Consider the following 63,572-nt stretch of genomic DNA (forward strand, 5'->3'; position numbering starts at 1 on the left):
CCCTTGCTGGATCAAGAAGAAGGAGACGTCACGCTGACCGTACGTGTGTTGAACGCGGAGGTGCCATTCGTTCGGCGCTAGGATCTCCGGTGATTTGGATCACGTCGAGTACGACTTCCTCATCCCCGTTCTTTGAACACTTCCGCGCGTGATCTACAAAGGTATGTAGATGCAATCCGATCACTCGTTGCTAGATGAACTCCTAGATGGATCTTGGTGAAACCGTAGGAAATTTTTTTGTTTTCTGCAACGTTCCCCAACAAATTATGCCTTATATTTTTGCAGAAATTGTTGTTTCGGAACCAATGGGTGTTGATGAAGTTGAAGATAAGCCAATGATCGAAGACCGTAAAGGAAAAGGACCAGCACTAAACGGTGAGTTGACACGATTGATAGATGTTATCGGCGTTTTTAGCAATGGTCTAGCTTCTCACTAGTCAGAACTATGAGACTGTGTGCAGTGGGTGGGCGCATGTGTACTAGGCAGATGACAATGCAGGAGGCACTGGGTGCGGATCGACGACAGACCAAGTTGTGCCAGTCGTACACCAAGAATGTGACCAAGTTATGTACGAAGGTGCGTACGACGTGGGTATGGTACTCAATGCATTGTCTTTGCGTCGAAAAACAGGAACTAATCACCTCGTTCGTGATCCATTTTGCAGCTAGTGTGCTTGAAGGTGCAGGGCTGGGCGTTGCTAATGCAGCTGGCATTGCGACGCTTACTCCCATAGGAAACAAGAGGATTGCGCTCCCAGATGGTGGCCAACAGAGTACCCCTGGTCCTCTAGGTTAGTCAAGAACTGAACATATGCATTTTTTTTTGCCACGTGGCAGCACCGCTTAACTGTTGCCATGTACTCGCAGCTATGGTTCCAGCAATGCCTCCGTCGCTACCGCCACCTCCGCCGGAATATGGATATTCACCATCTGAGTTGGAGCTTCACCATGTTTTTTATCCGGATTACGTGTGCGCTGACTTCTATGAGTCCATCTTGCTGCTCACCAACCCAAATGAACTAAGCAGGTTAATTACCATGGACGTATTGTTTGCACGATTTTGAGAGCAAGCTGTTGTGGATGTAGTTAAAATGCCATTGTTGCTGTATGTGTTTTTTAGGACTTGGTTTGAGCACCACTCCCCTACTGTGCTGAGGATAGATGGTCACAAGATTAAGTACCAGTTCAGTTTGCATGGAGAGATGATGTACACTAGACTTGATGCTTGGGTGCGTGGGTGGAATGAGAGGGAGAGGAGAATGATGGAGAGGGTCCACCTGCCAAACTGGAGGGCTCTGGCCCCACCAGATGCTGTGGTGAGTGCATATTCAATAATGCATCAGCTTAGTGTAAGCATAACCTGACTCGAGTCATCTCAGTGACATCTTTGCGCCTTTCTCGTTTTTTTATGAAGCTCCACATGGAAAACATTGATACTTAGGTGGGGAATGCTATGTTGATTGGCTTGCTTGCTGCGCCAAACCTTGGGTTCAGGCTTGCCACTTGTCGTTTGGTGCGTTAAACAAACCTCGGAATTGCAGACTTTGTTTATTGCACAGAAATGCTTCGAACTCACATCAGAAACCTTTTCTTTGCAGATCATGTTCCCCGTCTGGCTCAATCACGAGTGGTGCTTGTACGTCTTCGACATGGAGCGCACCAGGCTCACGGTCTTTGATCCCTTGTACACACAGCTGTCTGCGCACGTGTACGAGGGGAAGCATGGGGGGACAGTGCACATGCTTCTAAGAGTAATGCAAATCCTTGGGACGATACTGGTGGACGGTTGGCACATGGACATTTCTGCATGGACCGTGGTGTACAACCAGGACATGCATGTGGCATGCGGCAGGTACGTATTGAAATGCCATTCGTTCTAGCTGATCACGCCCTGGTTACATCATGTGCTAAATGCGTGTTTGGCAAACTAAATGTTTCAGCGGTGAATCTCCTGGCTACCTTGCTTATTATGCTGACAACTACAATGGTCACGAACTGGAGCAAGCTGTCCCAGTGGTAAGTTTGCTCCCTTTCCGTGTAACTAGTTACCGCAACTACATGAGTTATCAACAGCATTATGATGATGCCTTCTTTTTTGCATGAACAAACAAAAGGTTGGTCTCCCCGGGCGGCACCAGAGGATGCTGTATGAGACAATTGCCTGCCACGGAACACTACTCCTCGCCCAGGATTCATGGAGCAGGTGGAGGAGGAGGAGTAGGATCCAGTTGCCATGCCATGGTGTCAAGCTTTTGGACTTCCGCTGGCACTGATGGACGAGCGTCGTTTGTTCTTAAATATAGAACTTAACCGTGTATCATTTTGTAACTGGCTTGTTGCTGGTTCTGCCTGTCAATGTCACGTGCTGGACGTGGCAGATGGGTGGTTGGTTGAACCTATTTAGTTGTAATCATCTATGGTGTGTGCTGCTCTGCGTGACAGCTTCACAATTTGCAAGATGGTGTGTTGTTTGTGTTGACCTAGATTTGGTCCTCTTAACATACAAACTACGGGGTTGATTTGTCAAATGGCAGCATAGTTGGGTGAACTGTGCGACTGGATTGGTACCTAACAAACTAGTGAGCGTACCTAGTTGGCTAGGAGACGTGTATCTCTGCGGCTCCACATGTACGCGCCAGCCAAATGGGTGCCGCGAGCCGCACCAGCCACAAAATTTGAAAGAATCAGACCGTTGGGAGGGAGCCGTTGGCTATATAATGACCATGCCAGGCACCCAGCGCCACCATCCTCTAACACACACATCCAACGGCAATGTCTTATTCCATTTCTTCAAGCTCTAGACCGGCTTCTTCCTCCAGGCCTGGCTTCCATGGGCAAAAAAGGTCCCCGGTGAGGTACAGGGTGGGGCCTATGGACTACGAACCACCGACGCCTTGTGAATGCAAGCACAAGCCAAAAGCAGCCATGTGAATCTCCTGGAGTGACGAGAACCCTGGAAGAAGGTACAAAACACGTGCCATGTCAAGGGTAAGTCAATCTTACAACCAACCTGTTTCTGCTGTGTTTTGCCGCGAGCTTTCTAGTTGATATGATGTGCTATGGTTTGGGCTCAGATGGGAGGTTGCAACTTCTACGAGTGGCACGACGATCCCATTGAAGATCCCTTCCTGAAGCAACTACTGATTGATTTGCGAGACAAGGTTCGCCTGCTGGAGAGGATGAATTCTGAACTACACAGGGGAGCGATGGCTGTGCAAGAGAGGCAGGTTGTCCAGGCAGAGAATCGTCTAGCTCCAGTAGCTCGTCTGCCTGCGACTGCAAGGTGTGGCTACTGGAAGAATGTGGCCCTGTTTGTGTTGGTTGTGGCACTGGTGTGGAATGTTTTATTTGTCTAGGAAATTTTTTGGTAGCCCAGTTTGGATAATATCTAACGTTGGTGTCCAAACATGTATCCCCATGTCTATCTTGTAACTGCAGCACATGAAAACTAGTTTGACATAACTTGTTTGCATTTAGCTCTGATAAGATTCATTACAACATGGGATTAAAATGGGGAGATGCTAGGCACACAAATACCATATCTAGTCAAGCTGTCCCACAAATGGCGACCTCTTCCTTAAAACAACAATGTTTGCCTACAGAACGACAAATGACCCTTTAATTGCTTCGAGCGAGTCGCTAGCAGCTTTTGTTTGATTTCCTTGCGTCCTCATCAGCTCGTACAGCATGAGGTTGCTGTGCGATACGAGTGTTTCCTACGAGATAAGATAGTCAGCGAGACATTAGTTTTTTTGAATAATTAAATCATCCTCAGGGGCTGGGTGTTTCATTCAATCTGAAGAGCTTACTTTGGTGAGTGGGATTTGCAACTTGTCACCGTCATAGTTCCTTGCAAAAAAAGTGGCACATAATCCGGCTTCGTCCCTGCATATTGAATTAAAGAATGGAAACCAAGAAGTGAGAATTACTTGACAAGGATAGTGGTTGTTCATGTATAGGCAGTGGTGGATCAGGGGGGCTTACTTGTGAAATTGTTCTCTCATTATGATTGGAAATGTACGTGTCCAGTGAGTTGATTCACAATGCCATGAACTGAAAAAACTATAGAGGCAGTTGAACAGAGCAACATGAAGTTTGTTGCTCACAAATTCATGGATGCTGACTCGGCGATTACTGTATCCGAATGGGCCGACAGCAGGGTCATAAACGACGATTCGCTTGCGCAACATGTCAAATGCATAAACCACCCAGCCATCTGGGAGAATAGCTGGAATAAACCACTGACAAATGGACATGGAAAAAAAGTGATTTCAATGGGGATGTAAGGTTCCACAAAAAAGGAAAGTGTTTGAATGATGTCGGATTACCATGCGGCATGATGCTGGGTTGCAAGAGGCGGTTCCCTCCCGCAAGCTAGCCCTAATGGAGTGCACAATCAGTGGGTCGGCATTGGACAGAACAGTTGTCTGCACATTCAGAAAGGGGGTGCGGTCAGTAAAAACGTGTCATAAAATTCAAATTGGGGCATGGTATGATGGTGTCGCTCACCGCAAAATTAGGCTCGATGTATTTCCTCCACATCATACCAGGGGTGTCTTTTGAGAAGCTCATGTCAAGTTGGGCAAGTCTGCGGAAGATGGAAGTACAAATTTCATGGGACATTTTCTTGTGTGCCACAAGCTGTTGCTGAATATCTAAGCCATCCACTGAGATGAAACGAGGTTTGGGGTGTACAACCCATGGCCTGTTAATCAGAAAAGATGAATGGCAAAGGTTAGTGCTTGCCTCTGAAAAATTAGAGACCCATCAGTGTATGTTTGCTGAGTGGTTATGCTTGCCTCTGAAGATTTAAGGTAGAAGCTGCTGCCATCCAGTCTCTTATAGCTCTGAGAGCGTTCTCGGGTGGTGGTGCGGTTACTGTACCAACAACCCATGGGTCTCTGCCGAAATTGCATTTAGGAAGGTCGATCTTCAAAGGTGCGCCTTCAGTAGTTGATCCAAACAAGACGCACTCAGGAGATGGCCGGATCTCAGCATAATATGTTACAAGAATGGCCGTTAGATCATCGTACATACTGGCAATCATGCTAGCAATCTCCATAACCGATGAATCCTGTGCTATGGACATCTGGCTTTGCTTGTCAATCTCATCGCGTGATCATTGCTTCTTTGCTAACCCAGAGTGCACGCTAGATGATATACTTCCTTCCCTTTTTCTAGATGCTGTGCTGGTAGCTGACATGGCTCCTGCGAAAGTAATAACATGAAGGATGTTGGGATTGTTTTGTTTCTTGGGGAAGTTCTTGGAAAAGCTTCATGTTCTTGACGTACCTTCATGGTGGCCTGGTGCAGGCAAGCGTGGCCCAACCTTGCTTACTAAAGGAGTGTTGAATTGGTTCTGGACTGTTGATGTTGTAGGATGTGGTTGACAGTTGGTTATGCCTTCACCATTCAAAATGCAAGATTTGCGGCCGAATGCCTTGCAGCAGGTACAACTTTCTGCTAGACAGGCCATAAGCTTGTCTGTGAAAGTGAACATGTTTGTCTGGAATGCTTGGCACATTTCTGTTATATTAGCGAGACCACGTGCATTCTGCTCGCGAAGAAGAATACCCAGCTTCTCTGCTGACTAAATGTTTGTTAGAGAGATAAATGGTTAGTCACAAGGCATGAATATGTGTCATCACAGGGCAACAGAGAAATGGTCATGTTTGGGCACACTTACTATGCTCGGGTATTTTGTGCGGATGTAATTTGAAAAATCTTGTGGGCCAGTCCTTGTGTAATTACACCGTATCATTGGCGTGGATGGTATGCTTGCTCTTTTAGGGGCTGTTGCTTGTTTGGGGGGATTTAGGGAGCATGTATCTTTCGCCTGGAGTTCAATCAGCTGGCTAACAGAGAGCTCGAGCCGAACCTAAAGCAAACAGTGAGAGTTTTTAGGATGGTGCGTGAAAAAACAAGTACAAGAAAATATAGCACAAACCGCAAACTTCAATTATTAAGAAGACGATGATTACCGCTCCCCCGTGGTAGGAAATCACCCCAGGAGATATGTTCACTTCAATCTTCTCAACCATCTTCCTCATTGAATCATAATCATACAAACCTATGCGTGGGGTTATTTCTCGTGGCTTGTTTAGTATACCAAGGTCGAGACAATCGAGAACAAAAACCTGATTTATATGTAACGACAACATAGAACAAATGCATTAACATGGGCTCTAGATTGGCACAGCAAGAAGATTGAAAAATGAAAAAGCTCACTAGTTTGTGCAAAGTGGTCCACATACCTGCAGAAACAAGTGACAACCAACTATGTGGATGGTTGAGTTTCTCTTTGAAACATCTGTCTTGAACTTTCTGACGGCTTGAAACAAGTTTTTCAGTACATACCCTCCCCAGTTCCAACTCTTGATCTTGCTAATGTCATTCAGTGCAGCCCAGAAGTCTATGGATATATAATCATGTTTGGAGGTGGGAGCCAGCACATGACCGATTATAAAAATAACAAATGCAATCTTGAAACAGTCCTGCTGTATTTGGGAGGACGTTTCTGATAAAGCTCCAAGCAAAACATTTTCAGCTGCTTTTAGGCTATGTGTGCCTTTGTCGCTGAATGATGCTGCCATTCGGGTGTACTCGATGTAGGCTTCTGATGGCTTGACACCTTCGCCGTTTATATCGGATTCACCGGAGGGGGTGCCAAAAACATAATTAAGATTCTGTTCGGACAGTTCAAGCACGCCCTGTTCCTCAAGGTTGATTGTGCTGGATTCTACATGCACTCGGTCCATTAAAAAAGCGCTATACTTCAGATTAATCTTCTGCCATGCCTTCACCTCTAGAAACCCCCCAAAACCAGTCTCCATAACTAGCTGCCGCTTGAGATCACTGAACTTGGCAACAACTGAACCAACTTTGAGCAATGAAAGCCTGGAAGTAAAACATGGTGTCCCTGGTAATCCAGTGGAACCACCTGAACCATCCTCGTCGCTAACCCAATCTTCTGGGGATTGGTCACTATTTTCTACACGATTAATCACCATAGCAGCTTGTATCCCGCTAAATAAATCTGTCATCCTCACTTCTCTAACTGCCTCACGGCAAAAAACTTCTGCCTATGCGAACAGAAGCGAGCTAGGGATGAGCAAAACACCACGAACAGAGAAGGATACGGCACCACAACGCGAGAAACATAGGAGGGGGGCGAGGGTGGGTACCTTTCGGGAGAACTCTTCCGCCGTAGGCCACACGCCGCCGGCCAAGAATCAACCTCGGCGTCGCCTGGACGCCCGGGGATGAGGGAGTCGGTGCTCCGGCTGGCTCCTTCAGACCAAAAGCAGGGGAAGAACAGCGGGGGTTGGAGAGATGAATGTCCGGGGCAGGGATAGATGGAGACAACTGTGGGTGAGGTGACGGCGTAGTAAATTCCAATAAGAGACATGACTCTGAAAAGAGAACCAGGATGCGCGGCGCAAAGTTGATGCACAGCAGCGGGCCTCACGCATAATACCTGAACAGGCTAATGATATCTCTATGGTTATTAGCGGCCGTCACACCTAAATCCTGAACGCCTCCTCGACTTGAAATGTTCCAACCAAGTGTTTAACTTGTGTTAGATAACCATCATCACATGACATGCATCGTGGAAAATGTACTGAACGCATGGGGCACATCTTACTAACCCAGAACCTTGTCAATATCATGGGCAAGACATGAAATTAGTGAAACAAAACAACTTATTTGGTTCAGTACGGTGAACTGTAACTAAAGGAAACCAACTTGCGTGTTAGCTGGTCGTCAGAATGCCACGTCGTCCCGATTGAAGAAAATTGTGGCTGTGAATCACCAACGTTGCTCCACAGGGGAAATACACTTCGTACATGTCTCCGCCGTCCCCGGTCGAACATGTACAGCTCGCCAAAGCGGCCGCGTACATGTCAGCTGCGAGATAGAGGCCTATAGACTTTTGCATGTGCGTGGGACCTGGCTCCTCCAATACAGGCCAAAAATAAATGAAATACGCGAGGGATACGCGGCGAGCGGGAATCCACATGGCGTTTTCACGGCCTAGATACCGGCCTGCCACCCTGCAAAAAAAAAGATACCGGACTGCCTGGTGCGCGGCCGCTGTTCGCATTTTCCGCAGGGAAACCCCCTTTCTTACAAAAAAAACTATATATAGGTTCTCATAAGACATGCAAATGGCGATTGCTTATGTCATGATGAGGTTGTGATTTGCAGGTTTATAACAATGGATGAGTCTTTTCTGCTTGAGAACCGTGATGTGTTGAGAGCCATGTAAGAAGAGTACTCTGCACAACTGATTGCCTCCAGTCTAGATTTTCCAAGCTAATCAAGACACTGTTATCTGTTGAAACTTACGTTCCCACAAACCATCTTGCAGGGCCGAATGTGGCATTATGCTGGTTTAATTTTACGTTTGTGACCGGACAGACATATTTCCATGGAGCAACAAGGTAACTCCGCTGCTCTCGTTCCTTAGGGCATGCATTTGTAACATGTTTTTTCATTTGTCCTTTTTGTTTTGACAGAACTACAGCCGCGACCTGTTTATGTTTCTATATATTCTTCTCATCATAGCATCGACACTTACTTCGTTTAAGAAGCACCAGGAGGTATCTGCATTTTCTGGAAACTCCACACTCTATCTTAATCGCCACCAAACTGAGGAATGGAGAGGTTGGATGCAGGTTAGTAGTGATACTTCACCTTAGTACTTTTTGTTTTGCGGAGTTTCTCTAAAATTGCATTTACTAGAAGAATAGTCTGTAAAAAAGGTTGGGCTATATAACAGATAGTGCTAGACTAGAATAGACCAAGACAAACGGGGGCCACCTGCAGTATCCCTGGATTTTTAAGGAAGAATGAGATACAGAGAAGGCCTCTTGTTCTTTACATATATAAGGAGTATGGGGTAGATGGTAGTCTTAAGTAAGGTCTGCGAAAATGTTAAGGATAAGAAATGATTCAAGGAATTTGTTTGGTATTTTCTATACAATGAAAATTTTAACGAATGTGGTGGTTTTAGGGAACCTCCTAGAGTTGCTCTTAGTCAGAGTTCTTAGTCGAGTAATGCTACATTCACGGATAGTTACGGAGTTTTACATGGTGATTTACACTTGGCAGGTTGTGATTGGATTAGGGGGGGTGTTGGGGAACGTAGTAATTTCAAAAAAAATTCCTACGCACACGCAAGATCATGTGATGCATAGCAACGAGGGGAGAGTGTGATCTACGTACCTTGTAGATCGACAACGGAAGCGTTTGGTTGATGTAGTCGTACGTCTCCACGGCCGACCGATCAAGCACCGAAAATACGGCACCTCCGAGTTCTAGCACACGTTCAGCTCGATGACGATCCCCGGACTCCGATCCAGCAAAGTGTCGGGGAAGAGTTCCGTCAGCACGACGGCATGGTGACGATCTTGATGTACTACTGTAGCAGGGCTTCGCCTAAACTCCGCTACAATATTATCGAGGACTATGGTGAAAGGGGGCACCGCACACGGCTAAGAGTACGATCACGTGAATCAACTTGTGCCTATGGGGTGCCCCTTGCCTCAGTATATAAAGGATGGAGGAGGAGGAGGCCGGCCAAGGCAATTGGTGCGGCCAGGATGTGGAGTCCTACTAGGACTCCAAGTCCTAGTAGGAGTCCACCAAGAGGGGAGGAAGGGAGAAGGAAGTGGAGGAGAAGGAGAGGTGGCCGGCCCCCTTTTCCCTAGTCCAATTCGGACCAGAGGGGAGGGGGGGCGCAGCAGCCCCTTGGCCCTTTCTCCTCTTCCCACTAAAGCCCATCAAGGCCCATTGCTTCTCCCGTAACTACCCGGTACTCCGAAAAATACCCGAATCACTCGGAACCTTTCCGATGTCCGAATATAGTCGTCCAATATATCAATCTTTACGTCTCGAACATTTTGAGACTCCTCGTCATGTCCCCGATCTCATCCGGGACTCTGAACTCCTTCAGTACATCAAAATGTATAAACTCATAATATAATTGTCACAGTAACCTTAAGCGTGCCGACCCTACGGGTTCGAGAACAATGTAGACATGACCGAGACATGTCTCCGGTCAATAACCAATAGCGGAACCTGGATGCTCATATTGGCTCCTACATATTCTACGAAGATCTTTATCGGTCAGACCGCATAACAACATACGTTGTTCCCTTTGTCATCGGTATGTTACTTGCCCGAGATTCGATCGTCGGTATTCCAAATACCTAGTTCAATCTCGTTACCGGCAAGTCTCTTTACTCGTTCTGTAATACATCATCTCGCAACTAACTCATTGGTTGTAGTGCTTGCAAGGCTTAAGTGATGTGCATTACCGAGAGGGCCCAGAGATACCTCTTCGACAATCGGAGTGACAAATCCTAATCTCGAAATACGCCAACCCAACATGTACCTTTGGAGACACCTGTAGAGCTCCTTTATAATCACCCAGTTACGTTGTGACGTTTGGTAGCACACAAAGTGTTCCTCTGGTAAACGGGAGTTGCATAATCTCATAGTCATAGGAACATGTATAAGTCATGAAGAAAGCAATAGCAACATACTAAACGATCGGGTGCTAAGCTAATGAAATGGGTCATGTCAATCAGATCATTCACCTAATGATGTGATCCCGTTAATCAAATAACAACTCTTTGTCAATGGTTAGGAAACATAACCATCTTTGATTAACGAGCTAGTCAAGTAGAGGCATACTAGTGACACTCTGTTTGTCTATGTATTCACACATGTATTATGTTTCCGGTTAATACAATTCTAGCATGAATAATAAACATTTATCATGATATAAGGAAATAAATAATAACTTTATTATTGCCTCTAGGGCATATTTCCTTCAGTCTCCCACTTGCACTAGAGTCAATAATCTAGATCACATCATCAGGTGATTAACATCGATAGTGCACATCATCATGTGATTAACACCCATAGTTCACATCGCCATGTGACCAACACCCAAAGGGTTTACTAGATTCAGTAATCTAGTTCACATCGCTATGTGATTAACACCCAAAGAGTACTAAGGTGTGGTCATGTTTTGCTTGTGAGAGAATCTTAGTCAACGGGTCTGCCACATTCAGATCCACATGTATTTTGCAAATTTCTATGTCAACAATGCTCTGCATGGAGCTACTCTAGCTAATTGCTCCCACTTTCAATATGTATCTAGACCGAGACTTAGAGTCATCTAGATTAGTGTCAAAACTTGCATCGGCGTAACCCTTTATGACGAACCTTTTTCACTTCCATAATCGAGAAACATATCCTTATTCCACTTAAGGACAATTTTTGACCGCTGTACAGTGATCTACTCCTAGATCACTATTGTACTCCCTTGCCAAACTCAGTGGTAGGGTATACAATAGATCTGGTACACAGCATGGCATACTTTATAGAACCTATGACCAAGGCATAGGGAATGACTTTCATTCTCTTTCTATCTTCTGTCGTGGTCGGGCTTTGAGTCTTTACTCAATTTCATACCTTGTAACACAACCAAGAACTTTTTCTTTGATTGTTCCATTTTGAACTACTTCAAAATATTGTCAAGGTATGTACTCATTGAAAAAACTTATCAAGCGTCTTGATCTATCTCTATAGATTTTGATGCTTAATATGTAAGCACCTTCACCGAGGTCTTTCTTTGATAAACTTCTTTAAAAACACTCCTTTATGCTTTGCAGATTAATTCTACATTATTTTCGATCAACAATATGTCATACATATATACTTATCAGAAATGCTGTAGTGCTCCCATTCACTTTCTTGTAAATACAGACTTCATCGCAAGTCTGTATAAAACTATATTCTTTGATCAACTCATCAAAGCGTATATTCCAACTCCGAGATGCTTGTACCAGTCCATAGATGGATCGCTGGAGCTTGCATATTTTGTTAGCACCTTTAGGATTGACAAAACCTTCTGGTTGTATCATATACAACTCTTCTTTAATAAATCTATTAAGGAATGCAGTTTTGTTTATCCATTTGCCAGATTTCATAAAATGCGGCAATTGCTAACATGATTCGGATAGACTTAAGCATAGATACGAGTGAGAAACTCTCATCGTAGTCAGCACCTTGAACTTGTCGAAAACCTTTTGCGACAATTCTAGCTTTGTAGATAGTAACTCTACTATCAGCGTCCGTCTTCCTCTTGAAAATCCATTTATTTTCTATGGCTTGCCGATCATCTGGCAAGTCAACCAAAGTCCATACTTTGTTCTTATACATGGATCTCATCTCAGATTTCATGGCCTCAAGCCATTTTGCGGAATCTGGGCTCACCATCGCTTCTTCATAGTTCGCAAGTTCGTCATGGTCTAGTAACATGACTTCCAGAATAGGATTACCGTACCACTCTGGTGCGGATCTCACTCTGGTTTACCTATGAGATTCGGTAGTAACTTGATCTGAAGTTACATGATCTTCATCATTAGCTTCCTCACTAATTGGTGTAGTAGTCACAAGAACAGATTTCTGTGATGAACTACTTTCCAATAAGGGAGATGGTACAATTACCTTATCAAGTTCTACTTTCCTCCCACTCACTTCTTTCGAGAGAAACTCCTTCTCTGGAAAGGATCCATTCTTAGCAACGAATGTCTTGCCTTCAGATCTGTGATAGAAGGTGTACCCAATAGTCTCCTTTGGGTATCCTATGAAGACATATTTCTCCGATTTGGGTTGGACCTTATCAGGATGAAACTTTTTCATATAAGCATCACAATCCCAAACTTTAAGAAACGACAACTTTGGTTTCTTGCCAAACCACAGTTCAGATTGTGTGCCCTTTTAAACGTGAATGCAGCTGTCTTTAATGCATAACCCCAAAACGATAGTGGTAGATCGGTAAGAGACATCATAGATCGCACCATATCTAATAAAGTACGGTTATGATGTTCAGACACACCATTATGCTGTGGTGTTCCAGGTGGCGTGAGTAGTGAAACTATTTCACATTGTTTTAACTGAAGACCAAACTCGTAACTCAAATATTTGTCTCCGCGATCAGATTGTAGAAACTTTATTTTCTTGTCATGATGATTTTCCACTTCACTCTGAAATTCTTTGAACTTTTCAAATGTTTCAGACTTATGTTTCATCAAGTAGATATACTCATATCTGCTCAAATCATCTGTGAAGATGAGAAAATAATGATACTTGTCACGAGCCTCAATATTCATCGGACCACATACATCAGTATGTATGATTTCCAACAAATCTGTTGCTCGCTCCATTGTTCCGAAGAACAGAGTCTTAGTCATCTTGCCCATGAGGCATGGTTCGCAAGCATCAACTGATTCATAATCAAGTGATTCTAAAAGCCCATCAGCATGGAGTTTCTTCATGCGCTTTACACCAATATGACCTAAATGGTAGTGCCACAAATAAGTTGCACTATCATTATTAACTTTGCATCTTTTGGTTTTAATATTATGATTATGTGTATCACTACGATCGAGATCCAACGAACTATTTTCATTGGGTGTGTAACCATATAAGGTTTTATTCATGTAAACAGAACAACAATTTATTCTCTTACTTAAATGAATAACCGTATTACAATAAACATGATCAAATCATATTCATGCTCAACGCAAACACCAAATAACACTTATTTAGGTTCAACACTAATCCCGAAATTATAGGGAGTGTGCGATGATGATCATATCAATCTTGGAACCACTTCCAACACACATCGTCACTTCACCCTTAACTAGTCTCTGTTTATTCTGCAACTCCCGTTTCGAGTTACTAATCTTAGCAACTGAACTAGTATCAAATACTGAGGGGTTGCTATAAACACTAGTAAAGTACACATCAATAACATGTATATCAAATATACTTATGTTCACTTTGTCATCCTTCTTATCCGCCAATCACTTGGGGTAGTTCCGCTTCCAGTGACCAGTCCCTTTGCAGTAGAAGCACTTAGTCTTAGGCTTAGGACCAGACTTGGGCTTCTTCACTTGAGCAGCAACTTGCTTGATGTTCTTCTTGAAGTTCCCCTTCTTCCCTCTGCCCTTTTCTTGAAACTAGTGGTCTTGTCTACCATCAACACTTGATGTTTTCCTTGATTTCTACCTTCGTCAATTTCAGCATTACGAAGAGCTTGGGAATTGTTTCCGTTATCCCTTGCATATTATAGTTCATCACGAAGTTCTACTAACTTGCTGATGGTGACTAGAGAATTCTGTCAATCACTATCTTATCTGGAAGATTAACTCCCACTTGATTCAAGCGATTGTAGTACCCAGACAATCTGAGCACATGCTCACTAGTTGAGCGATTCTCCTCCATCTTTTAGCTATAGAACTTGTTGGAGACTTCATATCTCTCAACTCGGGTATTTGCTTGAAATATTAACTTCAACTCCTGGAACATCGCATATGGTCCATGACGTTCAAAATGTCTTTGAAGTCCCGATTCTAAGCCATTAATCATGGTGCACTAAACTATCAAGTAGTCATCATATTGAGCTAGCCAAATGTTCATAATGTCTGCATCTGCTCCTGCAATAGGTCTGTCACCTAGCGGTGCATCAAGGACATAATTCTTCTGTGTAGCAATGAGGATAAACCTCAGACCACGGATCCAATCCGCATCATTGCTACTAACATCTTTCAACACAATTTTCTCTAGAAACATATCAAAATAAACACAGGGAAGCAACGACGCGAGCTATTGATCTACAACATAATTTGCAAAATACTACCAGGACTAAGTTCATGATAAATTTAAGTTCAATTAATCATATTATTTAAGAACTCCCACTTAGATAGACATCCCTCTAATCCTCTAAGTGATTACGTGATCCAAATCAACTAAACCATGTCCGATCATCACGTGAGATGGAGTAGTTTCATTGGTGAACATCACTATGTTGATCATATCTACTATATGATTCACGCTCGACCTTTCGGTCTCCGTGTTCTGAGGCCATATCTGTATATGCTTGGCTCGTCAAGTATAACCTGAGTATTCTGCGTGTGCAACTGTTTTGCACCCATTGTATTTGAACGTAGAGCCTATCACACCCAATCATCACATGGTGTCTCAGCACGAAGAACTTTCGCAACGGTGCATACTCAGGGAGAACACTTCTTGATAATTTAGTGAGAGATCATCTTATAATGCTACCGTCAATCAAAGCAAGATAAGATGCATAAAAGATAAACATCACATGCAATCAATATAAGTGATATGATATGGCCATCATCATCTTGTGCTTGTGATCTCCATCTCCGAAGCACCGTCGTGATCACCATCGTCACCGGCGCGACACCTTGATCTCCATCGTAGCATCGTTGTCGTCTCGCCGAGCTTGTGCTTCCACGACTATCGCTACCGTTTAGTGATAAAGTAAAGCATTACAGCGCAATTGCATTGCATACAATAAAGCGACAACTATATGGCTCCTGCCAGTTGCCGATAACTCGGTTACAAAACATGATCATCTCATACAAAAAATCATGTCTTGACCATATCACATCATAACATGCCCTGCAAAAACAAGTTAGACGTCCTCTACTTTGTTGTTGCCAGTTTTACGTGGCTGCTACGGGCTTAAGCAAGAACCAATCTTACCTACGCATCAAAACCACAACGATAGTTTTTCAAGTTGGTGTTGTTTTAACCTTCGCAAGGACCGGGCGTAGCCACACTCGATTCAACTAAAGTTGGAGAAACTGTCACCCGCAAGCCACCTATGTGCAAAGCACGTCGGGAGAACCGGTCTCGCGTAAGCGTACGCGTAATGTCGGTCCGGGCCGCTTTGTCCAACAATACCACCGAACCAAAGTATGACATGCTGGTAAGCAGTATGACTTATATCGCCCACAACTCACTTGTGTTCTACTCGTGCATATAACATCAACATATAAAACCTAGGCTCGGATGCCACTGTTGGGGAACGTAGTAATTTCAAAAAAAATTCCTACGCACACGCAAGATCATGTGATGCATAGCAACGAGGGGAGAGTGTGATCTACGTACCTTGTAGATCGACAACGGAAGCGTTTGGTTGATGTAGTCGTACGTCTCCACGGCCGACCGATCAAGCACCGAAAATACGGCACCTCCGAGTTCTAGCACACGTTCAGCTCGATGACAATCCCCGGACTCCGATCCAGCAAAGTGTCGGGGAAGAGTTCTGTCAGCACGACGGCATGGTGACGATCTTGATGTACTACTGCAGCAGGGCATCGCCTAAACTCCGCTACAATATTATCGAGGACTATGGTGGAAGGGGGCACCGCACACGGCTAAGAGTACGATCACGTGAATCAACTTGTGTCTATGGGGTGCCCCTTGCCTCAGTATATAAAGGATGGAGGAGGAGGAGGCCGGCCAAGGCAATTGGTGCGGCCAGGATGTGGAGTCCTACTAGGACTCCAAGTCCTAGTAGGAGTCCACCAAGAGGGGAGGAAGGGAGAAGGAAGTGGAGGAGAAGGAGAGGTGGCCGGCCCCCTTTTCCCTAGTACAATTCGGACCAGAGGGGGGGGGCGCAGCAGCCCCTTGGCCCTTTCTCCTCTTCCCACTAAAGCCCATCAAGGCCCATTGCTTCTCCCGTAACTACCCGGTACTCCGAAAAATACCCGAATCACTCGGAACCTTTCCGATGTCCGAATATAGTCGTCCAATATATCAATATTTACGTCTCGACAATTTCGAGACTCCTCATCATGTCCCGATCTCATCCGGGACTCCGAACTCCTTCGGTACATCAAAATGTATAAACTCACAATATAACTGTCATCGTAACCTTAAGCGTGCGGACCCTACGGGTTCGAGAACAATGTAGACATGACCGAGACATGTCTCCGGTCAATAACCAATAGCGGAACCTGGATGCTCATATTGGCTCCTACATATTCTACGAAGATCTTTATCGGTCAGACCGCATAACAACATACGTTGTTCCCTTTGTCATCGGTATGTTACTTGCCCGAGATTCGATCGTCGGTATTCCAAATACCTAGTTCAATCTCGTTACCGGCAAGTCTCTTTACTCATTCTGTAATACATCATCTCGCAACTAACTCATTGGTTGTAGTGCTTGCAAGGCTTAAGTGATGTGCATTACCGAGAGGGCCCAGAGATACCTCTCCGACAATCGGAGTGACAAATCCTAATCTCGAAATACGCCAACCCAACATGTACCTTTGGAGACACCTGTAGAGCTCCTTTATAATCACCCAGTTACGTTGTGACGTTTGGTAGCACACAAAGTGTTCCTCTGGTAAACGGGAGTTGCATAATCTCATAGTCATAGGAACATGTATAAGTCATGAAGAAAGCAATAGCAACATACTAAACGATCGGGTGCTAAGCTAATGAAATGGGTCATGTCAATCAGATCATTCACCTAATGATGTGATCCCGTTAATCAAATAACAACTCTTTGTCAATGGTTAGGAAACATAACCATCTTTGATTAACGAGCTAGTCAAGTAGAGGCATACTAGTGACACTCTGTTTGTCTATGTATTCACACATGTATTATGTTTCCGGTTAATACAATTCTAGCATGAATAATAAACATTTATCATGATATAAGGAAATAAATAATAACTTTATTATTGCCTCTAGGGCATATTTCCTTCAGGGGGGAACCCAGCTGAAATTCAGGGGGGCGGTGGAGAGAATTATGGAAAGGGCCCGTAAAACGCCCGTAATGAATCCATGCGTTCAGCATTTTCGTTCTTAGTCATATCTATGGCTGGAGATTTTGCATGAGTGTGATGGCATTTTTAATATGCACGTTTTGGCCATTCATCCTTTCAGTTTACTATATGAAGAGAAATACCAAACTAATTGGCTATACTTTAAATTCAAAGCTAGTTTTTTTCTCTCCAGTTTTGTGTAGTTGTATTCTGCATGTATGTATGTTTTATTGAAATTCTAATTATTCAATCTGCGTTTCTTTTCAGGTCTTATTTCTGATGTACCACTATTTCGGTGCATCAGAAATATACAATGCAATTCGTGTTTTCATTGCTTGCTATGTTTGGTTGACTGGGTTTGGGAATTTCTCATACTACTATACCAAGAAAGATTTTAGCATTGCCAGATTTGCTCAGGTGCCGAGTCTACCTCAACCTTTATCTCTTCCGCCTATGATAAATTTCACTCACTTTGATTTTCGGGACAATATTTTAGACACTAATGACCAATGAATACACTTTTAATGCAGATAATGTGGAGGCTAAATTTCTTTGTTGCCTTATGTTGCATTGTCCTTGACAATGATTTTATGGTGTATTATATCTGCCCAATGCACACCCTATTTACACTCATGGTGTATGGGACACTTGGTCTGTTTAACAAGTATAATGAGATACCATCACTTATGGCTATCAAAATTGCTTGCTCCTTCTTGAGTGTCATTTTGATATGGGAAGTTCCTGGGGTATTCAATGTTTTGTGGAGCCCCTTTACGTTTTTTCTTGGTGAGTTATATTCATATATTTCTCTTTGAATTATCATTCCAACTCATGGATCAAGATTAATTGTATATCTTTGTTTTGTTTTTTGTCCAATTAGGCTATAAACACCCAAATCCTTCCAAGTCACACTTACCATTGTTGCACGAGTGGCATTTTCGATCTGGGCTTGATCGATACATATGGATTATTGGAATGATTTATGCTTATTTCCACCCTAATGTAAGATTTTCAAACATGTACATGTACTTCCCTCTTTTCATTATGCATGCATGAGTAGTCGATCTTTTTTAAGTTGGGCTATAAGCATCTATTATGCAGAGGCCGGGGGTTATAAACTCTTCCATTATCTGCAAATGTTTGTTTTGGAGTCTCTCCTTATATACATAAACAGTAATACAAGTTTTAGAGCGGTTGGGCTTTTTTAGAACCGTTCGTTGATGTCGATCTAACGGCAGACAAATACGAAGTACTGGGTAGTACTCCGATGAAAGTATGCGAAAGTACTAAAACGAGTGGGGCCGGTACTCGTGACAAGGTGGGGACGCGTTTTAATCTAGGGGCAGTTTAGTCCTAGGAAAATTTGCACGCACCGCCCCTCTCGTCGAATGCATAACCGCCGCCATGGTGCTACACATTCCACAATTACTCATCGGCGGCCATCTCCTCCCTCTCCTCCAAGTCCACCGCACTCATCTCCTCCTTCTTGCCGCTGCAACTTCGCTCCACTCAGGCAAACCCCCCCACCCCCACCCCCTCTTCGATCGAAGCAAGAATCGGCAGATCGAGCTGATGGCCAGCGGCGAGAACACCGACTTCGTGCAGATCGCCGGCGGCGACCAGGTCAAGTTGGCTAGGTTGAGGGAGATCCGTTCTTGGTTTGACAACACAAGGCAAATGAGCTGGACTCTCAAGAAATTGACGAAGAAGGAGAGGGCAAAGCTTTGCCCCCCGCCCGCACAACCGATTCACAAGATCGAGATCCTCCTCTGGGCGATGGAGCAGGCCAATTCGTCTAGCGAGTGGACCAGGCGGAGGTGATGGGCGTTCAGATCCAGGGTAGAGCATCCACTGGATCAGGAACCCACCGTGCACGAGGTGCCGTTGCAGATTGTGCAGCCTCCAACCGAGTCACCGGAGACTCCGAAGCGCAAGATGAGGAGGACAGTGGTCGCGACCTCGCTTCCGCGCCGTTCTCCACGCTTCCTTCGCCGCTCTCCTCGTCTGAACGGCGGCGGTAGCTATGTTTAGAGTAAGCTTCCCCACTCCTCATCTTCCTACTGATCGTGCTTACATCGTGGTGATACTGATCGTAATAGCTCAGAAAGGGAATGCTAGATGGCATTTTAATCTCAATGAATTGCATGAATATTTGAGTATATGGATTTGGAGGATGGATTATGATGTATGTGAACCCTAGGCATCATATGAACCGTAGGAAAAATTAGTAATGTTCTAGTGGTAGACACTGAAATATTTCGGTACACACCGGTAGGCACTAAAATATTTCGGAACTGCCCTAGGCAAAATTTGAAATGTTGTAGTGGTGGACACTAAAATATTTCGGTACACACCGGTAGGCACTGAAATATTTCGGTACTGCCCTAGGCAAAATTTGTAATATTCTAGTGGTAGACACTGAAATATTTCCGTACACACCGGTAGGCACTGAAATATTTTGTTACTACAATTTCAGTACACACAGATGCACACTGAATTATTTCACTACCGCAGTTTCAGTACACACCGGTACACACTGAAATATTTCTGTACTGCAAATTCTATACAAAGTTGGCATTTTGTCATTTATTTGTGAATTAATCCATGCATCATATGGCCTAACTTTGTACATGAGTTTGGGTCAATTTCATGTCTATTTATTGTTAAAATTATTGTCATGCCATGAAACACAAGACAAGTCACTGACCCAAGCTTGCAAAGATGCCATATCAATGTTGCTGATATGAATATGCATGTTTTCACCAAGTCTTGTGTCTGAATTAAAACTGAGCATTTTTTCTTGATGGTATCCATGGATCTATAACTCCTATGAATTTGCTCAGGTTGGATGTTTTGTTCTCCATCATTTGTACTAGCATTCTGTGCGATTAGATGCCATGACAAGACCCCTGGCATATTTATTTTCTTGCCTCCAACATCCCATGTGTGTTTTGCAGGAAAAAACCTGGAGTTCACCAGGCTGGCTGAAGTTGTGAGGCTGGGAGGCTGATGGTGCTGCTACTGGCTGATCCTTCTTCTTTCAGCTTCTGTTCGTCCTTTCTCAAGCCGTTGGACCAGGGCTAGTTCCCTATGTGTTGTTAATGTATTAAGTAGTTCCTTCGAATTTGTAGTATTAGTTAGTTTGAATGTGGAAGTACCTTAATTTTTAGGAACGAAATGTTGCTATGTATGACCAAGGGTTTGATACCTTAATCTTTGGATAATTAGTTATGTGAACTGTTGGATGTGGCGCACAACAAAACGCCTCTACCATTGATACTAGTTAAACATTTCGGTCCAATTAAAGACCAGCCACTACCATATAGAACAGTTAGCATTTCATACTACAACCTGGCACGTAGAAAACATCACACAGTGGAATAATCCCAGCGAGTAGACCATTTATTACCGAAAACATCACAACATGTCAGAAGTGTTTTAAGCATTTTATCGTTGCAAAAACCTTAGAAAATCCATACAAAAAAACCGATTTATTTTAAGCGGTTGTGTGGATGACAAGGGGACCCACTTGTGAGATCGATAGCAATTGATGGCAAACCGCAGGAGGTGCATGACCGCCACGTCCCCACGTGGAATGGGGACGGCCGGGTGGGTGTGTCAAGTCAAATCGGCACCCGCGGCGCCTCGGTAACTCCAAGAGGCAGGAGCAGTGCATTTCTTCCCCAAATCGGGTAGAAAACCCTCGTCCTCTCTCGAACCTAACCACCCTCTCTTCCTTCCTCACCACCTCACCACCCTCTCCTCCTTCCTCACCACCCTCCTCCCTTCCTACGCCTCCCTCCTCCCTTCCTACGCCTCCCTCCTCCTGTCTTCGACCGACGATGAAACGCGGCCGTGAAGATGCGGCGGACGAGATGGAGGCAACCATCAGAGCAGAGCGGTCTGCTGCCGTGGCTGCTGCCGTGGGTGGAGCGGCTGAGTCCGCTCTAGTGGCAAAAGCTGGCGGTGCAGCGACCGATGTGCCTGCTCCCACTGCCATCGCAGCCGTTGAGGCACCCGTTGGCGAGCACAAGGTCGGGGAAGATCTGTAGGAGGAGGAGATGAGAAGTCTGAAGCGCCAGGTGCATGACGAAATCGAAGAGCTCTACGAGGAGAACACCATAAAGGAGTTCGACGTAGATTGCAGGAAGGGCAGCGACTTCGAGGAGGATGCCATCGACGAGCTATCTGAGGCATTACTCTATTTTTTTCATGCCATTGGGGGTTTTCTTATTAACTAGATGAGCATCAATTTCACTTGGGCGTGCTAGTTGTATGTATGTAGGATTGTAGGGATCTAGCATAGATCTTCATGTTGGATCTGGATTTATAAATCTGATTCCAGCAGATACTCTGGGTTTTTTTCATGGCATTGAGGTTTTTCTTGTTAACTAGATGAGCATCAAATTCACTTGGGCGTGCTAGTTGTACGTATGTAGGATTGTAGGGATCTAGCATAGATCTTCATGTTGGATCTGGATTTTTAAATCTGATTCACATTCTGATTCCAGCAGATACTCTGTTTTTTTCATGGCATTGGGGTTTGTCTTGTTAACTAGATGAGCATAAGTTTCACAAGGGATACATTAATGAAAGAAGTGGGGTAATGAACCCAAATACAAGAAAATGTTCATGGCAGGGATACATTAATGAAAAAAGTGGGTTAAACAATGGATATATGGTAGGATTCTCATAGCTATTTCTAGCGATCTCATGTGCCACACCATTGGCTTCCCTAGGACAGTGACAAAATGCTACAGTTCCTGATTCATTTTAGTTTATGTAGATGAATTAATTTGCACACATGTTCATAGATGATTAGTTTGCACACATGTTCATAGATGATCCATTTGCAAATTCTATACAGATTTCCATTTTGCAAAGGAAGTGATTGCTCCCTTAATAATTATGGGCTGACACTACATATCCACTGGATACCAAAAAATCAAAACATTTCATCTAGCCAATTTTCCACAGTATGTTATCTAGATGATCACAACCACATCTCTCATCAATATGAGCAGTGAGACACCCCATAGCTCCTTTACCAATTTCCTTCTGAAACTTATCAGGGTCTAACAATGTTGGAGAAGCAGTATTGCCGCTGTCAGAAAGAATAATGGTTTCTTCATTCCAGTAGATAGAACAAACCCCCCTTGTGTGAAACATGGAGGAGTATAATGAAGCCATTTTTCTGATTCCAATAAGAATTACACCTGTAACAAGTATCAAATATCATTAAACCAAGCCACTTCATGAAGTCTTTCATGTGTTAATTATGTACTACTTGTACACTAATCTATAAATGCAACTATTCCGTCGTCCATATTTATGCATGTCAATTTCTTTGGCTCAATTATGTATGTGCACATACGCCTTATTTCTAGCAAATAGATAGTTGCCATGTTACACATGTGTACTTTCAAAACATTTAATTAAAGGCAATGTACCATAATAGATTAGCTGAGTTCTTCTATGTGTACTAATTCACTAATTCACAGGAGGATGACGACGACGTGGACTACAGCATGGACAGCAGGCACAGCAAGAGCCGGTACACCCTGAGGCATCTGATTGCTGGGAAGATCAAGTACCGTTTCTTTGGCAAGATTGGGTGCCCTTTCTATTGCAAGGTGACCGGTGGCGGCATAGATGGCATGATCCAGCATGCCTTCAGCACTGGTAATGGACATGGTAAGAAGCATAGTGCCAGTACTCTGGCTAAACATGCGGCCTATGCACGCTTCCTTGAGATTGTCAAAGTCAATGAGCCCTACAACATGCATTCAAGAAGGGAGAGAAGTAATGTGCTGCTAGAGTGCTGTTGCTGCCCCAGGACCGCCGTGTCCTCTTATGTTATCTATGTTTGTTTGTTGTTCGACTCTAAAACTGATGTCCTATGGTGTGTCTGAACCTATGTTGAGCGGTGGTTGATCTGCCGTTTATGTTAAGAGTTTGCTGCTACTCTGGTTTAGTGTTCCAAGTTGTTAATACTATTTTGGTGATGCATGTTAAGCCTTGTACAATGCTAGATGCTTAGGGTGGTGCTTAGAAAAATAAACAGGGTTTTTCTGAAGCACCGATGCCTATTTCTACAGGAGAGACGCCTAGTTATGCGTCTATCCTGTACAAATAAGCACTTGTGCTTAAGAAAAGCCTGGTTTATTTATATAAGCAACTCCCCTAAGAACCTTGCATTGTACAAGGCCTTAGCAACTCAAGTTCGTACGGTGGTCTATGTTATGGTTGTTGTGTTATTCTGCCGTACGGTGATGCATGCTAGAAACTCTAATAATATGACTATGGTAGTTATAGCTTGGCATGACTATGTTTAGTGTATAACTCGGCATGTTCCTGCCATATCTATGAGCAGTTACAACTGAACTATGCATTAATTTTTGACAAAATTAAAGCATGCAAATGATTGCCGATTCCACCTATTGCCAAATCAAGCTTTGTACTGATGATGCATTAGATATTGCAATAAGTAGATGATGCTCATGATTGCCAAAAGTATCTATTTCCACTTTCTGATAAGAACTAAACGTGTATCAAATGATGCTAAAAGTAGAGCATGAGCATGAGAATGTATCAATGCATTAGATATTGCAATAAGTAGAGGATGCTCATGATTGCCAAAAGTACCTATTTCCACTTTCTGATAAGAACTAAACGTGTATCAAATGATGCTAAAAGTAGAGCATGAGCATGAGAATGTATCAATGCATTAGATATTGCAATAAGTAGAGGATGCTCATGATTGCCAAAAGTACCTATTTCCACTTTTTGATAAGAACAAAATGTGTATCAAATGATGCTAAAAGTAGAGCATGAGCATGAGCATGTATCAATTGATGATCAATTGATGCTACCTATTTGTGTTTGAATGGGCTCAATAAAGCTGGTGCTGGTTTATGCTCTCTGCGTGACCGTGATGGTAACGAAGACACTTGGTTGGCTATGGTCTTGCTGTCAAATTTAAGTTTCAGTTCTTTAAGACTCTTTGTTTTTGCTGCTTCTCGGGATCGACTAGCTTTCTCGGGCGTCCACGTGCTCTCTTCCTTTTGGGGGAGTTGGGTGCACCATTTTGGGGGAGTTGGGTGCACCGGTATCCTTCTGGGAGTTGGATGTGTCAGGTTCGTTGGAACCATCAGGATTGTTGACTAATTGTACATCCTCTTCTGAAGCATCAGGTAGAACTGCTTGCTGGGCATCATACACCTCCTTCTGTATAAGAGAGAGTGCTGCGTTAGTTCTAATCATGAGACTTATGAAATAAATGATATATTCTTGATGTAGCGCTAACCGTTATGGGGAACTTATATGATTCGAGACGAAGCGCATTGCAATTTGAATGCAGTAAGGTTGTACATATTTTCCACCTGAAAATATCTATCCTTGCCTATATTGGATAACCGACACTGACGTCAGCATAGCTTTCAAGCTAAACAAAGTACAAATTTAAATTAGGCATTCAATTACCTGGTTCAAAATATCGGTCATTTCATCCCCGTTCCATGACAACATGTACTGCAGTGTCCAAACCGCACAGGAAGTCCTGCGATGTTTAGTTAAAGATCAGTAATCTTATTCGTGTACGCAAATAATAATTTATGAGGCCATGCGTACCCATCGGTCTGTTGTGGTATGTTCTCATAGCGTTTTTTGGTCCATTCGGCAAAATTGATGTTCTTAGCTGGTGATATCAACCCTTTCTTGACAGCTTCGTCAATGCAGAACTGAATCGAGTCCACCTAGGGTACGACGAGTTATACATAGGGTTACGGTACTTTGGGAGCTCATGTTCCATGCGGATCAAAAGAGGCAGCAAGAGAACACTTACAAGAGAATCTTCCTTGGTCTTGTCGCAATGATAATTCATGGAGTTCAGAGTCTGAATTTCTTTTTTGTCAAAATTAAACATCATTAGCATCCAATGGTTTTGGTGTACATTCAGTGGGACATGCACCTGCAGTAAAATTTGGGTTGGGTTGAGAACCGAAATTTGTCGTGTACAGTGTGTACGTAAACTATGAAAGTGTGGAAAACGTGTACCTTTCGGCGCCCTACAAATTTTCCTGCTACACGAGCTAACCATGAGGCTGCACGTCCAACAGGAACCACCCCCTTCATTTGTAACAGCTTTTCGGTTTCTTGAGGGGATATGATTGAGGTAGTATCATTCTCAATTTGGCTAATGCGAGCATATGCCATAATAACCTGCCAAATTTTCAATCATACAATAATAAGACAGTTGTTGCAGTAATGATGTAGAATAGAGTATAATGGGCTTACATCACCATAAATGTATTTGTCGTCCAAATTTCGCTTCAGATTTTCTGCTGTGAGGGTAATGTCTCCGATTCTAGCTATTTCAACAGGGTCGTATGTTCCGCGGATGTAAACGGCTGTCTCTATGTCCTCATCCGTGAACTTGTAATCATTACCAAAGACAGGCTTCATCGGAGTTAATTGTGGTTCCTCATTGTTTTCCGTCACATGTCTTGCACTTGGTGTACTCGAAGTCCCTGTCGTGAATTGGCTAGCCCTAGGAGTTCCTGTCAGGGATGAATTGCACACATTGACTTGATCCTACAATGAACAAAGGTAGTTCATCATTAGTTTGTTACTTTTAGATATTAACGTGTTGGGCCATATTGATCACCTGCACGCCTCCTTTCTGTGACACTGATTGTCGGTTGCTTGTAAATTCGTATTTTAATTCCTGTAACAATGCAAACAATAATGAACATGAAGGAACATATTCATAAAAAATACAAAATGCACAGTATGACATACATGGAGTTCCCTCCTTAAGTCTTTAATTTCGTCCTCGGCCTTCGACAACCTAGGATTAGTGCCAGTTTTAGTCTTCATGTCGATCAAGTCTTCACCTAGAGTCTGGTATTTGACATCAAATCTGTGCTCAATTTCCATTAACTTCCTGCCTACCTTCTTTTCATGATCAGCAATGCGTGCATTCATGACTTCAACTACCATTTCAATCTGTGTAAACAAAATAAAACCCCGTTGATAACAATAGCTAAATGAATGAGGTTCCATGACACCTATTTGTGATATTGCAAAAACAAATAGTCTTTGGAGTACATACTTGCTGGCTACTAAATTGTTGTCCTTGTGATGGTGCTCGATACGAATCATGTTGATGCACATGTTCATCTTTTTTTCTTGGAAAATTATTAGAATTCTCGGACGGTCATTGAGGAGCACAAATTTCCATGACAGCCTATTTTTAAAAAATATAATGAACCATTAGTACCAAATAAAAAATTGAATATAGAAAGTTCAATTTTAGATAGGTACCAGCCCGTTATGAAGACCTCCTTTCTCGTAAGCATCGCTTCTTAAAGTAGCCATCATTTCGTCCCATCGTGCGATCAATGGAGGGGGTCTAGAAGCATACATTAATCGGCCACTACGCACGTGCTCCCAGTACCAATACTACACAATAAATTAGTTCATCACCATACAGATATGCAACAGAACAATAATTAAAGGACATTAAGTAGTGATCTAGCACTAACCTAGAGCAGAATTAGATTTCCTTGTAGATTTACGTGATCTTGATTTCTAAACTTGTGAACGGACTTGAAGAAGTGATTAAGTGTGAAACATCCCCAGTTAAATTTCCGAAGGTTTTCAAGATCTGTAACAAGGTTGAGAAATTTCGAGTCCACATAATGTTGTGTTGTTGGTGCTAGAACAGTACCAATTGCGTACAGAATGAACCGTCTCAGGAAATCGCCGTCTGGGGCTTTGGAAGCTCGGATCGTCGTTTCAAGGTCAGAAATCAAAATTTGCCCATTGTTTGCATAGGCGGTAAACAATTCTGTGTCGGTTTGCATTTCCAGATGTGGCTCTATATCCTCCCCTTCTATCGGAATGCCAAATATACCTTGCACGTCCTCTTTTGTTATAGGAATTGGCGTTTTACCGATGGTAATGGATTGCGTGTCCATATCTATGCTCTTGGCTAGTCTAACCAACATTATGCGCCGTAGAGTCACTTCATGCATCTGGGTTAGACCGCCAAGACTAGTTTCTGATATGATGTACTTTTTGTGGTCTTGTGACAACAGTTTCATGGTTTTTCCGAACCTTGTCTGTGAGCATACTAACTTCATATGACCATGCTTTTCGGCGAGTTCCTGTTACATGCCATTAAATATTACTGAGTACACCTGAATTATGTGTATGAAACGATTGTACACAAACAGTCAATTACTTACCGCATCGGTAATTTCGGAGATGGGCTTTTCTCCATTATGAAGGTTCGTATCTGAAACTGACATTGCTGGCTCGTATGCAATTAATCTGAACAAAATTGGAAAATGTATAACAAAATTAGCAGAGAATTAATTTTAACAAAATTAACTGGGTCATTTAACATATGATCCACTTATGGGTTTAAGCACAGAACCTATTTGGGTGCAAAACCTATGAGGGTTCAACTACTAAAGGAGCGGCGGACAACGATTATAAAGAGTTACGATCAGGTAATACCTTATCTCGGAGACGGTGCCACGGAGTAGATGGTGGCGGTTAGTGCGTCGCAAACTATAAGTGCCGGTATAGCACGGTCGACGGCGCAAAGGAAAAACGGCGCGTTCACGTGAGGAGGGGGCAGCGAGAAGAACACTGACGTCCGAGCCCTCAGATCACGTTGGCGGTGGGTGGCGAGTGGTGGCCGCCGACTCCTGTATTCCGTGGGCAACCGGTGTCTCCGATCTGATCTTGCAGCGGTCGTGGGAGGTGCAGACGGCCCGGGTGGTTAGAATGCGGAGCTGTAATCACAGGATTTAGGGAGGGTTGGGCCGCGTGAGTTATGTGAGATTTGGATAAGTGATATAAAGAAATAAGAAAATCTTGTCAACTCGTTTAGGTCTTTAGGGGTTTAGGGTTTAGGGGTTTAGGGTTATTAGGGTTTAGGGGTTTAGGGTTTAGTGGGGGGGGTTAGGGTTATCAGGGTTCAGGGTTTAGGGTTTAGTGGGAGGGGGTAGGGTTATCAGGGTTTAGGGTTGAGTGTTGACATGCAAGCCCGGAAATGAGCGTGTCAGAGATCGTACTTGCATGTATATGTACTAATGATCCCAAACTTTCTTAATGGCATCCCATGACCACATAGAGAATGCATGCATAATGGTTTCCATGTGGGGCAAAATTTTGAATGTTTTTAAGGTTTAGTGGGGGGGTTAAGGGTTATCAGGGTTTAGGGTTTTAGGGTTTTAGGGTTGACGGAACTATGTTTGTCTTATGGTGGACGTAGCACACACACCAGACATTGGTGGAGCGTTGGTCTACAATGGATTCCCTCCGGTAGCATCGATCCGGTCCGTTGACTGGCTCGGCCGACAAACTTCGTGCCACATAGAGCATGCATCCATCCACTGGACCGGATCGATGTTGGGTTGGTTTCATACAGGTGAGGAACCCAGCTAGTGCTTTAGGGGTGTTGACATGCTAGGCCGGAAATGCGCGTGTCAGAGATCGTACTTGCGTGTATAATCCCAAACTTTCTTCATGGCATCCCATGACCCCATAGAGAATGCATGCATATTGGTTTCCATGTGGGGAAATTTTTTGAATGTTTTTACGGTTTAGTGGGGGGGGTAGGGTTATCACTGTTTAGGGTTTTAGGGTTGATGGAACTATGTTTGTCTTATAGTGGACCTATCACACACACCGGACAGAGGTCGAGCGTTGGTCTACAATGGAATCCCTCCGGTAGCATCGATCTGGTCCGTCGACTGGCTCGGCCGACATACTTCGTGCCACATAGAGCATGCATCCATCCACTAAACCGGATCGATGTTGGGTTGGTTTACATGTACATGTACAGGGACCGGAAATGCGCGTGTCAGAGATCGTACTTGCGTGTACATGTACTAATGATCCCTAACTTTCTTCATGGCATGCCATGACCCCATAGAGAATTCATGCATAATGGTTTCCATGTGGGGCAAAATTTTGAATGTTTTATGGTTTCGTGTGTGTGGGGGGTGGGTGGGGGGTTAGGGTTATCAGGGTTTAGGGTTCAGGGTTTTTTGGTTTTTTGGGTTTAGGGTTTAGGGTTGGTTTACAATGGATTCCATCCGGTACCATCGATCCGGTCCATCCACTGGCTGGGCCGACAACCTTCATGCCACATTGTTCACATTGTCCAATTAACACTTTGTATAGATTTTTTGGGTAAAAAATGAACGAAATAATGCAACTAATCTGAACGTAACGTTTGGCATGTATCAAACCAAGTTGCCACTATTCCTAAAAAAAACCTAGCTAGCCACTAATTGCGCTAAACATATCTCGTAATTACCAACGAAAATGGGTTGACAATTATTTCTGGAAATTCTTGGAATGAATTTATTGCTCTACCATTTTTAGAGAAGAATAAGTTACAAATTTGCTAACATAACAAATTTGTTGTTCAAACAGAAACTGCCTCATCGTGTTGTGCCCCAAGACATGGCAGAATATGGTGCCATAACCATTGTTTTTCATCCTAACTCTTGATGATGCTGCTGTACCTGGGAAATCAAGGGATTTATCTATTTGTTTCCCATGTTCCAGATGTGCCTCTGGAGTTGTTACATCACAACGTAGTAAAATAATTTGTGTTCTTTATAAATCCTTGATGTAATGTGCTACTTTACAAATCATCATTATCACACTATTTTTGTTAGATCAACTATATTGATGTTCGTGGTACTATGTTATGTTCGGGCTACCATGTTATGTTCGAGCTATTTCCTCTTTGCTAAATTTTATTTTGGAAACAAGAAATCGGTTTTCAATTTTATTTGTCCTTTCCAATAGATTTCAAATGAGCTTTTCCTTGGTCTGGTCATACAAGGCATTAAGCACAAATGACATTGCTTATACAGAAGCTGACTGAAATAATTTGTTAACAACTTCTAATGAGTGATGATCAACAAGTAAACAAATCCCACAACAATTATTGAAAAATAAAATCCCGCGGCCATCAGATTTGCGTGCTTATTCAGATCGATCAACTGCCTTAAGTTCTTGTTCATCTTCTTCAATTCCACCTTGAGTTCCGCATCCGCCACCATCAGAGGAACATTGGCATGGCCCTTATTATCTACCGCCGATGGCAGATCTACCTCTAGGGTTGCCCCGTGCCTCAAATCAATGGGCAAATCAATTAAGCCATCCATTTGAAGCCTCTCAACGTATTCATCCAGCCACTCAAAATGCTTGCATGTTTTCAGCTTCTGAAAAAGGGAAGGGAAACCCTAAATCCCAATTCCGAGGAAATAAATATAAATCTGGGGTCAGAATTCATAGCAAAAAGACACAACAGAACATAGATTTAACCTTCCCCGCTTCTGGTTTGCTCTCGCATTTCACAAATTCCCGCCCATGGTTTTCATTCTTCTCCGATATGGTTGTCAAACGCTTCAGTGGCGCGATGTGTGGGCAGTCGGGGCATCTGGTCATCGGCAGTGAACCATACCGCGGCCATGATGACGGAGAGGCCGAACTGGACATGGACATCTCTCGTCTCTCACCGTCCGCCGGCGATGGCAGGCTTCATCGCCGGAGAAGAATAACAATTTGGTGGGGCAAGGGAAAGGGAGGCAATGGTGGGCGGCGGGTTGGCACGGGCACGACGATGGCTCGGGCTTCTGTGATATGTGGTTGGACCCGCGGTCAGTGCACATGTTTTGGAAGCCCCGAAAAGATCACGCTCGTTAAAAAAAACTTGCATCGAAGCGCATTACTTCAAAATAACTAATTAACCCTACAATCACGGATATATACCTTCCCATTATACCGCATATCTACCCTATCCTAACCACCCCCATCTACCTTGTTTCTCCTCACATAGCCATCGCCGGGATCGCGCCATCGCTTCTCAAGCGACCACGCCGACGCCGGATTAAAAAGGTCTCCTCCACGGCTCCTCCCATCTTCGATTGCAGTGCTGATTATTTTTTCCATTGATTCGACCAAGAAGTCATTTCCGAAGAGATTAGAAAATCCAGGTTTTGCCATAGTTGAGTAGTTCTGGTGTAATTGGAGTACAGGATGTCATGCAAGAGCTTTTTGATTGATAGTTTGTAGTAGTTGATCGTACGAACTGGTTCTGAATATTTTTTCACGGTCGTATTGTTTCGAATTAGTTGGATGAGGTTGTGGATACAGTTTTCATACTATGGGTATATGTGTTGCTGTAGGGACCATGGTCTCAGAGGCGCATAACAACCGTGCGGAGTACGACAAGTCTTTGCATGAAGCGCGCCGGGAGATCGACTTGAAGGTGCAAAAGGATCGCGATGAGGTAGATAAGAAACTGAAAAAAGAACGTTCATACGTGGACAGGATGATAAAGGAGGAGCGTGAGGAGTTTTCCCGTAAGATGGTGAAGATGCGCCTTGAGATTGAAGAAAAGTATAAGCGGGACTATGAGTACATGGAAAAAAAGTTTGTCCTTGGCTACAAGGAAATGCATCAAACGTTGCAGAAGGACCGGAAGCTTGTGGACAGTATTATACAGACAGAGCGAGTCAGGATGGATGCGTATGTGTTGCAGGCACGTGCGGATATGGACAGTAAGCTGCTACAGGAGCGGTCGGACATGGATTATAAGGCCATGCTGGAGAAGGTCCGCTTGGAAGGACATATGTTAGAAGACCGTGCGATCTCACGGCCACCCCGACAACATGTCTTCAATTATTCTCCCCCTGTAAGTATCTCGCACCGATTCTATATATTAAGGACCTACGTATTCTATGATACAAACATCTTCAATTTGTGGCAACCTTATGTCGGCGATTGTATGTAGGCTAAGCATCATGAGACGGCACAGTCGCCATTCACTCGAGACATTGCGATAGAGTCACCCGTTCAATGCCACATCAGTCCACCCCAACAACATATCGTCAATTCTCCCCTTGTAAGTACCTCGCAACGATGCATACCCAAGATATGGTATGACCTTTCAAAACTTGTGTGTAAACCCACTGTCGACGTTTCATACGCAGGATAAGAAACCTGTGATGGCAGAGTCCCCAGTCACACCACATGAAGGATACATTCCACATAACAAGGTGAGAAGGTTTGAGATGGCACAATCCCCAGTCACTCCACATGAAGGATACATTCCACAAAAGCAGGTAACAACGCCGCAATGTTGCTATGCACATAAAAAATTATGTTTGCCCCTTTACTCATTGAATGTATTAACTCTGATGTGAGATACTAGGTGCTGGTCATGGAATTTTTTGTTAGTAGGGATGATGAGATGTCACATGTCCCGAGAGCATACTTTGATGAACACCCGGCAGAAGTCAGAATTTTTGAACCCGCCAAAGTGACCTACGATCTCATTATGAGTGAAATGAGAGATACTTTTGGTTGCAAACTGGGAGCAGAACTGTACTACTTCTTACCCGGGTCTGCGTGGAAGCTGCCAGAAGGAATGTTCTTGATTGCAGGACCAGATGATGTACAAAAAATGCTTTCTGATCTGAATGGCAGCAAGACATGTCACCTGTACATTGTGTACAATAGAACTACGGGTTGTTTTCCCGAGGATGACATTGATTCAGAGGTTCAAATTTTACATGTTACATGCATCTAGTTTATGGCTACGTCTTTTTTGAGTTCTTCCTAATACAATTCCTATGGTTTTCTACAGGAAGTGAGAATCCAAGAAATGGAGGGTCTTGCTAGAGAGTTGGCAGAGAAAGACCAAGAACAACTTAAGTTGTATGGTTACATTGATGTTAAAGAGAAAAAGATTGAAGCACATGGGTCGTCGCCAAGCCCGACGCAATCTCCAACGACGCAACGCAAGAGGTCACTGGATTTTGGCAGTGCAGAAGACAATATGGAGTAGGCTCAATTGTTTTTCAACCAGTTTAAGCTTCAAACCAGGATTATTTTGTTGCAAACAAACATTTTTTTCTGTTTCACACTATGTTCGCAATTATGGTACAATTTATTCATGAGACAGTTCTTTGAACAACAATGCATGTGTTTTATGATCAATCATACAATTGTTTCTGAGTTGTTTGTGAGATGGCATTGCATCTAAAGAAGTTTCCATCTATAAAACTTGGCACGCAGTCGCATCGGAATCGCATATCACGCGAGAGGCGTGCGTCGCACGGGAGCACGTCGCACGGGAGCTTGTTTTCGGGTAGAAATCATAACATAGTTCGGATAGATAAAGTTCACGTCCGCCACCCGCGCATGCAAACCCACGTCCCCGCCATTCCCATGCATGCATGCCTCAGGCGCAGACAACGAGATGGCCCAACGGTCCATCCAGCGACCCAGCGGGTGAGGCTGGCGTGGGATGGCCCATCCGAATTAGGCCCAAGCGAGCGTTGCGCCGGGCACATCCCAGGGGTGCAGGGAGTTTAGTCCCACCTCGCGAGCGAGCGGAGCTAGCACCGGTTTATATAGCGGGTTGAGCTTTCCCTCTCAAGTTCCTTTCTAAAGCGGGCAGCACATTGCCTAACCATCTCCGTCCCTGCCCTGTGGGGCCTACTTGCTACCTGTTATCACAATCTGATGGGCCTCTGCATCCTGGCCCAATAAATGATTGGGTTACTAGTCATATGCAGGCCGTTGAATTGTGAACTTTAAGCGGCAAGTAGGCGGGCTTTTTTTGTCATATTTCATTTTTTGCATTTGTCACCATTATTTCCATTGCAGCCAGTCCATCATGCTGCATTTTGCACTACTAGGAAAAAGGCTATAGATGAAATGGACACTAATAGCGCACCTGTCATGTGGTGCGCCACTACTATATAGCAGTAGCATCACATCACAACCATAAGTGTTCTGCACCAGCATCATAACAATCACATAACTACATAACAAAAGCAAACTTGTTCATCATTACAAAAGCAAACTTGTTCAACATAACAAAAGCAAACTTGTTCATCATTACAAAAGCAAAGTTGTTCAACATAACAAAAGCAAACTTGTTCAACCACATAACTACAAACTGAGACACATAATACAACAAACAACTCAATATCCCCAGTAGTAGGGGTCATCCCAATGATCCTCCGCCTCTTGCCATTGCTTCAAACCTTCTTTGATGGTTTCGATTTTCTTCCATGCCTCGTAGGTGACGTACGCATCTTTCGCTGCGTACTCAATGAGGTTGTTTGGCAATGGGTTGTCCCCCCATAGTTTGTGGTCCAATTTCTTGTTGATCTTCTGCTTCATTTCCTTGTAGGATGGGTGGATGAGGCTGGCTGCAAACTCAGCCAAAGACTGCCACTTCTTTCCATTGTTTGGAACTCTCCATTTGCGCTGCATGTCGACGTACTTGTCGGGGTTGATCTCCAAACCAGACAACTTCAGCTTCTCCTTGTGACCTCCAATGGAGAAGCCAACAAAGGTGTACGGCTTCTTCTCCTGCAGGAGCGGGCGGAGTTCCTTGGGCCTGCATCAAATTAATCTAGTGCATCAAATTCATCTACTTCAAAAACTTCAGAAACTACTAATTAGACAGAAACTTCAGAACTAGTATTGCATCTACTTCAGAACTTCAGAACTAGTATTGCATCTACTTCAGAACTTCAGAACTGTTGCATCTACTTCAGAAACTTCAGAAACTTCAGAAACTACTAATTAGATAGAAACTTCAGAAACTTCAGAACTTCAGAACTAGTATTGCATCTACTTCAGAACTTCAGAACTATTGCATCTACTTTAGAAACTTCAGAAACTACTAATTAGACAGAAACTTCAGAACTTTAGAAACTTCAGAACTGGATGTTTTTACCATTTGGTTGCCGCGGTGATGTGGTATACCAGGACGAGATCCTCCACGCATAAATGCAGAACTGCAGCCATTTGCGGAGGTTCGTCTTCCCTGGTATACTCGACATCAACGCCGATCGACCGAGAAAGCATGCCGCCGAGCCTCCTCCTCATGTCGCGGATCCTCTTGTCGGCTTCGTCTGGATTGCTGGTGCATACGACATCCAGCTTCTCCTTTAGGTGGATATCAACCATGAGCGGCACGGTGTAGTCTTGCTTCTGCCCGGGGACCAGAACATCGTCGTCGACCACTAGCGGCTCCTTGCCAGACGCCTCACCACGGTGATGCTTGGCAGACAGAGGGGAGTTGCTCCACGATGCCTCCTCCATTCTCTTGGCAGACGGAGGGGAGTTGCTCCACGATTCCTCCTCCATTGCCCTCCTGGCCAGCGATGGTGGAGGCAGAGGGGAGTTGCTTGATGGCGGAGGCAGAGGGAGAGAGGGAGGAAGATGGAGCGGCAATGGAATAGGAGGGGGGTTACCTGCGTCGTGGTCGTGGGGAGTTGCCAGTGGAGGGGAGACATGGGGAGTTGCCAGTGGAGGGGAGACGTGGGGAGTTTCCTCGAAAACTCAAACGTCCTGCCCTTTGGCCCTCGAAAACTCTGGAGGGGAGACATGGGCCCTTTGGTTTCTCCTGTTTCTGAAACAAAACAAAAAAAAAATAACAGCCATATTTTGCTCTAAAATTAATGATCACTGCAATCATATTAGGAGATCAAAAATGGCACCAAAACAGTCACTGCAGCCATCCAAAATGGCACCAAAACAGCACCAAAACAACATCAGCCAAAACAATATCGAGTGGCGCACCAGTAGTGCGCCATTAGAAGGCAAAATCGGTGCGCCACTAGCATGCCTTTTCCTAGTAGTGTAGGCAAGAACAAGCTAGAGTTGTACACACCCTGATTTAATGCTGCATTTTCCAAGTTTTTGTATTTTTTTAATTTTTTTGAATTTATAATGCCCTCTAGACTGACTACTGAAAACACCGGTCTATGCCTCAAGGGGGCATTGTAAAATATTTTTTTTCAAAATTTTCTTTCATAGACATGTTTGGCACATGTGGGTCACCATGTACAAGAAAATTTGGGTGATTTGGAGGTGGTGGAAAAATTCACCTTTTTTCAAAAACTGGCTTAAGTTAGACAAATGGTCCCTCCGGAATGCGGGCATTTTTTCGACCACCTCCAAATCACCTCAATTTTGGCACACATAATCTCTTCCACAAACAAAACTAGGTTTCCAAGTTTTTGTATTTTTTTAAATTTTTTTGAATTTATAATGCCCTCTATACTGACTGCTAAAAACATCAGTCTATGCCTCAAGGGGGCATTGTAAAATAATATTTTTCAAAATTTTCTTTCATAGACATGTTTGGCACATGTGGGTCACCATGTACAAGATAATTTGGGACCTGCATGCAAGTCGGGACCTGCATCAGGTCGGGACCTGCATGCAAGAGTCGGGGACCTGCATGTGAATAGTGATTCATCAAGGCCTTGACAGCTACTGGCACAGCGGCTGCCGCCCGATTTGCATGCAGCGAAGATGAACGTGCATGGAGGTTTCTCAAAGATTTCCAAGCACACACCAGTGGGCCCCGCTTATTTAAAAAACACGTCAGTCATTATTGCTCTGTAAATGAAGAATATGCATGACAACCATAGTAAGGGTGACGAATCATATTCATCCTATAATGAGGACCAACGCTTGCTAAAATCACCTCGATGAAGGTATTTAAGCAGGTAAAGGAGCTGGTCGAGGGGCGAGGTGGGACTATTTTTAGTTAGACGAGAACAACGCGCGAGATCGTACGCGACGTGGGCCGTCCGGAGCTGCAACCTCGGATGGGCCGGTGTTTGGGTCGACGTAGGAAAACGGCATGCCATGCATGCATGGCGTCGGTAGTCTCGCTTAAACGATGGACACGCACCGAGCTAGCCATGCAGACCGTGGGATCGCGCGGGAGATCCGTCTGGCGGCCGTGTGTGCGTGCAGAAATACATCACAATAATTATTCTACTCGACAATAACAAGTGCTCCATGCTAGCCCTTATTCCTGTTCGAAATACATCATCATTCTTAAAGTTGGACATCAAATGATACACACAGAAAATGGAAACGAAAGATGTCGAACTAATACAGTAACATGGCAGTACAACCGCACTTCACTAAATTACTGTCACGATGAAATAGAATGTAAAGACCACGTCACACAAAGCTGAATGGCACACGACTTTCTCTGGCTCATCGTCGGTTCATGCTGTATGTAGATATCACAGTTCAGCCTCGAGATCCTACACAGAAGAATACAATAAATCACATGGACATCAATTATGAGTAAAACACATGCAAAAAATAAATATGAACATATTTCGTACCTCTAGCAATTTAGCGCATTTACGTCGATTGTGACCTGGTTTCTTGCAATAGCCACAGATATTCTGTGATCTTGACTTCTTTGTCTTTGCCTGCAGCCTTTTCTTCGGTGCACCTCGTCCTGGCACATGCACGGGATCCAGAACCTTATCAACTTTCTCCGAGTGCGGCATCAACGGGCCAAACCTAATGCTGTTATGCTGAGCATTAGTTGACTCCTTGCTGTCAGCTTGTTCAAAACTTGATTGCTTGCCATGATGTTGTGCTTGCAAAAGCATCTTTAGACGGTGATAGTCCTCATCAGAGTGGCATGCCTTGAAACTTGCGGCGTGACTACAATTCCGCAACTCGCGGTACCTCTGCAGGCTTACCGAATAGTCATACATCTGGTTTTTTCTGGTAGGTGCGTATGCACATTTTGCATTCATAGTCCACCTAGTGGGAACGCAACAACCGGGCAGAATTGTTTGTTTTAAAATCCCCAATATGTAAAAAATGTGGGAACATGGTGTGCCTGCGCATTCCAGCTTACGGCAAGAACAACTCACCCTGTGCAAAAGACCTCCTTGCTCTTCAATGCGCACTCCAAACTTTTTATCCATTCTTTCCTGCTTGGACACAACATAAGTGGAATCTTCTGATCCATCTAGTATCTCTCTGATCTGACATTTGCTGACAGCATCTATGCTCCATAAGACCATCTTAAAGACACTAGGTGTGAAAACTGTTGCGGCGTGTTTCTCAAGCGACGAAGCATTTTCCTCTGTAAATGGAACGGACTGCAAGGCTTCGACGTCATGGAGAGCTTCGTTAATCCGTCGCGACGCAAGGCAACGCTCATAGTGCTCTAGCATTTCAAACAACGACATCTTACCCTCAAGATGCGTATGTAGCACAGAGTTCAAGCTCTCACTCCTCTGATTGCTGCTCAATCCTAGGAAACAACGCCCCTCAATATACGGAGCACACCACAACTTTCTCATCTGATACATCTGATGCAGCCAAGACTCCTCACTGGTTACTTTATTCTATTGTAAGAATTGTATCCATTTTATCTCATGCTCTTCAATGGAAGAAGTATCATAAATGAAAGATCTGAATTCCTCCTTTACGTCGTCATCATGCAGATGGCGTACAATGTTCTGCTGAATGTGCCATATACATAGTCTATGGTTTGAGTCTGGCCAGACCACCCTTATTGCTCTCTGCATTGCAAGGTCCCCATCTGTGATCACAGATATCGGATGCTTCTGTGCCATGCAATCAGAAAAGGTCCGCAACATCCACTCGTATGTCTGGCTTATTTCATGAGAAATTATACCACAGCCAAAAATAACAGTGCTGCGGTGGTGACTCAACCCGACAAACGGCGCGAATGGAAGATTGTATTTGTTGGTTCTGTATGTGCTATCGAAAACAATGACTTCTCCGAAAGCCTCGTAGTCAAGTCGCGATTGACTATCAGCCCAGAACAGTCCCTTCAGATGGCCATGCTCGTCTACCAAGTACTTGAAGAAAAAATCCACATCTCGCTCTCGCCTCGCCATCATGTGCATGATCACCGTATTAGCATCACCGGCACTGATTGTCTCCTGCTTATTAGCATGGCAGAAATTATAAATGTCCCTTTTTATGCATCCAACCTTATCAAATCCACCGTATTGAAAGCACAAAATATCCATAATACGGTATTTGCGGATCCCACATTTTTCCATGTCCGCAATGTCCGCTTTCTGCTCATCGCTAATTCGTCTGTGCGAACGCAGCAGACAAGAAAGATCCCGTGGGGCTAGAGGATGGCTGTGCTCATCGATGAAATCCTTGACAAACCACCGACCGGTTTCCTCCTGTCTCGTAATGACCAATTTAGCATTACACCCAACACGAGTTAAACTTCGTGGCCTCCTCTTTCTATCTTCCATCTTTCTTTTCATGTGCTTCTCTTCGCGAAACCCTTGACGACTACACACAATTTTCCTTAAAATTATGTATTTGTTGGATCCATCCCACTCAACGTAGCTTTTCCTCACACTAAAACCTTTTTCAAGAGCATATTTGTTGTAGAATTCATAGCCTTCAGCCTCACTATCAAACATCTTGCTGACAACATTTAGATACTCGAACATACTCTCATCACTTGCATACGCCATGTCTTCCTGCATATGACATGTGAGGGAAACCAATCATCAACATCTTTCTGTTTATCAATGTTGCAGGTGTAAAATAGCTCATAGGCAAAGACAAGTGCATGGAAAAGACTTTGCTCGTTTGACATGTGAGGGAAACCAATCATCAACGTCCAACAAGTAGTATCTCATCTTCCTTTAAACTATATTTCATGCACTATGCAAACCTAAAGTGATGATGACTTTAATAAACTAAATTAAGTGAACTATGGAACCAGTATCTCATCTTCCTTTAGTATATCTCATCTCAAACGTCAAGTAAGTCACTTTTTTTCTGCGGTACCAAAGGAAGTAAGCAATGCCCTCAACATCTTACTTAAACAAACATGATGCGATTAGCTCAAGAGAAACTATGCCACGATGAAGCTTTCCATTCGTTGTTCTAGTCCGTACCCGGATCTTGTGGGGTTGAGGTTGTACTGCATGCACGGTGGAGGGGCGCAACGGCCAAGAGAACGAGCAGAACGCCAAGCCGAATTCATACCTTAAGGATGGTACGCGCGAAGAGATGGGATCGCCCGCCGCGGTCGCCGCCGATTCAGCCGGCGCAGATCCGGCCTTCTTCTTCTTCGGTGACGGCGTGGGGGGCTGGGGTTGGTTGGGTGGAGGACGAGGACGATGAATTTATTCCTCTCGCTGGGCAGGTCGAGGACGGAGAAGGTCAGGAGCGGCGAGCGGCGACGAATAGATCGGAGGAGGATTCTGAACTGGATCGAGTAGACATGGATCTGGTCGTCAGGTGATCGGTTCAAGAAAAGATATTTCCCCCTGGACCATTATGCCCTTATCGCAATTAACATATTAAATTTAATCAATTAAAATTCCCCGCAAGATCTGACGGCTAATAAAAATCAGACGTGATCAGACATGTAAGTACTGCTAAGTACTCCGAGTACTAACCCAACCACCGTAAAACAGCTCAAACAGTAAAAATAGCACATGGATTTTGATGTGTTACTATCTTCTATACCGGTCTCTTTTGTCTATCTCAAATTAATCTAGCATAGAACCATAGGTGGAAAGATGGATGGAGGAAGCTCGAAGAATCTAAGACTAAGGTTAGGCTGTCGATCAAGGGCACCATTGTGACTATTTCTATCATGGTAAGTCACCTGACCATCACATAAAAATGCACCTACTTGTTATTTATGTTAGCTAGCTTGACTATTAATTTAGTAATTCTATACTAACTAGGACTTGTGCTCTTTTAGGCGGGCTATCTATGGTATGAATATATCTATAAGCTAGACAAAATTACGTACAACAAGTACCATCCCTACACGTCATGGATTCCTATCACGTAAGTATAAAAACAAGATGGTAGCATAACCAATATATATGACATGCAGTTGACACAGTACCTTATATTTCTTGCAGCGTGTATATTTGTCTGCGCAATTGCACCCAACAGTTGAGGGGCGCCTCTCTAGCTCTTTTCACGTGAGCATCTAAGTCTGCAGCACCCTTGCATCAGGCATTTGCCGCCCTTCCCTATTCCTTTGCTTTCTGCATTACTAAGACAGATTTTATTTGACAGTTGGCTTGGCAAGATCACGCTCGAGACTTTCATTTCTCAGTTCCACATCTGGCTCAGGTTGGAACTGAGTTGTTGATTTCAGCATATGTTAATCCTTTTTTAAGTGCTGAATGAATCCACATTTAGTCCACTGACGAGTATCCTCTAATATGTTGAAAGTTTAAGTTGATGGCTCCAGGATATGTTGACATTCTCCCACTTCATGTTTATTGTGCTCTCTCCTTTAGTTATATGTGGTCGGTTTCACTTTAACAGGTCTAGCGTACCAAATGGGCAGCCCAAATGGCTTCTATCTTTCATACCTGATTACCCAATGCTTAACTTCATGCTTACTACATCAATCTATATTTTTGTAAGTTTGTCAATCTCATGTGCACTTCATAAAACAGAATCATAAAATGCACTAATTTCGCATGTTTAAAATTGCAGCTATCATACCGAGTATTTGAGCTGACAAAAGTACTGAAGGGAGCCTTTATTCCCAATAGAGACAACAATCGCATGTGTCAAAATTTTATTTTTGGGATTGTCATTTCTTTATGTTTGTATTGTTGCTCACTTATTCTTCTGAAAATTCCAGTTCTATAGGTAAAGTTACAAATATGTTGTACAATAGTTTTCATATATGAGCTCCATCCCTCCATATCTAAGCATTTTTTAACCTATTTGTCCATGTGTTTCTAGATGAATACTTCCACTTCTCTAAGTTCCGTTTGCATAGGGATTGGAGGTAAATGCATCAGTGGTTTCTGAAACATACTGCGTCGATTGCTCCAGACTATTTTAGCTACATTTGATGCATGTGGCAAGTGGACTGGGCAAACATCCAATCCTCCACTAGAGGGAGCTAGTCTTACTTTCCACATTACAATATCACTACGTCTTCATTTCTGTTCAATAATATTACTGATAAGATTTCTACCGATTGTTTATTTTAAAACTTAATCCGTCATGTCAAAAGGAGAATTAAATTTCTAACAAGTATGATATATATTTGTTCATTCGGAGTAAGTATTATTTGGACCACGCTTGCCTTTCCAAGCCGTTTAGATCTATGAAGTTTCATTGTTGGCATATTTTTGCTTCTATCTCTCCATCAATCAACAATTAGTTAACTTAGCACATACTAACATTATGTAACAGGTAGTTTTTTTTCTTCGTGAATACGCAAATTGAGTATCATTGTATTGATAGGTAGAAAGGAGAGTTGCATCAGCTAGTGGTAACCACAAACAAGGAGGTGGCTAAGCTAGCAAAGTTTAGAAAAGAAGTACAAGCCCTGAGTAGACCGACTCCTGCCTGCATCTACTACTATTACTCCATCCATTGACCGCTATCCAGCATGCATCTAGGGTATTAAGTATAAAACAGAGTAATGCCTTAAGCAAGATGACATGATGTAGACAAAGTAAATCCAATCAATATGAATAAACCCCATCGTTTTCCCCTTGATGGCAACAATACAAATACATGTCTTTTCCCCTACTTTGTCACTGGTATATGGAGCACCGCAAGATTGAACCCATTACAAAGCACATCTCCCTTTGCAAGATAAATCAATCTAGTTGGGCAAACCAAATGGATAGATCGGAAAGAAATACAAAGCTACAACAATCATTCATAATAATGTTCAGATAAGACTCCATAAATATTCAGATCATAAATCCATAATTCATCGGATCCCAACAAATACACCACAAAACAGAATTACATAGGATAGAACTCCAAGAAGATCGAGGAGAACATGGTATTGAAGATCAAAGAGAGAGAAGAAACCACTAGCTACTAGTTATGGACCCATAGGTCTATGGTAAACTACTCACACATCATCGATAGGGCAGCAAGGTTGATGTAGAAGCCCTCCATGATCGATTCCTCCTCCGACAGAGTACCGGAAAAGGCCTCTAGATGGGATCGCAGAAGAACAGAGACTGGCAGCGGTGGGAAAAGTGTTTTGGGTGGCTTTCTGTTGGTTTCCCAATATTTGAGAATTTGTAGAGGTGAAATTAGGTCAGACGAAGCCATGAGGGGCCCACAAGGCATCGGGGCGCGCCCTGTTGCGTTGTCGTCTCCTCGTCTTCCTTCTGGTCTCCTCCCAAAACTTCTAGGGTCTCTCTTGTATAGAAAAAAATTGCCAAAAAGTTTCATAATGTTTGGACTCCGTTTGGTACTAATTTCCTAGAAAATCAAAAACAGGCAAAAACAACAACCGGCACTTGGCACTGGTTTAATATGTTAGTCTCAGAAAATGATATAAAATAGCACATAATTGAATATAAAACATTTAAAATTGATACTATAATAGCATGGAACAGTAAAAAATATAAATACGTTGGAGACATATCACTCACCGCCAAGTACTCGTCCTGCTCGAGGTCGTAGGTGCAGCAAGTTAGAGACCTCGTCATCTTCCTCCCTTCGGAGTGCATGGGGCGCGCTCTCTGCACGGCCGCAGTGCGCGCATTATGCTTCATGTCATAGAGACGGCCCTTGGCAATGTTCTCTAACACCTTTGCAGCCTCATCCTCGAACCAAGGCGTGCAAGCAAAGTGATTCTACAACAGTGCATATAGGAGTTAAATAATGACCAAGCGTCGAGATAACGATCAATGCAATGACACATGCACATACGTAGAACTCACGACAGACGTGCTCAGTCTTGCTACACCCTCCTCATCCTTGGCCGCTTTGTAGTGCTCCCAGGTGAAACCTGGCGTCGCGGGCTTGTCCCTGTTCAACTGGACCAATCCAGAGAAGTGCTTCTTTAGCAGAGAGCCAAGCATGTGGTTCGGCATGCGCCCGTGCCCCTTGGTAAGACGCTTCCACTCCCTGCATAGTGAAAAGGAAAATCATATGTCAGTGTGCAAATATTAATAAGCTAAATAATTTGTATGATCTTTGCGTACTTGGCTCCTTTGGGCTCAAGGATAGGTCGAAGGTCGGCAGGCGCGGGTTCCTTCGGTGCCGAGGATGGACCACGGGTTGAGCGCTTTCTCCCGGTTATCGTTGAGGTGCCAGACCCGAGTTGTCCCCACCACCCATCTCCCCTGCCTCATCCTCAAGATCGGTAGCTAGCGAGTGGATCCGACCCCTTGACGTAATCCTCCGTCTCCTCGTCGCAAGAGGGCTCAAGGTGGTTCTCCGTGGCTGAGGGTACAGAACCAGTCGAGGACATTAATGTGATGCAACCATACTACAACAGCAAAAGATAGTCATGTTATAGAGCGTTATATCCTTAAAATTGCCATGAACTCCATTACAAAGCATTTGCACAAATTGCCATGTCCTAGATAATATTTCTGAACAAGCTATGCACTAGAAAAAGTAAGAAAAAATCCATGGCAAAAAATATAGATTATTGCCATGGCAGATTACATGTTCTCAACTAGCTGGTTTTGCCCCTTGAATACGAACTAGAAAACAAGGGATGGGAGACAATTGCACTTACCAGAGGGGGGGCATTGGCCGTGGAATGGGCCAACAAGGGATCTTGTTAGAAAATCGATGGAGGGAGCTCGTCGGAGGGACCCCAGGAGCAGTAGGCAAGAGTCGCCAGAGGAAGCTGTAGAAGAACACAGCGGGGGCAGCTTCGTCCCGCATCGACGTCTATTGCCACCACGAAGAGGCTGAGCTGCTCTAAGGACGTCGTCAAAGGTTCGCCTTGGTGGTGGTCCCCCACGCCGCCCTTGCATGAGGTCACCGAGCCGAGGTCCGCACACTTGGTCAGTCGAGCGGCTCCATCGGCCTGGTCGTGGAGCCTCCTCCAGGTGCGCGGCAGGGAGGTGATGGTGTCCTGGCTAGGAGTTCTCTCACCACGTCGTATCCCAGCCTGGTGGGCCAGGCCGAGGACCCCATGTCGGTTAACGAATGGGCTATGTTGGACTGCCCATGCTAAATAGAAGGGAAGGCTCCTGAAGTCTTGTCGTGTACTCCTAGGTATCGAAATTGTCAAGGACTTGGTCTTGTAGCACGTAGCCTACTATAATGTTATAATCCTAGACCCTCGGTATCTATATAAACCGAGGGGTAGGGCTTGTAGAAATACAACAACAATCTCAGGGTAGATCATCTATACTTTGTTCTCCATCCAAAGCAATTAACACAAGCAAGATGTACGGTTTTATCTTCTTGGAGAGTCTGAATCTAGGTAAAATCTCGTGTTTTTGTATTGTCATATCTAGATGTTTAGTTTGGGACGCCCTACCTGAGACCTGCCGGATTTAGCTCCATCAGGAGGTCATGCTCATAGGCGGCGCAGTAGTCGGCAGGGAGCAGGCCATGAGCCTGCGCCACGCTAGCGTGCCCGCTCGTCGACGCCGTCGCTGCCCATCTCCTCAGCGTCGCACATGTCCTCGACCTCGAAATCGACAGCAACGCGATGCCGCGATGGGTGGTTGAGCTCGTGGGTGGGGAAAATGAGGATAGTGATGGACAGAGAGAGTGGAAGGAGCAGCAATGCTACATCGACGGAGATCTACAGGATTTTACAGGGTGTGTTTCAGCTGTCAAATTGTGATTGGATTAAAGGGAGACTGAGCCCCACCCACCTGAAAATCAGAGGGGTCATATTTAGTTGGTTAGGAAAGAGCCTGTAGAAGTTTGTAGGGCTATGTACGTCTAGCATTTTTGGTGGAAGGGGATGTATGGTGGGGCCGTGGCTTCGTTCGCACATATGCCAATCCCAGCAAACGTTTTTGGAAAACGTTATTTCTAAACCGACGTGGCAACAAACCCCCGCTTAAGATTCGTACTTGCATCCAATGGTGGCCGGCTAGTTCGCTGGGCTCAAATAGCATTTCATTTCAGTAAGGAAATTGGAGTAGTTCAGTTTGCGCAAAAGTCAAATCAATTTCCCCTCCACCTCCACGGTCCACTTCACTCCACACAGCCTCCCGAACCCTTGCCTCGCCGCTGGAATGAGCCGGCTCTCGCTGGCGCCCGCGCTGGACGGTGGCGTCGTCCTCGAAGAGATCCTCCTCCGAAGCCCTCCTCCCTCCCGCGCGCATCCCTCGTGTGCACGTGCTGGCGCCGCACCCTCGTCGACCCCGGTTTCCACCGCCGCTTCCGCGAGCACCACAGCCGGAATAAGCCACCGCCGCTGCTCGGCTTCTTCGACAAGGAATACCGCGCAGACGAGCCGCCTATCTTCAACCCCACGACTCAAGATGGCAATGGGGCCACGAAACCCGCGTCCCCGCGGGTTTTTACCCTATTAGAGGACGGGGATGGGCGACTTTCTATCCCCGCGGGGCTACTTGTGGGTACATTATAAAACCCGACATGTTTTGCGGGTTTAAACCCGTCGAAATACGTTTTTTTAGCCGAACCCGAAACCCAACAAAACCCGTCAAAATATGTTTTTTTTAATATGCACCGATCCATCTTGACTCAAGTGGCCCAAAGCCACAGCGCCCGAGCAGCCAAGCCCCACAGCATCGTGGCCCTGGAGTACAAACCAACCCCTCGCTCAGTCGCTGCAGTGTCGCTCGATCTTCAGGCCTCTCTCCCGCACAACACAACACCTAAACCTAAACCTAGGTTCCCCAGTTGTCGCATGCTGCTGTAATATGCTCCTATTTTTCTTTCAAGTATTGTTGTTTTCATTAATTGCTCGTGGGGACGGGTTTTCCGTGGGTTTAGAAAACCCGGCGGGTTTACGGGACGGGCAAAAATTTAATCCGGCGCACGTTGGTGAGGACAGAGACGGGTTTACGATTTTCTCGTGAGGATGGGTTTGGGCAAGCAAAACCCGGTGGGTTTCGGACCCGTTGCCATCTTGACCCACAACTGCGGGCCGGCGGGACCGCATCCCACCCGCGCGCTTCTCCGCGCCATGGAGCCTGGGCGAGGGCTGGGAGTTTCTCGGCGGCCGCCACGGCCTCATCCTCCTCATCTGCCAGGCGCGCCGCGATGCCGTCGTGTGGGATCCCCTCACCGGACACCAGCGCCGCGTCGGGTTTCCACCGGGGTGGAAGTCCGTCCAGAACGCCGCGGTGATGTGCGCCGCCGCCGGCCAAGATGGGCATGTGCACGGTGACTGCCGGTTCACCCCATTTAGATAGGCCTTGGTGCGCAGTGATTCTACCGGCACACGCCATTTTGCATGCCTCTACGAGTCAGAGTCTGGTGTGTGGGGGGATATTGTTTCAGTAATCAGTAGAGACTGCACATTCGACTTCGACTTGCATTGCGAACCCCAGCATTCTGGTTAAGAATTCATTTTGCTGGCTTATGTCTGGAGGTGCCATCCTGGAGTTTGATTTTCAAAACCAGAGCCTTGCAGTGACCCAGAAGCCAGCAGACGCTCATCCAATTTTACATGGAGCTGCCGACGACTACTGGTCCTTTTACGCGGTACGGACAGAGCATAGTGGCCTGGCCTTGCTGTTTTGTCAGAAACAGATTATGTAAGCAAGATAATCCAATTATGGGAGAGGAAATCTAACTGCGATGATGTTGTTGGATGGGAGCTGCAGAAAACCATTCAACTAGACGGGCTCTTTTCACCAGAACCAGAAATGGGGCAAAATGCGGTGTCGATGCAGGGATACGATGAGGACACTAATGCGATTATCCTATCTACCTTTTTCGGCGACTACATGCTCCAGCTTGAGTCCATGCAGTTCACAAGTCTTTTTAAAACACAAAGAAATTTCATGTCTAGCAGGACCTATTATCCCTACAGAAATTTCTACATTACAGGTAATTTTTTGTCCCTGTATTTGTATTGGTATTTCAGCATGAGAACCACTGTTTTTGAGTCTAGTCGTCGACACTGCCAGGGTTGACTCAAACCCCTCGACTAGTCGAGACTAGTTGCGACTAGTCGATTGGCCAGGCTCGACTCGTCATGAGTCGCTGCCCCAGAACGACTCGTCGACTCGAAAACCTTGATGAGAACAATTGCGCTACAACTATATTGTCAAAACATTTTATATCGAAAGTGTTATTTGATTTCCACATGTGGAGTGCTATGTATCTTGATATTAATTGTAAATTCATAATAGCTATTGGCATCTATATTATCCTACATTGGAAAAACATTACTAGTTTCATTGAACCCGAATAGTAGTGAGTATTGCCATTTGCCACTTAAGTTTCTCAAATTGAGCTTATTTTACCCATTTGGTATTAATGAAGGGAATCCTCTCCAGAATAGTAATTCTATTTGAATACATTTCCTCTGGACAGCTAAACAGTCCTAACATGTAATTCATTACTAGGTAAATGATAATTGTGGCTCTACCTTGTGCCTAGCAGTAGATGCTGTTTCATTTCCCTATTCCTACCTTTGTCATAAATGGTAGTTTTTTTGCCTTCTCATCATTTTAGCTCTTCCACGAATTTTCTTCGGTTTATTGGATTCCTTTTACCTGCAGATAGCAGAGTTGGTGGTCAAGACGGTGGAGCTGAAATGTCAATGTATTAGATGATTATTGTCCCATTAGGCATGCTAATGTGCTATGTTTGTTGAACAGATTATGTTGATTTTACTGTTTTAATAATATCAACATTCGTAAATATGGACGATTCAAATGTTTTATATAGTATTGGAGCTGAACTAGTAGTAACCATTATCAGATATCAGTTGATGATGCTGTCTTTGGACAAGTGAATGATGCTTATGATTCTACTTTGCTTTTGTTTATCCAATCTATAGTATATATTAATTGCTGTAGCTGTTCATTTCCTTATTTTGTTTATCCATAGCACACAGAGCACTATGTCGCTACTGCTTGCATCTTCTGTTAATCATCTCATCAGTTGAACTCTCTTACATACATACGTACTGTTGGGTAGTATAGATTACTTGCTTTAGCTATTCGTTTCCTCATTTTCCATTCAGGAATCAGGATATTGTTCACTTGTTATGTTGCTACAGTGTACATGACAAAGGTAAACACTTTAGAAATGTACCTAAAGTTTTAGAACTTAAAAATGTACACATGTCGGTTGCTATAGCAGAAATAGTCATGCATGAACCTCCAAATATGCATGCAAATCAGAAATGACTATGCAATATGATTCCAAGCTCAAGGCCATTGATTTGTTTCTCACAGTGAAATGTTTGTCATATTTTCCTTGCAACTAACATGACATCCCCTTATTCCAGGCTTGCACTTTGGGGAATTCAGACGCAAAGCTGCTTATGGAGCCACCTTATTGTTCTTCTGTATTGTGGCGTCTCACATGCTCGAATTAGTGACATCATAGAGATGGTTACCATAGACCTGACAATTTCATTTTCTCTAAGCTGCATTAGTACTGTACTGTTATTGTATGTTGTATTGTTTGAAGCTTGTAGACTGAAATATGCTAAGATTCACATAGATTAGTTATTTAACTAGTAGGAATTCAGTGACTGCATGTCAGACCGCTTCAGTTCTTATGTCATGTCCTAGCAAGTGTGTACTGTTTTAATGGAGTAGCGAGTGGAACTGCCTATGTCTTTCAGATTTGAACTCCTTTTGTTACTAAGTAGATTTTAGTTTCTGTTATGAAAATGAGTAGAACTGATGTTGCTGTAACAGCAAGCATGATGCATCTTGAATACTAGAGAATTTATCCGTAGTCATGCTCTCAAGGAACCTATATGTAGTTCTCTTAAGAAAGAGATTTTGCTGAAAAGTGTAGATGGAACACACTAAATTTCCCCTCTGAAGATTATCTCCAGGTATATCCCAATCATTATACTAGTTATAGCTTCTATTTTGTAGATGCCAAGAATATAAGTGCTGACCAACATGGTTTCATTTTATTAAAAGTTTATACAACCCAGAAACATTTTTCCTGGTTATAACTTAGAACTAGTTATTGTGATTTCTGGATGTAAAAACGTTTGCCCCACCATTGACTTAGTTTCAATTCTTGGGCACATGCTTGTAAGATGCTAAAGTCTTGAGTACTGTTAGCTCTCCGCTGCTATCTGGATCATCTGTTTATGGACTGAGCGAAAGAGGAGAATTTTCGAAGAGACATCTGTCCCGGCCGATACTGCGGCCATGTTAGCTTGTGATGATCTTGACCTTATCCTAGAGGCCTTCTGGGCTTCAGCAACCCTATACAGATTGTTCCCTGTTGTAATAATGCAATGACAAAGCTCTTGTCTTTTCCGTCAAAGAAAACTATCTACATTTTCTTCTCTCCTGCTCAATTTAGGTTCTAGCTACTGCACCCATGTCAGGGTGCATGTAACTCCATTACACTATAGCAAAATAACACATCATCTGATCTGATCGATGGACTAATTAATGTCATATACAAATAGGCCATGGCTAGCATTTACAGATTAACTGATTAACAGTGCACCACTTCGAATCAGCAACTACATTGCAGTAGCAAAATAACACAAATTTATCTATTGAAGGCAAGCCACCAAGCAAAAATGCCTGAAACCAGACAGTGGAGACAGGATGATCTCTTTGATGAGTCCCCGAATCAGCAAATTTGAGGATGAGAATCACCACTTTGGCTGCTGTGCGTTGGCCCTGCACGCAAATTAAGGAGGTCAGTTAGTATCTCAGTTGTGTAAGTAGACCAAAAAAGGGTCAGCAAGATTGCCTAAACCAAAAAAGGGTCCGCAGTGCTAAGGAAGCCTGCTCAAACTAGAAAGTTTCAATAATTCTTCACCTTGCACCATTCAGCAATCACTTTTGAAAAAAGAAAATTTAAGGATGTATGCACACAAATTCAGTAGTAACATTCCCTCAAAGAAAAATCAGCACTAATAAAGCTTATTCAGCCAATTACGGGGATAGGGGGCACAACAAAACTTCATGGACTACCAAAACAATATAACATCTCGTACATGCAAAAGCAGCGTAGATGGTGAATTTTCAGAAGATGAGGGTTTAGTACTTCTGAACCTAAAGAAAATACTAAAGATAGCAAACACAATGCCGCATTTAAGATCATGACAATCATGTACATTTAGAATCGCTTACCAGAATTAGGGAAAAGATTGCATCCCACAGAAGGATACACCTTTAGGATGTCGTTTATTTTTACGCGCCAGTCGTCGTTACTTGTTGTGATCTCATCCTCACGTGACGGCCTCACTGTCATTCTTTTCAGCCTTGGTGCACATTTCAATATCAGCCTCAAGAAATCAAATTCATGATCCTCTCCTCCGAAGGCTCTGATTTCAACTTCTTGGAGATTGATCCAGGGGGTAGTTTCGGTTCTCCAGTTCCCAGGCTCATCACAGGGACAATTTACCGGGCAAGCTTTTCCTTTTGCCCCCTAAAAGGAATATGAATAACTACAATTATTGGTACTCCTCAAAGACATTTTTTTTTGATAAACTTCTTCTCCTTTATTCATTCATAAGTAAAGTAGCATCGTTTACAAGTAAAGGGATAACCTCATTAGGGGCGTTATCCATTCAAACACTCGGAGAAGAAAACCTAGCTAACCTTGCTAGTTCATGAGCTACTCGATTACGTTCCCTATTACAATAATCATAAATGACATGGGAAAAATCTAATGACATGAAATAACAGTCGTCTATAATGGATGAAGCGACTGAAGAAGAGTAGCCTTGGCTCAACGCATTCACCACCTCCACGCTATCCGAATTCACTTCAATCTTACTACATCCGACGGTATTAGCAAGATTCAAACCAAACCTCACTGCAATTGCTTCTGCTGTGAACGAGTCGAAGCAAAGGTTCATCTTTTCATTAGCAGCCGCTATAAATTTCCCCCTATGGTCCCGGATAACTGCTCCAAATGTTGCTGCGAGTGTGTCTCTATCAAATCCCGCGTCAACATTTAATTTCACGTAACCATACTTTGATTTCAACCAAGCATCTGAACGGATGTGAGCCTTTGGGCTGTAAGAGATGGTATAATTTTCTACTAAGCCTCTCACTGACATATTGATTTGATATGCACTTTGAGTTTCTTCGTCATGTGTCAATTTTCGCCTTTCATACCACAAATACCAAGCCGTCGTTGCCATCGTTTCTCTGAACTTCGGCAAGCCCAACACTTGGATTTGTTGTTTTGGAAGGCACAGAAGATGTGCCAACACAAGCTCACCTGCCTTGTCAACTTTCAGTGCCTGTTTGATAACAAGCTCAAGACCGAGCATCTTCCACACGTCCATTGCCAATTTGCATTCGAACAACATATGTCTTATGTCATCAGGCCCCTGGTTACAGGCTGGGCAACTCGGATTTATTTTTAAGTGCTTATTAGCCAGGATAGATCGACAGGGAATAGCACTCTGACATCATCCCAAAACTTGTACCTGGATTTTACTTTTGCTACATAATATATTTCGTTCATGTATAATAATTAAGCAGAGGAAAGAATTACCATCTCTATCTTGAGGATTTTTGTAGCAGTGCAGATCCAATGGATCCTAAGGAGGCGAAACACAAATGCTCCAAAAGCATGCCCGGTTGTGTTGAAATGTAGATCCAAAACGGAGAAGTTTGTAAGCACTAGATGTTTCTCTATTTCTTGCACAAGGCTGAGCTCGGACTGTGGAAAACTAAATGAGCCCTGCAAAAAACAATTGACAGTAATATATATGATCCATAATAAGTTTAATACTACTAGTTTAGTTGGCAAACTCAGTACTCCCTCTATAAACTAATATAAAAATATTTAGATTACTAAAGTAGTGATCTAAATGCTTTTATATTAGTTTATGGAGGGAGTAGTAAGTAAGTAAAGTGAGCAAGAGACAAGGAGACGCACAAGGCTGATGTCGTCCGACTCCATCCGCAGGGACAGGCCGGCATTGTTCTCCGCCGTCTCGAGCCTCACCATTGCAAGGCCCCAAGGACCGATCCCGGCAGCCGGCTTGGAATAGCAGCACCGCCACAGAACCTTCTCCACCATGGGTGCCGAGATGGACAATCCGAGCTCGCCGCCAGTGTGTATGGACAGTGTCAATTGCTTCAGTGCGGGGACGTCGATGTGCACGCGACCTGTCGACTTGCGCTTGTTCTCCAGAAGGAGCTCCTGCAGGGATGCCGAGCGGATGGCGTGGCCGAGCGAACAGCCGGCGGCCCTGAGCACGCGCAGGCGCGGGCAATGGAGGAGCAAGGCGGCGGCGTCGACGTGGCAGCCAGAGAGGGACAGCGCCTCGAGCGCGGGGAACATGCAGCAGCTTGCCGGCGGGTTGGCGGCGCCGGAGAGGAAGAGGTCCAACCCGCATAGGTCGACGGATGTGGCCCGGTGGAAGCCGGGCAGGTTCACGGGAGGGGGAAGGTACCGCAGGTCGCGTGTCCGGCGGGCAAGCGGGCTGCGAGAGACGTTGAAGCGGAGCTCCACCGGCGAGAGCCGGGCGGCGGCGCGGATCAGGGAGGCGACGTCGGCCACGTACAGCATATCGTACTTAGGAGGACGCGGGGGCGGCTCGGGGACGTGGATGTCGAGGAGGGACACGTCGGGGACGTGGGCGAGGGAGTCGAGCGCGGGTCGGAGCAGGCGGGGCGCGACGTCACGGAAGGTGAACTCGGTGAGGCGGCTCCAGAGGCGGCTCTACCGGCGGGAGAGGAGGCTGGTGCGCACGGCGGCGCGGGCGCAGCGGAGGCGGGCGAGCACCTGGAGAAGCAGGTCGTCCGGGAGGGGGCTGATGAGATCGGGTCCTCCTCCGGTTGGGCCTAGCACAGGACGAAGGCCGCCATGGCCGTGGCGTGCTCCTTCCTCCATGGCCATGGCGAACCCTAGTGCGCGCGTGTTGGAATTTGCCGAGGATCGAACGATTACGTCGAAATCAGGAACAACTCGAGAATGTCTGCTAGGATATATAATACGCGGGCGATCGCGTCTCCCGCGCGAGATTGGCCTAGCCCAACCAGATGGCGCACGTCAGTTATTTTTGGATTTAATCATTTAGTTTTTTTCGGAGTTTAATCTATACTTAAAAAAAACAGCGAACACAAAATAAAAAGGTTGTGAAATTCTAAAAACTATTCACATGTATTCAAAAAATGTTCGTCAATATGAAAATGTTTGCGAATTCAGAAAAACAATGCAGGCGAATTCAAAGGACGTTTGCGAAATCAAAACAAATCATAAAATACAAAAAAATAAATTAATCAATCCACAAAAAGCATTGCAAATACAAAGACATTCACGGATTTTCACGAACAATTTTCGACATCCCAAACAGATTTAAAAAAAATTAAACATTTCTTCAAATTGTGGACAACCCTTTTAAATGCCGAACACTTAAAAAAACACGAATATGTTTTTCAAATGCGAACAATTTTTGATATTCTAAAATTATTTCAAAAATACACACATGTTCGAAATTCAAACAATGGTTTCTGAAGATTTTAAACATTTTTATATTTATGAAGTTCTGAAATAATAATAAAAAAGAGAAGAAAATATAACAAAAGAAAAGAACTAGAACAAAACGAAATTAATAAAACATCAAAAAGAGAAGAATAATAACAGGAAATAAACAGCCAAGAAGCTTCCCAAAACCGGCATCAAAGCTTCCAGAACCTTCCTGTAACAGGCTGCTTGTGAGCGCCCCGTAGCGCGATTAAATAGGCCAGCCGGCGTGCCCGCGTGGGCGATCAGAGTCTTACCGCTCGCAGCGGACAATATGTATCAGTTGTGGTTATTCTTTAGGGAACTTCAAAATAGCTACACAAAACATATAAAAAAAGGTTACTATTGACAAAACAATTAATGTTCCATGCTTGTTACATAATGACCATCCATGGCCTAATTTAGAAATTTTTGTGTCATAAAATCATGGCAAAGTTATAAAGTCGCATAACTAGTTTGGAAATTCTTGTATCCTAAAATCATGGCAAATTATCAGTCACACGGAAAATGTAGACATTTGTCCTCTAAAAGCATGGCAAAATTTGGAAAATATTTATAGTGGTCACATGGCAGATGGCAGATAAAAATATTGAGAAATCAACACAAATTCAGAAAAAAATGTAAAAAAATTAAAATTTTCACATGGAAAATTTGGAAAGTTAAATTTCCAAAACCATGGAAAATTAAGAAAAATTGAAAACAGTAACAAGACAAATTTAGGCTATTTTTTCTACAAAACTTGGCAAGTATTTGGTAAAATATAGAATGGTCACATGGGAAATTTAAATTGTACATCATGACAATCTATATTATTTGTATATAAATTCGAGAAAAATCATGGATGGTATCTTTTGATAATTTTGTTCTGCACATCCTGGCAACTTTATAAAAAAAATCTAACACATGGCTTTAGAATATGTTCGCAATGGTCACATGGCAAATTATGATTTTTAATGGCATGGCAGTTTTATCACTAAGTGTGTGGCATTTTTATAAAAATGAATTTATTACTATTATTATTATCATTATTAAGAGATGGCACTTTAATATTAATAGATGATTTTTTTGTTATTAAGAGATGGCATTTTTATTATTAAGAGATGGCATTTTTACTATTAAGAGATGTCATTTTTATTATTAAGTGATGGCATTTTGGTTTTTAGCTGGTATTTTTTGTTTATTAAGAGATGTCCCTTTTTTTAACATGGATTTTTCTTTCTTTCTTTTTGTGTTCACATGGCACTTTTTGTTCATGGCATTCTTATCCTGAGGATGGCAGTTTTAAAGTTTTAGCATGACATTTTTCATTTTTATAGTTCTTACAACATTTTTTTAATCATACTCATGGTATATTTATAAATTAGAGATGGCATTTTTTTTCATAAGTTAGATCATGGCAATTTAGGGTCTTTTTTCTATTGATGGCATTGTTTTTGAATTTTTTTTTGTTAAACTGGGGGTTCACCCCAGGCCTCCTTCCTAGCAAATCAACTGGGGCGGCTGAAATCGTTCGCTAGGAGCTGCTCCCCCTGGCGAACGAGATACGGGCGTCCAAAATTATAATTACATAATAATAATAGGTCCATCCCCAAGACAAAATACTCCAACTCGTCAAGCAATACTGAGGCAACATTATTTTCCAGGCACAGTGCTCAGGCCTCCAACCAAACAGCCACCAAATGCAGCAACAAACAAATGAGTACACTGAACTGATCACATCCATGATATGAATAAATCCAATATATGAGATTCTTCTATTTCAGTCATTATTCATGATTCCCTATATACCCACTGTATACAATAATGCTTTGCGCCCAACATGTACATGTACAAAATGAACATATGTATGCATTCATCTTCAGTCTATCACGGACAGATGTGTGCATTCCTCAAAACAAAACAAAAAATGTATGCTTCAACAGCTCTAATAGCAAGTCAGGTATCAGGTCACCTATTCCTCTACTCTTCTAACACCGTACAAGCTCAAGCAGACAACCTGCAGGGCATAAGCTTTCAATGTTGCCCAGTGAAGGATCCTCAGCCTCCGAGATTATTATTGTCAACAATCTAATCCTCGGCGCCCTTGCCAATAGCTGTTCGACAACATAAAGTTGAGCTGGAGTCCCTATGTAGTTGACGATATCCACTCTTGTCAGAGCCCACATCAGAACGACCTCAACTTCTGGTTCTGTGTGGCAAATGCAGCCTTGTACACAGTAATTTTCCATCTGGAATGAGAACACGCTTAAGTGTGTTAGGAATGAACAGACAAAAGTAGAAGCATTACTCCATGGGCAGTGTAAAAGCTTTGCCATGGTACAGAATAAGCAAATGGCAAGAGTGACAAATCTTTAATCTACTGCTATCATTTGTTTGGGAGCAATATAAGATCAGAGGTTCAAACACCATTAAGGAAATACCTGAGATGCACTCTTCAAGATCATATTCAGGACATCAAGCATAAGCTTATATTTTTAAAATTCTACATCTTATAGACTGCCACTATAGATGATACTTCATCTTCACATCACACAAGACAAGAAGTGCAAAAACTGTAAAAGAAAGATATAACTGATAAATAGGTGTACACTTCATACTAACTATTCCTAATAGCTTTTTTTCTCTGAAAATGAGGGATCACCCCCACCCCCCGGCCTCTGTAACTATTCGCTCTAAAAATAATGTAACATTTATCTCATTCTGTATGCTAATTGTTCGACTATGTTTGTTACCTACTCAGTGAACTAAGGAATTTCCCTCATTATCAACATAATTTTTCAGGTAGATATTAGAACAAAAAAAGGATTGTGTAAGACACGTTCCAAATTATTTGTAGCAAATCAATTTTGATAGTCCTTCAACATTAAGTTGAAAACAATCCCTTCCACTACTACCAAACATAAAAAACTTGAATGTCCGTGCATATTTAACCTTTTACTTTCAATCTCCCTTATATGTTTTGAATATTCCTATCACTCTACGTTAAACCAATGGGCGCAGCAACATCACTAGTAGAAAACAGGGCTTTGGTCCAGGCCGGGTCAGCCCATTAGTCCCGGTTCAGTCTAGAACCGGGACCAATGTGGGCATTGGTCCCAGTTCGTGAGCCCAGGGGGCCGGCCGGGCCACGTGGGCCATTGGTCCCGGTTCATCTGGACCTTTTGGTCCCGGTTGGTGGGACGAACCGGGACCAATGGGCCTCGCTCCTGGCCCACCACCATTGGTCCCGGTTGGTGGCTTGAACCGGGACCAAAGGCTCCCCTTTAGTCCCGGTTCATGCCACCAACCGGGACTAAATGGTCGGTCCTCGTTGCGATTCACAGTTTAGTCCCACCTCGCCAACCGAAGGGCGCCCACACTGGTTTATAAGCCTGTCCCTCTCTCCATTGTTGAGCTCCTCTCAAAATGAAAATAGATGCCCCTATACAGGAAATTTGACCTAAATTCATAATGAATTTCTCTGAATTTCATGGAGATTGATTATGAATTTAGGTTGAATTTTCTTTATAGGCGCATCTATGTTCATTTTTTTAGTAATTTTAATCACAAACTTGAGATTCACACAAATTTCAAAGAATTCAAATTTTAACTATTCTAATTTGAAAACTAATGGCACTAGTAAAGTTAATCACAAACTTGAGATTCACACAAATTTCAAAGAATTCAAATTTTAACTATTCTAATTTGAAAACTAGTGGCACTAGCAAAGTTAATCACAAACTTGAGATTCACACAAATTTCAAAGAATTCAAATTTTAACTATTCTAATTTGAAAACTAATGGCACTAGTAAAGTTAATCACAAACTTGAGATTCACACAAATTTCAAAGAATTCAAATTTTAACTATTCTAATTTGAAAACTAATGGCACTAGTAAAGTTAATCACAAACTTGAGATTCGCACAAATTTCAAAGAATTCAAATTTTAACTATTCTAATTTGAAAACTAATGGCACTAGTAAAGTTAATCACAAACTTGAGATTCACACAAATTTCAAACAATTCAAATTTTAACTATTCTAATTTGAAAACTAGTGGCACTAGCAAAGTTAATCACAAACTTGAGATTCACACAAATTTCAAACAATTCAAATTTTAACTATTCTAATTTGAAAACTAGTGGCACTAGCAAAGTTAATCACAAACTTGAGATTCACACAAATTTCAAAGAATTCAAATTTTAACTATTCTAATTTGAAAACTAATGGCACTAGTAAAGTTAATCACAAACTTGAGATTCACACAAATTTCTAATAATTCAAATTTTAACTATTCTAATTTGAAAACTTGTGGCACTAGCAAAGTTAATCACAAACTTGAGATTCACACAAATTTCAAAGAATTCAAATTTTAACTATTCTAATTTGAAAACTAATGGCACTAGTAAAGTTAATCACAAACTTGAGATTCACACAAATTTCAAAGAATTCAAATTTTGACTATTCTAATTTCAAAACTAATGGCACTAACAGAAAGTTTATAATTTTTGGTATCTCTGTGCAGAAAGATTGTACATAGTAAATATAATACACAAAGTGTTTTCACACAAATAGTAAAGTTATTCATAAACTAGTGATTCACACAAATCTTAAAAAAATCAAATTTAAATTATTCAAATTTTAACTATTCATAAATAAATTTTGTGACCTAAAATAAAAAATAAAGCAAAAAACAAAAGAAAATGAATAATGCAGAAAACAAAACAAAAAATCTGGAAAAAAATACTTATATTAACAATAAGTATTTTGTTATAAGTAGAAAAAAAATAAAATAAATAAAGCAGCAAAGAATAAATTATCTAAGTATTTTCTGTTCAAAACATTATAAGCAAAAAGAAACTTTAATAGCAAAAAGAATTATCATAAATATTTCTTTTGTTACAAACTAGTGATTCACATAAATTTCAAAGAATTCAAATTTAAATAATTCAAATTGGAAAATTAATGGCACTAACAGAAAGTTTATAATTTTTATTACCTAAAACCAAAAATAATAACTGAAAAACTAGTAAGTATTTTGCTGTTAGTAAAAAAACAAACAACTATTTTTTTTTAAATGCCGCCTACTGGGCCACCACAGCCTGCATACGACTAGAAACCTGCTAGTTGGGCCAGGATGCAGGCCCACAATAGGCCCAGTAGGCCCACAGGCACAGAGAATGGATTTAGACCCGTAAGCCTGCAGTATAGAGGAGCTCGAAGTGGTCGGCTCCGCAGGGCTTATAAACCACTCCGAGCCCCTCTCGGCTAGCGAGGTGGGACTAAACATCCCAACGCACCGCGGCAGTTCCAGTACACGCCCTTTGGTCCCGGTTGGTGGCACCAACCGGGATGAAAGGGAGCCTTTGGTCCCGGTTCGTGGCACCAACCGGGACTAAAGGCCGCCGCTTCCCGCCCTTTGGGCTGCCGAAAAGTGGCCTTTGGTCCCGGTTCGTGGCACAAACCGGGACGAAAGGGGTGCATTGGTCCCGGTTTGTGCCATGAACCGGTACCAATGGCTTTGCTATATAAGCAAAGACTTGGAAAATTTTCACATTTCCCTCGCAGTTGCCCCCGACGACGCCGAGCACATCGACGCCGCCAGGCTGCCCCAACATCGTCTGCCGCCCCTGCCGTCGCCCCCGACCGCGCCGTCGCCGTCGCCGCCCCGTGCCCTCCTGCCTCCTCGCCGCCGACGCCGTGCCCCTCACCGTCGCCGTCCGCCGCCCCTGCCGTCGCCCCCAACTGCGTCGTCGCCGTCGCCGCCCCGTGCCCCCCTGCCTCCTCGCCGCCGACGTCGTGCCCCTCCTTGTCGATCGCCGCCCCGGCTTGCGTAATTTCCTAATTTAGAATGTATAGTTAATTTAGTTGTATAGTTAGGATGTATAGTTAATTTAGATGTATAGTTAATTTAGATGTATAGTTAATTTAGTTGTACTTAATTTAGATGTATAGTTTAGATGCAAAAGTTAGAATTTTTTCTGTTCATACATTTTTTGGTGATATTATTGTTGCATATGCAAAAGTTTGTGTGTTCATATATATGCAAATAATATGTCAATTTTTTCATAGAATTTTTATGATTTTTTTGTTGTAATTTTGTTCATAGAATTTTTATTTTGTTCATAGAATTTTTATTATTTTTTTCTGTTGTAATTTTGTTCATATTGTGTAGGAATCTGAACGTTATGTATGATCAAAGTCATTTATGTATATGTTCATATTTAGAAGAAAAAGAAGGAGAGAAAAAAGGAAAATAAGAAGAGGAAGGAGGAGAAGAAGAAGAGGAGAGAAATAACAGGAGAAATAAATAAGAAGATGAAAAAGAAGAAAAAAAAGAAGAGAAGAAGAAGGAATAGAGGAGAAGAAGAAGAATTCTTCTTGTTCTCCTCTATTATTCCTTCTTCTTCTCCTTTTTTTTCTTCTCCTTTTCCTTTCTTCTTCTCCTCTTTTTTTCTTCTTCTTCCTCTTCTTATTTTTTGTTATCGGGTATTGTCGTTGTCGACATACCCCCCTCCCCGATAATTAACTTTTAGTAATTAGTACTACTTAGAAAGTGTTTAATGGAATTAGTTAGAACTAGGTAAACTTGTTTATTTTTAGTAAGTACTACATTATTCTATTTATAGTAAGTGCTTAGTAGTTGAAGTTTAATAAAACTGGTTTATTTTACTATAGAAGTAGTTTATTTTTAGCAAGAAAATTAATAGAACTAGTTTATTTTTTTAGTTAAAGAAATTATTCCCGCATCGACGTGGACGATGCCTATCCCGCATCCTCGTCGTCGAGTCGGCGGCGGACGACACCTGCTTGACCAGATGGGCCATGTCCGGGACTGGGCTCCGCCGGGGTGGTACTGGGAGGCGCTACCTTCCGGGGGGCGTAGCTTGGTGAGGAGCCAGCCCGTCGTTGACCCGATCCTTGTTTGGTGGCGGTCGCGTGGGCCAGTGATGGTGCCGAGGCTTCCGGACACCGCGGAGGTGGTACGTCACCGTGTCAGCGAGGAGGACGAGCACGTCCGTCGCTACATGGTTGCGTTGGAGGGCAGGTTCGAGAATACCTGGCAGGTTCTTCAGGGATCTCACTGGAGCTATGATCCTGTGATGGTTCCTTCCCTTTGGGTGTCCACCGCCCGCGCCGATACCCGTCGGGCGCTACGGTTCTAGCTGTACTGGCGATATGTATGATATATAGTATTCGACGTGTATTAGTGATAATATTAGATGTACGGACACATGGAGATGATGTAGTTTTTCTTATAATTGAAGGCATCCTAATTTGAATACTACTTTATTTTGCGATTTGATTTTTCTTATTGAATGCTCAAATTGGAGAGCACTATGCAAGGCATATGCATATGATTAGTTGAATAATAATGATCTAATTTAGTCTTTGAATTATGAACGTATAGAAAATGTCATCATCGGACGACGAAAGTCTCCCGGGGGAGTGCGACTGGTGCCACGACGATCGAGGTGAGTGCGACAGGCCTCACCTGAACGATGGTCGGCGCTTCAGCATTAAGCTCGAGGAGACCTTCGAAGTTGAAACGATACGCAATGACGACAAGTGTTTTTTTCATAATTAAGCATGACTTCAACTATTCCAACGTGTAATTTTCATCTTTTACAATTCGAGTATAGTTTATCCCATGCCATGCAAGACGCTATGTCTTGGAGAGGATGGATTTTGAAGACCATGAAAATTTTGAAACGAAGTAAATTCACCTAAGGACCCATCATGATGTGGATTTTGAAGTAAAGTTGTATAATGCTGAGAGCGTAACTCATTTTGGTTGCAAAAATTGGGAAGCATTTTGCAAATTGTATGGTTTTGATGAGGGTATGCTTGTCACCATGGATCTTGGTGATCCTGAAATCGAGCAAGACAATATGGACATTTGGGTCCTTGTTGATACTCCTCCAGTTCTACCGCTATGTGAGTTTCTCAAACATAGTTAATTATTAACTAATTTATATTGTTCATTTCAAAATAGTTGACAGCTTATTTCCATTGACAGCTTATTTTGAAGTATCAAAGAATGTGCAGAAGATGGTAGATAGAACTTACTACACCGATGGCTCTGAGTTAACTTACAAGGAGAAAACTCATCTGGTTGGATTTTGTAATGATCTTGAGAATTACAATATCTACAATTGAACTCCTCAACATTATGGTCAATACGTGCCACTAGTGCACGTGTTGAACTACGGTAACTACCATGGAGATACCCTGGTAAGTTTTTTTACTATTACGACATCCATGCATCTTTTTGCATACTTCTAAAACTAGTACATCATTGCTAACTACGAAGTTATTACTATGTTTTTCAACAGAGAATCCCAGAGGATTGTGTGCCTCATTTGATGTATCAGAATGGCGGCAGCCTTCGTGTTTTGAACATATATCCAGGTCATCCTACGAATCTCAACTGTCCATACCGGATTTCTAAAAGAAGTGGAGACATGACAATCAAAGGATGGAAAAAATGTATGGACAGTCGTAAGGAGCTTCTTGGAAGCAAAAGGAAGCGAGGCGCAAGAATTGGAGACGGGATGATCTCCATTCTTCATAATGGAGAGTCAGGGTCTACATTGTTTTATGCTATTTTACCTTAAGTGTGTTTAGGTCCTACCTGATACTGATGATCATGTGCTAAGAACAATTATGTAGGGTTGGGTTTGAT

At 43.2% G+C, this 63,572-nt stretch overlaps 1 protein-coding gene and 1 pseudogene across 2 annotated transcripts; one reads left to right on the forward strand and one right to left on the reverse strand.

The window, feature by feature from the left end:
- Positions 1-3,452: 3,452 nt before the first annotated feature.
- Positions 3,453-7,664, reverse strand: LOC123105877 (uncharacterized). 2 transcript variants are annotated; one of them, XM_044528045.1, is made up of 11 exons: positions 7,185-7,661; positions 6,255-7,082; positions 5,982-6,137; positions 5,687-5,878; positions 5,293-5,590; positions 4,800-5,208; positions 4,510-4,705; positions 4,329-4,427; positions 3,985-4,241; positions 3,810-3,885; positions 3,453-3,716 (listed from the first exon to the last, which is right to left on the reverse strand). In XM_044528045.1, the coding sequence occupies exons 6-11, from the start codon at positions 5,087-5,089 to the stop codon at positions 3,597-3,599; spliced, it is 1,038 nt and encodes a 345-aa protein (XP_044383980.1). In that variant the 5' UTR covers positions 5,090-5,208; positions 5,293-5,590; positions 5,687-5,878; positions 5,982-6,137; positions 6,255-7,082; positions 7,185-7,661; the 3' UTR covers positions 3,453-3,596. The 2 variants fall into 2 exon arrangements, with proteins under 2 accessions (XP_044383980.1, XP_044383979.1); XM_044528044.1 differs by lacking the exons at positions 3,453-3,716; positions 3,810-3,885; positions 3,985-4,241; positions 4,329-4,427; positions 4,510-4,705 and having other exon boundaries at positions 4,802-5,208; positions 7,185-7,664.
- Positions 7,665-7,753: 89 nt separating this feature from the next.
- LOC123101779 (protein REDUCED WALL ACETYLATION 3-like) lies at positions 7,754-42,194 on the forward strand (annotated as a pseudogene).
- Positions 42,195-63,572: the final 21,378 nt, after the last annotated feature.

Source organism: Triticum aestivum, chromosome 5A (assembly GCF_018294505.1).
Source record: "Triticum aestivum cultivar Chinese Spring chromosome 5A, IWGSC CS RefSeq v2.1, whole genome shotgun sequence".
Taxonomy (NCBI): Eukaryota; Viridiplantae; Streptophyta; class Magnoliopsida; order Poales; family Poaceae; genus Triticum; species Triticum aestivum.

Excerpts from the sequence above, each read along its gene's own strand:
- LOC123105877 (XM_044528044.1), bottom strand. The coding sequence starts at position 7,043 with ATGACAGATTTATTTAGCGGGATACAAGCTGCTATGGTGATTAATCGT. Across the intron at positions 5,591-5,686 it reads GCACAAAATACCCGAGCATA|TCAGCAGAGAAGCTGGGTAT; the intron begins GTAAGTGTGCCC and ends ACAAACATTTAG. Across the intron at positions 5,209-5,292 it reads TGCACCAGGCCACCATGAAG|GAGCCATGTCAGCTACCAGC; the intron begins GTACGTCAAGAA and ends TTACTTTCGCAG.